We start from the raw sequence: 72,089 nt of genomic DNA, 5'->3' as shown, positions 1-72,089 counted from the left end.
CGATAGTCCAGGGCCTAATAGCTTCCCAAAGGAAGTCTCCCACACATTTAAAGAATAATTAATACCTATTCTTTTGAAGCTGTTCCAAAAAACAGAAATGGAAGGAAAACTTCCAAACTCATTCATGAGGGCAGCATTACCTTGACTCCAAATCCAGACACAGACTCCACTAAAAAGGAGAATCACAGACCAATTTCCCTGATGAACATTGATGCAAAAATTTTTAACAAGATACAAGCAAATTGAATCCAACAATACATTAAAAAAAACTATATACCATGAACAATTGGCATTTATTCATGGGCTGCAGGGATGGCTCAATATCCACAAATCAATCAACATGATACATCACATTAATAAAATAAAGGATAAGAAACCACATGATCCTCTCAATAGATGCAGAAAAAAATTTGACAAAATACAACATCCTTTCTTCATAAAAACCTTCAATAAAGTGGGGATAGAAGAAACATAGCTCAACATATTAAAGGCTATATATGAAAGACCTACAGCTAACATCATCCTCAATGGAGAAAAACTGAGAGATTTCCCCCTGAGATTAGGAACACAACAGGGATGTCCACTCTCACCTCTGTTGTTTAACATAAAGTTGGAAGTCCTAGCCCTAGCAATCAGACAACAAAAAGAAATAAAAGGCATTCACATTGTCAAGGAAGAAGTCAAACTTTCACTCTTCACAGATGACATGATACTCTACATGGAAAACCTGAAAGACCACCAAAAAACAGCCAGAGGTGATACATGAATTCAGCAAAGTCTCAGGATATAAAATCAACATACAGAAATTGGTTGCATTTCTATACAGCAATAATGAAGCAGCAGAAAGAGAAACCAAGGAATCGATCCCATCTACAATTGCACCAAAACCATAAATACCTAGGAATAAACCTAACCAAAGAGTAAAAGGTCTGTTAACTGAAAACTATAGAAAGCTTATGAAAGAAACTGAAGAAGACACAGAGAAATGGAAAAACATTTCATGCTCATTGGATTGGAAGAACAAATATTCTTAAAATGTTGATACTACCCAAAGGAATCCATACATTCAATGCAATCCCATTCAAAATAACACCAGCATTCTTCACAGAGCTAGAAAAAACAATTCTAAAATCTGTATGGAACCAGAAAAGACCCTGAATAGCCAAAGTAATATTGAAAAAGAAAACCAAAACTGGAGGCCTCACAATTCCAGACTTCAAGTTATATGGCAAAGGTGTAATCATCAAGACAGTATGGTACTGGCACAAGAAAACAGACACATAGATCAGTGGAACAGAATGGAGAACCCAGAACTGGACCCACAAATGTATGGCTAACTAACTTTTAACAAAGCAGGAAAGAATATCCAGTGGAAAAAAGACAGTCTCTTCAGCAAATGGTGTTGGATAAACTGGACAGCAGTTTATCCAGTCCAGAAGAATGAACCTGGACCACTTTCTTACACCAAAACCAAAAATAAGCTCAAAATGGATGAAGTTCTAAATGTAAGACAGGAAACCATGGAAAGCCTAGAGGAGAAAATAGGCAACAACCTCTTTGACCTCAACCACAACAACTTTGTACTAGACATGCCTGCAGAGGCAAGGACAACAAAAACAAAAATGAGCTATTGGGACCTCATCAAGATAAAAAACCTTCTGTGCAGTAAAGGAATCAATACAACTAAAAGGCAACCAAGGGAATGGGAAAAGATATTTGCAAATGACATATCAGGTAAAGGGTCCAAAATCTAAAAAGAACTTATCAAATTCAACACCCAAAAAAACACAAATAATCCAGTGAAGAAATGGGCAAAAGACATGGACACTTCCAAAGAAGACATCAATATGGCTAACAGACACACGAAAAGATGCTCAACATCACTCATCATAAGGGAAATACAAATCAAAACCACAATGAGATACCACCTCACACCTGTCAGGATGGCTAAAATTAACAACTCAGGAAACAACAGATGTTGGTGAAGATGCAGAGAAAGGAGAACACTTTTGCACTGTTTGTGGGAATGCAAAGTGGTGCAGCCACTCTGGAAAACAGTATGGAGGTTCCTCAAAAATTAAAAATAGAACTACCCTATGACCCAGCAATTGCACTACTAGAAATTTATCCAAAGGGTACAAAAATGTTGGTTTGAATGAGCACATGCATCCCAATGTTTATAGCAGAGCTAGCAACAATAGGCAAATTATGGAAAGACCTCAAATGTCAAGCAACTGATGAATGGATAAAGAAGATGTGGTATAAAATGTCATACTACTTGGTGATGAAAAAAATGAAACTTTTTTTGATATTGCCATTTGCAACAAGGTGGATGGAACTAGAGTGTATTATGCTAAGCGAAATAAGTCAGTCAGAGAAAAACAAATATCATATGATTTTACTCATATGTGGAATTAAAAAACAAAACAGATGACCATTGGGGGAGGGAAGGAAAAATAAGATAAAAACAGAGGGAGTCAAACCATAAGAGACTCTTAAATACAGAGAACGGACTGAGGGTTGCTAGAGGGGTGCTGTGTGAGGGGATGTCTAAATGGGTGATGGGCATTAAGGATGACACTTGTTGGGATGAACAGTGGGTATAATATGTAAGTGATTATATGCATAAATATATATATACATATATATTTGTTTAGCCAAGTCCTTCCCATAAATTTGATTATTGTTGTGAACTGGCAAACAGCTTATGTCATATTCTTACAATGTATCCTGTATATGAAGAGTATATATCTACGAAAGTAAAATATGCATTTCCAATATTAAAAAATAAACAAATTGTCTTTCCAAATATCACAACAAATCCCATTGTTTCTCATTAAACTGAAGTAAATATTAATCCTTAAAAGAAACTATCTCTTCATGAACTCCTTTTTATATGAATTGGCTTTTATTCTTCTAAAATGTGTCCATGCCAAGCTTATGTTTACCTAGCATTTGTTGCATATATGTCACTAGCCCGCTCTGCCAGGACAACTTATTTAATTTTGATTACTGTGAGATTAGTGCCAAGAAGGCTGATGAGAACTGTCAGCAACTTCTCTAGTGATGCTGAGGGCCTCATCCATCTGTCCTTCAGGAAATGGCCTTTTATTGGCTTCAACACTTTAATGTGTAAGAGTTCTTGTGAGGTGTCTAAAAGAAAAAAATTACAATTTCAAAGTTTAAAGCAAACATCTTCTATTTTAATCCCTTTTAAACTAAGAACTTGCCAATTGTAGTCTGTTTTTTCCCCAATACCTGAAGGAATTTATCAAGTCATACTTCAGTGAATAAAATTCAGAATCCAGTGTGGTTTCCTTCCTTCTTACACTGTTCCCTCCTGCAGTATACTATTCTGTTGAACACATTATTGTCAGAGGAGATGGCAGCAAAATGGCAGACTAGAAGGCTCTAAGCTCCTGTTCTCTCACAGAAACACTAAAAAAAAAAAAAAAAAAAAGCTGAAACAACTTTGCCAAGAGCTCTAGAAAACAGTAAAATATTTACAACAACCAAGAAAATGCCCAATCAAGAAAAAGTCATCTTCAAAATATCAGGAAAATTTTGTTACATATTTATTCATCCTTGTGCCACTACCTCCCCAGCACAATGGCAGTCCTGGTCTTGATTGGTAGCAGCAAGTTTGCCAGTTCCTTACCATGGTCCAGAGGAGGCAGGCTTTATTTCCAAATTACTATGTGCATCTATTCTAACCTATCCAGGGAATACTTAGAAGATTGATACAAGATGCTCATCTCTGTTTTACATAACTTAGAACTCAGGTAGAGAAGCAGTGGACGTTGCTTATAAAAGCCACAAGGTGCCTGCATCAAGAGATTCCAGGTGAAGATATACAATAGACCATTTGAGGCATGGAGGAAAAGCTAAGGTAAGATTATTTGGGAAATTAGGACATTCAAAGCAGCAGCAGTGTACATTGGAGAATTCTGAAAGCTATTCATATGCCCCGGCAAGAGGCATGCTAAGAAAAGATCTGAGAAGACTTTGAGCTTTCACCTTGGGTTGATCTCTAGGGTCAGAGCAAGCCTAGATAACTGTTGAAGGTGTGTTCTAGCACAGAGCTAATCTGTAAATATTGGGAGAGCTCCTGGCATTCAGGAAATCTGTCAAAACATTAGCTGAACCTGACCTGAACAGAGACTTCAGTGGTAAGACACAACTAATGGTCTTTTAAAAAAAATAGTTTTGAAATTTTTCAAAACAAAACAGACTAATATAACCTTCAACAATTAAAAAAGAATCAAACCTTGGGGAAGGCAGTAAATCTGATTTTCAGAGTTACCACATTATAATAGTCAAATGTCCAATTTTCAACAACAAAAAAGAAGTCACAGGCATGCAAAGAAACAGGAAAACATGGCTCTTCATAGGAACAAAATAATTGAGAGAAATCATCCCTGAGGAAGAGCAAACATTAGATTTACAAGACAAAGATGTTAAAACAACTGTCTTAAATAAGCTTAAAAGGCTAAAGGACAGCATATAAAGAGAACAAAAGGAAATCAGGAAAATGATGTATGAAAAGAGAATATCAACAAAAAAATATAAATCATTTTTTAAAAAAAGAACCAAACAAATTCTAGAGCTAAAAAGTACAATAACTGAATTGAAAAATTCACAAGAGGGATATAACAGCAGATTGCAGCAGACAGAAGAAAGAATCAGCCAACTAAAGAGAGGACAATTGGAATTATTGTGTCTGAAAAATAGATTTGGGTAGATGATGTCCAGGCACCTGTGAATATCCTATTTGCTCCTATTTTTCCCCACATACCTTGTATGTATCTGAAATATAAATTAAAATTGTACATGTTCTCATTATCATCTCTCTAAAAATTTTTTTAAGTTATACTTAATACAGACTAGTGTGGTGATGTTTTTCATTTATTTATTCCTATGTCAAAGCAATGGACATACTTTCTCCCTTCATTGTTTTTGCAATTACAAAAGCAAGATATGCCTATTGAAAGAAAAAAAATACACTTTTGTATAAGGAAAAGAATAAAAGTCTCCTGTTTGACCATATTGCTAAGACAACTACCATTAACATACTTGGTGTATATCTTCTCATTTTTTCAACACGTATCTGTCATATATGCTTATATGAAATTTAAAACACATATGTAGCCTGTATTGATATGTAAATGAACATATTCATTTTACAAAGGCTAATTTATATAGCTCTTTTTCCCACTTACAATATATTATGAAACAAACACACAGATACTACTCAACCACATTTTAATGGCCGCCTAGGAAAATCTGTTACAAGAATTCCCAGACCAACCTTCTCATCCAGTGGATTTAGGGTCTTTTAGCACTTTTCAAAGCTGCCCTTGCACCAAATGTCACTGCCTTAAACTCCAAGTAAGGGTAGTAGAAATAAGTCCAATGACTCTTACAGAAAGGGCTTGATCCTGTGGTTCTCAATCCCTAGAGGTGGGACAAACCACTGACCTGAATTTGCCTCTCAACAAGAAGGGTCTGGGTACCAAACAGAACACCAAACTGATATCATTATATCTGTCCTCTATCATCACCTTCCTACCTCTCATCTGTTAGAGAATGCTGGGAGCCTGCAATAAAGAGACACAGAGGCAGCTGGACGCTGTAAAGACACAGCATTAGGTTCTGAAGTTTATGGGCTTTAAACATACCCCATAAGCCTGCTTGACATGTCTAGTCTTTCTATACCAGCATATTGTAAATTTACATCATAATTCTTTTAACCAATGTCCTGTGTTAGGTTTGAATTGGTTTCCAATTCCTTGCTGATTACAATGCTATTCTGACCACATATCATACACATATATCCATGTCCAATTAACGATCATTTCTGTTGGATTAAATTCAAAAAATGAGATTCCTAAATTAACTTGCTAGGTAAAATGTTGGTACCTATTGATAAAAAATCCTCTGAAAAAGACTTTTTTTTTTCATTAAAAGGTTAAGTTTCAGTAGCTTTTTTGAAAGGCAATCTAATGTCATTGCCCAAAATATAAAAGGCTGTTTTCATCAGTGTGGCTGCCATAACAAAAATATGATAGACTGAGTTGCTTATAAACAACAGAAATTTATTTCTCACTGTTCTAGAAGCTAGAGGTCCAAGTTTAGGGTGTCAGCAAGGTCAGATTCTGCTGTATGATCAGAGCCCCCTTCATGGTTCATAGATGACCTTCTCCTTTACATGTTTCTTCACATGGCAGAGGGAGTAAGGAAGTTTTCTGGGGTCTCTTTTACAAGGGCATTAATTCAGTCAGAAGATTAGTGAATGACCCTCATGACCTAATCACCCTCATGACCTAATTACATCCCAAAGGCCCCCACATTCAAATATCATCACATTGGATGGAGATTAGATTTCAACATATGAATTTGGTGGGGGGGGGGGGGGACAAACATTTGATATATGATAGGGGCCATGTTCATTGACCTAGCAGTTCCACCTCTAGGAATCTCTCTTATAGAAATAATTGAACCAGAAACTATTTACAGGGAAGCTTAAGGGCCACTCACTTGCACAAACCACAGCAGCTTTATATTTTTAATTGCATAATCATATTCCTAAAGACCAATATTGTATAAGATAAAGTACTCACAAAGTCTGGATCTACCACTGATGTGCACAACATGCATAAAGATGTAAGTATATATATGATTGATTAACAAAATCTAAATAACTGGAAATAAGGAAAATTTTATGTTATAGAATTTTCTGACCTCAGCACTATTTACTTTTTTTTTAATAAAGGGACTTTTATTATTTTTTAAGAGAATTTATATAGCCATTGATTATACAGAGCCATTTGTCAGTACTTTTTTCTTTCCACTTACGAAACTGGAATACACCATGATGAGGATAACACCAAAACAAGATTGCTGGCTGATCACCTAGAGTACAAATACACACTTACTTGTTTGACATTTTATTGAACATAAAGCAAGATTAAGCATCTTCATTTTACACAGCTGAAGCAGGAGCCCAGGTAGGGGAAGACTGCATGGCTTTCCTTGGCTGGGAAGATGTGAGTCCCTGAAGTCCCATCTTGTTGTGGTAAGACTAACCCATGTTCTGTCGGTTGCCATAGCCTCTGGGATGGGTGTCCTTCCAGTCATCCCACTCCCGAACTCTGTGGAGTGTTTCTTCCCCCTCCTCCTCCTCCTCTTCCTCCTCCTCTGCCTCCTTTTGTTCCTGATCTTCCTGTTGCTGAGCTGCTTTTTTGAGCTCTGGTGTTATCTTGGCTATGCCCTGATCTGGTAATGCTCCATATTTCTGATGCTGATCATACCAGTCATTCACCGTCATAGATGCCAGACTTGGATAACCAGCTCCAAATACTTTGGCTTGGGCCGCATTCCGAGTGAGAACGAAGGGTTTCATTGGAGGCCTGTCCTGAGGAGATGAGTAAGAAGTTGATGCCTCTTTTGAGGAGTCGTCTTCTCTCAGGATCTTCATCTCCTGGTCAATGCTCTCAATCTCTTCTAAGCTAATACCGATCCACCTTCGAAGGTGAAGAAGGTAATATTCACGAACACACTCATCATCTGCTTGACCACTTTCCACAGCAGATTTCAGTGCAAACAACCTATGCTCCACCTCCTTCTTCTGCTTGTATCTCTCTATTTTAGCCTGTCTTTCAGATGCCACAGCAACGAGGCTAGGACACGCCATGGAGGAACTAGCAGTATTATTATCAGCTGAGTTGGTTTGGGGCAGCTCAAACTCTGCCACATGATAATACTGGCACTGAGTTAAGTAGTTTAAAAAGTGTTCTCGAGCCCACTGCAAATGATCTAGACGCTTGCTGGGGTTGACTTGTTTCATGGCGAGCGCTCCTTGAAAAGCTGAGACCATCAGGTACTTCAGGTCTGTGGAAGCAATCTCTTCCAAGTCTTCATTTCGGCTGAACAAGTCGAGCTGCGATAACATTTCAGCAGCCTTCTTAAGGAGGTCTAGTCCCCTGAATACCTTATCTTGAATTATCTGGGAACTGGTGGGTTCAGTCGCTGCTTCCACTTCGTCCAGAAGCTGCTTGCTGGTATCGAACAGCGCGGGGAGCCGCAGTAGCAGTAACGCGTCTTCGGCTGTTGCCATCTTGGGGGAAGGAGGAAGGCGGAAGCAGCGCTATTAACTTTTGACCTCAATATTCTTTGCAGCAGGCTCCTGTCCTGTGAATTGAAAGGTGTTTACCAGAGTCTCTGACTTCTCCCACTAGACGGCAGTAGCACCCCTTCCCTCCAGCAAAATGTCTGTAAACATTGTCATAGATACTCTGGGAGGCAAGATGTCCCCCTCCCACTGATTATTGCTATAACCATACGAAGGCAAACTATGCAACTATTAAAAGGAGTGCCATCATTGTACAAGTGGATGTGGAGAAAAGATAAATACATCTGTTTAAGTGACGAAAGCAAGTTGATGATCTGTACAAGTAGTACGAGTCCGCTCAGTAAGAAGCGTATCATATATGGGTATATGCACATACATTTGTATGCATATGATAGAAAAACACTAGAAAAATGCACAGCAAATTGGTAGCTGTGGTTACATCTAGCGAGAAGAATGAGATGGGAGCAGCGTGGGAAGAAACGGTGGTGAAGAGAAACATTCATGTTTAAACACATCATTAAACACATTCTCACTATTTCAATCTTTTACACCAGTAAATCTTTACACCGATGTTTTACTCATTAGAAAATTAAAGCAAATTATTTCCTAAAAGTGAATGAAAGTTATGGTACATGCTTTTTAAGTCAGGCTCCCACCAGAAGAGTATAAGAGTTTCTGCTTCCCCACATCCCAGCACTGGGTGTCATCAATGTCTTTATCATCAAATACCTGAAAATATTTTAGTATTAGTTTACTTTGTATTTCTTTAATATTGAGGTTGGTTGGATATTTAAATATTTATTTAATCTCTGAATTTCTTCTAAGAGCTGCCTATTCTTTTGCCCATTTGTTGTTGCCCACTGTTCTTAGATTATTTATCTTTTGCTGATTGACATTAACCTTTTATCTGTCATTATGTGGCCATATAGAAAGAGGTTTCAATAGTGAAAGAGACCTCATGAAAAAAAATGTAATCACCCTTCATTTATAATTATAGTCTTGGAAACCAAACCATCAGGACACAATAAAGATAAAAATAAGATTTTCCTTGACTTGTGATATTTTACTCACATTTGAAATCTCAACTTACGTTTATTTTCTTTTTGTTTAATTAACAGATATTTCAAACGACCTCTACATGCCAGGCTTTTTGGCTGTAAAAGTGGAGTTTTAAATTATGGACTTTCAAGTCCTTAGGAGTCTTAGAAGACATTTTCCCATCCACTCAATTTGTAGATAACTAAGATTCTGAAAGTTCAAATGCCTGCTTGACCTCAGTCAGGAACCCGGTTGGGAGCAGACATTTGGGAGGTCCCTGGCTCCCACCACCATGTCCATTCTCTTTCCATTTATTCAGCAGACACTCCACACCTTATCCATGCTGTACACAGTCAGCTAATTTTAGAGTATTTACACAAATATTGTCAGAAGAATTGTTTTATTGCACAAAAGCAGATAAAAAAGAAAGCATAATGATACTAAACTATGTCTGGTGACAAGGATTCTGGCTCACTTTTGGGACTATCTGTTCATAATGATTTTCCCATAAGACAATTCTTACTGCCATTAACAAAGCACTTACTTGAACAGCATGCTTTGAGGCTTTATCTGCTTCCTACAAAACAATCTGTTAATGTAAATGTAATCAGAAGTATTCTTGATTTCATTGTATTATTTGCTTTCTTAGCAAATCTTACACTACAAATAAGCATGCAATTAAAAACCAGGTTCATCCATGTTTCATATTAGATAAATAAAAGGAACTCTCCACACTTTTAACTATGTCTATCTGGGCTGCTCAAGCACTGTCAAAGTTTTGGGGAGCACACAAATGTGAATCACATGCAGTACAAAGGACAAGATGAACATCCTCTATTCTTAAGCCTTAAGTGATTCCACTAGTCAGCTAAAATAAGATTCCATATTAACAACAGGTTTACTCATATGTATAAACACTTATAAGTTCCTATTTGAGACTGCATTTGCCTAATTTGCTTTGTACCGTGTCCAGCACAATGTCATGTCCTTGTGCAATGTTTACTTAATACTATTAGATAATGACATGTATAGATTTAATAATTTGCTTGAGGGAAAAATGAAATTAGTTCTTTGTTTAGCACCTTTTATCTGAGAACTTCAATGTAATTTTCTAGCATCCATCTTTAAGATGCATGGGAGATGAGGGTGGCAAATAGTAGCTTTACTTTGCAGATAATAAAGAAAGTGACATTGAGAAGTGAATCTGCCTGCCGAAAGCCAGATTTTGAACTGATAATAATACCAAGATGCCTTTTATCATTGCTGCTATTGTATTAGTATCTAAAAATGAATTGACACCAGCCATAATTCTGTATATACTTTCATACACCCTGTAGAACCCATATTTTTTTATGTTTGCTATTCGTTGGATTTTCCTGTCTTAAGTCAACCTATGAAACAACAATTTAATAATATGAGACGGTTCATAGTTAAGGGATAAGACTTGAATCTTTGGCATAATAACCATATAAGAAAAATACTTCCCAGAACAATTACAGACAGATAGAAGAGATACACAAATTGAAAAATGGGTAAGAGATACACAAATTGTATTGGATTGCACATCTAGGACTCTTATCTCAATCATGCTAAATAATATCTAACAGGATTTTGGAGACATTCCAATCTTGCTTCCCAGCTAACTGTTGATCATTTATGCATGGTGGCTTTGCCTCAACCTCAGCTTCAACATAGCTAAAGTCTAATTTGTCATCCACCCATCTAAGTCACCAGCTCATCCTGATGTTCCTGATTCTGTCGGAGGCACTGCCAGGAATCCTGTGGCATCCGAGATCCCACTGTCTTGCCATCCCCTCCCTTCCATCAGCCAGCAATCCTGTTGATTTGTGCAAATGCTATGTCTTACATCTCAGAATATGTTTTATTAGTTATTTAATGTGAGTATGCAAATAGGTCCATTAGGAAATCCTTTGCATTGTATTAATTCAGCGTTTTAAATGATTATATTTCACCTTAAATGCTAATGAAGTTTATTTATTAATGTGTATCTTCCACTTTAAAGCCTGTGAAAGTTCTTTTTAGCATATCAATTTCTTTAAAAGTTAAGCTGACTTTTTTTTCCCCCACTGGACTTTTGTTCTGATCTGTTAACAAATCTAAACTTTATTATCCAGGAAAAAGAATGAGATAAAGAGGTCTATTTTCCATCCTGCTCTTTCGTAATTCACATTAACGTTAATGGGAGTTGTGCACACCTATTAAAAGAAGAAGAGAACCCTAATTAAACAAATAAACCTTTTGGTTGACACTCTATGTGATCATTTATTATGAAAAGTATAAGAAAATCATCTTGCTTTGGACAGTCATAAACAGAACTACAGAGGAATCGAGATTACATACGGTAGGAGGGGAAGATGATGAACAGCAATCAGCTTTTAAAATGATTTTTTTTTTTTTTTTAAATGTCTATTTATTTCCGAGACAGAGACAGAGCATGAATGGGGGAGGGGCAGAGAGAGAGGGAGACACAGAATCCGAAGCAGGCTCCAGGCTCTGAGCTGTCAGCACAGAGCCCGACGCGGGGCTCGAACTCACGGACCGCGAGATCATGACCTGAGACGAGGTCAGACGCTTAACTGACTGAGCCACCCAGGCGCCCCAGCTTTTAAAATGATTTTAAAAACAAGCTGCCCATACATTTTCATACTAATTAACTCCATTTATGCCCCTTGCTGCTCTATGAACATATACTGAAAGAAAACGACAGAATGATTAACAAACATTTGCAGACATGTGTGACAGCAAAACAAAAAAATATTAAAGTCAGACACCAAATAAACTCTGTATGCTGGGTAAAAAAATAAAAATAAAATAAATAAAATAAAATAAAATAAGACTCCAATCTTGCTGTTAGAGCCACTGGCATATTCTCCATTTGAAGTCACTGAAGTTGCTGGATGTCTTTTTAGCAGGAAATGATGATGATAATTGATGATGATGATGATGATGATGATGATGATGATGGGTTCTGAGACCTGCAGTACTGAGATAGATCATTCCAGGCTACACCTCCCATTCTGGGGGAACTGTGATGGGTATTAAGGATAAGGAACATTGGTAAAGAAACAGGATTCCTCTTTATTTCTGAACGCCTCTCCCCAAACCTCCCTCCCAAGCTTTGCAGTCTTTTAGAGCAGCCCTCCTCATCTGAGGCACAGGCTTAGAGCAAAGCTGTGCACTGCACTTAGAGCAAGGGAAGGTGGAGGGGGGTTTTAATCTCAGGAAGTACTGTACATCTTAACACATGTTCTTAGCAGCTTAGTGGAGTGGTTCAAACTGGAGTTGGCAAATGTTTTCTGTTAAGGGCAATTCTGTTGTTGCAGCATGAAAACCACCATAGCAACAGTGTGCAAATGAATGAATATGACTTTGTTCCATAAAACCTTATTTTTGAAAAGAAGTATCATTAGAATTAAAGCCAGGGGGTGCCTGAGTGGTTCAGTCAGTTAAGCCTCTGACTCTAGTTTTTTGCTCAGCATTATCTCACGTTTTGTGAGTTCGAGCCCCACATCAGGCTCCAGCCCTGACAACCTACTTGGGATTCTCTCTCTCTCCCTCTCTCTGCCCCTCCCCCACTGGCTCTGTCTCTTTACAAATAAATAAACTTAAAAAAAAAAAAGAATTAAAAACAGATGTTTGGGGCATCTGGGTGGCTCAATCAGTAAAGGGTCTGACCTCAGCTCAGGTCATGATCTCACGGTTGGTGAGTTCAAGCCCCACATCAGGCCCTGTGCTGTCAGCCCAGAGCCTGGAGTCTGCTTCGGACTCTATGTCTCCCTCTCTCTCTCTCTTCCCCACCCCTGTTCACACTCTGTCTCTCTCTCAAAAATAAACATTAAAAATTTTTTTAATTAAAAAAAAGCCATGTCTTAAAAAAATTTATACACAAATTTTAATAGCAGTACTATTCATAATAGTCAAAAGGTAGAAACAACTCAAATATCTTATCAACTGATGAAATCATAAATAAAATGTGACATAGCCATGCAACAGAATGTTATTCATCCATGAAAAGTAATCAAGTTCTGATACATGCTAGAACATGAATTAAACTTGAAAACATTATGGTAAGTGAAAGAAGCCAAACACAAAAGGTCACATATTGTGATTCCATTTATGTGAACTATCCAAAATACAATATTCCCCTCTTATCCATGGGAGATATGTTCCAAGACCCCAGTGGATGCCTGAAACTGAAGGTAGTACAGAGTCCTATATATATTATATTTTTTCCTATACATGCATACCTGTAATAGAGTTTAATTCTCAGGAAGAGATTAACAGCAATAGCTAATAATGTAATAGAACAATTATAACAATATACTATAATAAAATGTAGGTGAATGTGGTTTTTATCTCTCAAAATATCTTATTATACTACACTCCCCCTTCTTGTGATGATGTGATGATAAAATGCCTATATGATGAGATAAAGTGAGGTGCATGACATACACATTATAATGTAGTGTTAGGCTGTTCTTGACCCTAGACAATATGTCAAAAGGAGGATCATCTTCTGGAGAACAGTTGACCACGGGTAACAGGAACCATGGAAAGCAAAACCACAGATAAGGAGGGACTACTGTAGATAAATCCATAGACAGAAAGGGGATTAGTGGTTGCCAGGGACTGGGGAAGGGAGGATAGAACTGACCGCTTAATGAATATGGGATTTCCTTTAGAGGTGATGAAAATGTTCTGGAACTATATAGTGGTGATGGTTGCACAACATTGTGAATATACCAACTGTCACTGAATGGAACATTTTACAGTGGTGAATTTTACGCTATGTGTATTTAACCACAATAAAAATAAATAAATTAAAAAGAGGCAGTGGGCCAAATTTGGCCTAGGGGCTATAGTTGCTGATCCCTGGTGATCTGTGTGACTGCAAGCAATTTATCTAGCCTCTGTTTCTCAGAAGATCGAATGAGGATTAAAAGAGTTAATAGAAAGTTTAAAATAACACTTGGAATATAGGAAATATTCAATAGATGTTAGATGTTATTATTGTTGTTGTTGTCAGCAAACTTTTTAGAGTCATGAACCCTTTGAGGATTTGAGGAAAGTTATGACCTTCTCTTTAGAAAATAATGTATAGATGTACACATATAAAAGTTCCCCAATGTCACAAGCCCAGAAAAAAAGGCAAGGGCTTAACAAAAGCCCCTAGACTTCTCTGCCACCCCAACTTCCTCTTGCTGACACCCTTAACAGGGCTTAGTGGCTAATAATGGGAGAGGCCTCAGGGGGGTCTCAGCCTGAAAAGATACAGCCATCAAGAGAAGGCTGGAAGAATGGGAAATAAAGGGGTGAGACCTTTATGAGAAGACAGGAGGGTTCCAGAGTTAGACTCTGCCCAAGTAACCACTTATCTAGAAGCTCCAGTGGCCAGGTTTCTGGGACCATTCACAGTGACCAGGTATGCCCAGACCATAGTCAGTGGGGGTGCAGGGCCAACACCCCATGCTTTGAGCTTAGCTGGCACGGCATTAGAAGCAAGAGGGAATATATAGAAGTTATACAGGAGGGTCTACTAGCTGTTATCTTAACTGTATTAACTATATTTTCTTCTTTTTTTTTTCTTTCTTTATATATATATATATATATATATATATATATATATATATATATATTCCTGATGCTCTAGCCTTTGGGGCTTTGGTCCTGAAGAGATTGTGCCTCCTAGCTAATTCCTAGAGACAGCAAATTAATCCCTTCTAGCACACCCTTTATATACAAATCAGCCAATACAAAGCCCACATCCCCACTGACTCCTCTAAAAAACTATCACATCCCAAACCAATATTTACCCTGCCCTAAATCACCCCAGAGCCAGGTACCCAACAACTAGGTACCACCCTTATAGTCTTCAGCTGGCCAAAATTATTCAAACTAGCCAATCCTAAACTTATTCAGAATACCTTCGTTACCTCACCCGTTTCTTCACTAAAAACAACAACAACAACAACAACAACAACAACAACAACACTAAAGGCTCTAGGCCGCGCTCTCCCCTCTCATGCCTCTCTGCCCCTGACTGATCCTGGTCCTTTCCAATGTGGCTCTGGGTCCATGAAGTGCCATACCTCCTAATTCTAGAGATCTATGAGTATCTTTTCTTTTAAAGTTTATTTATATATTTTTGAGAGGGAGGGAGAAAAAGATAGCACAAGTGGGGAAGGGGAAGAAAGAGAGGGAAACACAGAATCTGAAGTAGGCTCCAGGCTCTGAGCTGTCAGTACAGAGTCTGACATGAGTCTTGAACTCATAAACTGTGAGATCATGACCTGAGCCAAAGTCAGATGCTTTAACTGACTGAGCTACCCAGGAGCCCCATCAGCTTCTTCTTTCATAAATCATTTCCATGTTTGTCTGCCTTACCATACCTGGTGAAAACAAGTCCCAGGTACAAATTTTAACCCACATATCTGACAGCTAAACTGGAACTGGTTATCATAAAACAAAGGAAATAGAACTCAGACTAGATACCTGGTAGTGGGGGAAAAGTGCTGGGGAAGGTCAAGTACTGCCTGACTAAAACACAGGCCCAGGCCATGGTCAGATTAAGCCATCAGAGCCTTGCAATGCAAGATTTTAAACCAGGCAGTTTGAAATAAAACATCAGGTGAGAGACTTCCAACTTTACACTTGTTAATGAACAGGTTTCTCCTTACCTTTCACTGGCATTTGATTCCTTCATGATCACCTTCACCTCCAATCCCAGCTAGTCCCAGAGGGACTCATTCCAAGAGCTCATCTGCGAATCTTCTAGGTTGGAACTAAGAACTCCCAGACATGTATGCTCAAGAGAAGAGAGTCAGGGCTCTAGTTTACATCAGTCCTCTCTCACTGGCAAGGCTGCTGTGGCCTAGTTGGTGGCAGATTGTTTTAAAGTAAATATGGGTGTAATTTTCTTCTACAGAATATTTCTCCTTCTGTGCTTTTTCTTTTTTGCTTCCTTTGCATCTAATCTGTCAGGCCCCAGAGCCCAGTCTGTGTGCATGCCTCTGCTAAATGCAGGTGACACTCAGTAAACCTTGGAGCATTCCTTCTGTTCTCTGATGCAACCCCAGAGAGGCAAAAACATTAAAGTTCAAAAAGTGAAATGGCATGAATTCCCTGTTTCAAAACAAGGAGAAAGAAGGAAGGCTGTGGCTAATAATAGTATTAATAATAGTAATAACGGCAACAATCTATTGAGTGAATGTCTGTGCCAAGAGCTGTGCTGGGACATCCCACACTAATTCTTTTTTTTTTTTTTTTAAGTTTTATTTATTTTGGGAGAGAAAGAGAGCATGAGCAAGGGAGAGGCAGAGAGGGAGAGAAAGAATCCCAATGCGGGGCTTGAACTCACAAGCCATGAGATCATAACCTCAGACAAAATCAAGAGTAGGATGCTTAACCAACCAAGCCACCCAGGCACCCCATCCCACATTAATTCTTAAAACAGACTCCCCGGTGAGTATTTGAAGAGGCTCCCCCTAACCAGATGCCCCTACTTTGTTTCTGCTCCCATGTAGATGCTGCCTTAGCCACAGAGTTTTTCCGGGCCCTGATGTACTTCCAGGAAGAGGGATCCTGTAGGAGTCTGACCTGAGCACATGTTGTATTATGTTTTCTTCTTTCTTCCCCTTTTTTCACTATACGGGAATGAAAGGTGGAAACACATGGGGCTTGGGACAGAGACATGCTGCCTTGTAAGTGAACATTTCATTTGAGTAAAAGCTTGAAAGTTGGACAGCCTGAATTCAGATTCCAATTCTGCCACTTTCTAGCTGTGAGACCCAACCTCTCCATGCCCCTCTCCTCCCAATCAAATAAAATATAAAAGTAAGATCAAAATTTGGACATGCAGATACTTATAAATTAAAACCACAGTTGAACTAGGAAGAACACAAATCTCATTCTTTAAAGTATAACAAATTATTAATTGTGCAAAATTCCATGTTAGTAGAATAGGAATTTACAGAATTGTCATAAATGAGGTGAAATAATACTACATAAGAGTATTTTGATAACCTTTCTCTTGGAATCTTGCTAATGGCTTAAATAAAGACTGAGGAATCTCATGTAACCAAAATGATTGTCAGGGCTTTAGGAATATCAGTGATAAAGAGAAGGACTAGAGAGAAGAGTGGGAGGGGTAGAGGGCAAAGTGAGAAGGAAGAAAGAAAGAAAGAAAGAAAGAAAGAAAGAGGGAAGGGAGGAAGAGGGGAGAAGGAAGACATGGAGGAAGGGAGGAAGGGGAAAAAGACTGTCATCTATGTCTTCTGCTAGTTATTCAGTTTTCACTGTACTTTCTTAAATGGTGTATATGTAAACTTCACTTCTGTGATTTCAGTGTGCTCCTTGGAAATATTTTGTATTGAGGTTTTCTCTTTTATACTGTTGGTTTTGTATAGGTGGTACCCTGCAAAATGGTTTCAGAATTAACTCCTCTCACTCTTAATGAAAAAAAATCTCATCTCTAAAATTTGGTTCTGCTATTAAAGTAGGCATCCAGTTGAAAGTAAACCAGCTTGTTAAATTACTTTCATAGACCAACATTAAATATTACCACTTCATAAAGATAAAATTTGAATATCAATATTGGTCAAGATTGTCACACGTCATGTAAGTTATAAATTTCTAACCCACTGAACCAAGTAATAAGTATTCAATTAGTAGCATGGTAGAAGGAGTTGATGAAAACCAGAGCTATTTTTGTTATCAGATGAGTGACTATTCTAAATGTTTTTCCTAAGGACAAAATGTGCTCCTCCATAATGGGATAAGAGCCACTCTAAAATGAGAAGTCGATCTCACTTGGATGCATTTTATTGGAAAACACTCACCAGAGGTCAATTCCTGCTCCAACTGGTTAGAGAACTAAGCAGACCGTGATATGTCATCACCAGATTCCATTCAAGGATTAATGGCTCCAAAGAACAAGATGCCTCTCTAAGTCTTCCTGTAATATTACACCCAAAAGTGACTTGTCCCACCATTCCAGTCCCTTGTGCACACCGAGGGTCAGAGGATGGCTTTTCACAAGTCTCAGAAGAACAGGGTACATGGATAATCCAGTACATGTTCTAAATCATCACTCTTAGCTCAGGCCAAGTCATAGCACTCATGGGACCAGCCAAAACAGAAGCTTGTCTGCCCTGAGCAGGTCAGGTAGCAAGAGATGGAATTTATTTAGAGCTATCTCTCACCACAAGTGAAGGCTGCAATGTCCCTGAAAAGATATTGTCTGATTCTGCTACTAATTAGACTCAAGTGACCTTGAAAGTCTCAGGGATTTCTGTAACTCCTCCACTCCTATATAAAGGGGTGTAACAATGAGATTGTAGGACAGTGCCCGTGGCCTTCACAAATCAGAGCTGAGGAGTCAGGAGCAGGTCTGTGAAACTTACTCTCCTTTGTACCCCAGCAGGATATCAGCTCACCTGCAAATTCATCTTTAAGGTACAGTGTGTTGAACTTGTGTTGTCAGGTGTCAGATCAGCTCACATTTGGGGCTGGGAATTGAGACACACTCCTTATATGTTTGTCTTTTTTTGGCCACTTGGGCTCATTTTCTCTCTATTTTGAACACCTACCTTGCACCAGTTTGGGAATAGATTTAGACAGAGGCTTTCCATGTCTGATTTCTATGTGTTAACAATGCACGAATTTCAAGTTAAATAGTATATTTTAAAAAAGAGAGAAATCTGTGCTGATCTCACAGAGTAAATCTCTCTTAAGATTAAACAAAATGTAGAATATATCTCATATTGATTGATGGATAACTTAGTCCCAAGGAAACATTCACCATAGCTCCCCAAGCCATGGAGGCTTCTTGGAAAACTGGCAGTCAGAAGGATTAATCTTTAATTTTGGGTTTTCACTTGACTGAGTAAATTGGGATTTATGAGATTAAACTGCAGAATTTTCTTTCGTTTTAGTTTCTATGATTGGCCATCACGTAATGCCCTGAAAAGATGTAGCTCTTCTTTAGATAGACATAAGTACATGATCCTCACACGAAGTCAAGGTTTAATAAATGATATTTGATTAAAGTGATATTTATTTAAAAGGAGTTTCAGTACTTTTTAAGTGTAAATTAATCTATAAAGTAAATTTAAGAATTGCCATTGGAATTATGACTTTTCAAACTAGTAATGAATTACTGCCAATAAAACTAACCCTCTCGATAGATATTAACTTTAGTTTAAAAAAAAAAAACTTTTGCTATAAGGAATACAGAGAAATAGAACTGTTCATTTATCAGAGAATAGCTCCTTTTTGCTAAAGGTCTAATTATTGATATTTGCCCTTCACTTATATGCAAGGCAATCAGGTATTCTTTCCCATCTGGGAGTGAAGAAACTGAAATACAAAGCCCCTGTACTGTTGAAGGCACAGATTATTCCATTGAACTTGATGCTGATGGATTTCCCTATTAGAGCCAGAGAGAATGTCAAAGAACCTCCATTCACAGATGAGGAGACTGAAGTGAGATATCTTTGCCAAAATCTAAAATAAAAAAGAAATATTTTAAACAGAATATGACACTCATAAAATAATACACATTTAAACATATATAAGAAATAACTATATGGTTAATAATAATATAGTTGAAATAACATAAGCTAAATACCATCCAAAGAAAATAGGAGAAATAGAAATTTTAACTGGCCATTTCAACATATCCACTATTAGAACTTTGAGTATTTCTTTTTCTTATCTCAAACTATTTTAGAACAAAATATCAAAACAATTCTTTTTAGCACAAGAATGCAATAAAACCGGTTAAAATTTATGTTTGTTTAAATGATGAGTACTTTTTACGTTTGAAACATAATATCATTGAAGCACATACTGACTGTATATCAGCATACCATGATTTGCTTATTCATTAATTCAGCAAATATTTTTTAAGTGCCAACTACTTTCCATGTTCTGTCTTGGGGTGGCACATCTAGGTATGGTCTCCTGAGTACAAGACCAAAAGCTGTGCTTTGCCTTTTCACAAAGAACTGAATACATTGGTCTTTTCTGCCCTAGTGGAGACTAGAAGTACTTCTTTATTTTTTTTTAATATTTTTTTATGTTTATTTATTTATTTTTTGAGTGAGAGCAAGCCAGGGAAGCACAGGAGAAGAGAGAGAAATCTCAGCAGGTTCCACGTGTCAGTGCAGAGCCCCATGTGGGGCTTGAACTCACGAACTGTGAGATCATGACCTGAGCCAAAATCAAGAGTTGGACACTTAACCTACTCAGCCACCTAGCTGCCCCTGGAAGTACTTCTTTTTTTTTTTTTTCTTAATATTTATTCATTTTTGAGATAGAGACAGAGCATGAGCGGGGGAGGGGCAGAGAGTGAGGGATACATAGAATCTGAAGCAGGCTCCAGGCTCTGAGCTGTCAGCACAGAGGCAACGCAGGGCTCAAACTCATGGTCCTGGCTGTGAGATCATGACCTGAGCCGAAGTCAGACACTCAACTGACTAAGCCACCCAGGCGCCCCGGAATTACTTCTTTAGAAGAGGGCGTTGGGGCACCTGGGTGGCTCAGTCTGTTAAGTATCTGACTTCGGCTCAGGTCATGATCTCACAGTTCATGAGTTTGAGCCCTGCACCAGGCTGCGTGCTGACAGCTCTGAGAGCCTGCTTCGAATTCTGTGTCTCCCCTCTCTCTCTGCCCCTCCCCCACTCACACACACTCTCTCTCTCTCTCTCTCTCTCTCTCAAAATAAATAACCATTAAAAATTTTTTTTAAAAAAATGAAGAAAGAAAGAGGGCCTCTAAGTCCATAAATATTCCAACACTCATGTAACTGCAGAGGGCAATATTATACACTCAACATATGAACAGAAGTTTATGCTCTACATATACTTATATATATGAACAAAATGTATGATTCACTGCAATTTTTATTACTAGATCCAGACAGGAATTAATTTAAATGTCCATCAATACAAGAATGATTAAATAAATCATGGAATATCCCTAAAAAATGGGGACCGTAAAAAGCAAGGTGGGCTAGTAAGGAAATATTTTCTTAAGTGAAAAAGCAAACTTCAGAACAATGCATGCAGTATGGTCCTATTTGCAAAAAAGAAAATGTTATATACACATATGCATGTGTGGTAAGGTCCTCTCCCTAAAGAAAGAAAGAAAAAAAAAAACCTCAAGGCAACCTGGCTATGAGCATACGTGACAACACCCCTCACAACCTTGTAACATGAGACCACTTAATCAGATTGCATGTTTGTGTGTTACCATATATGGGAGACAAAGAAGTAGAAAATGTATAAAAAACTACACCACGTGGCATTCCGGGCTCAGTTCTTCGGGTATGAACCCAACTGAGCCGAGCTGACACAAATAAAGTTGCTTCTTGGAAAGAAAATCCTCAGTATCACGACTCTCTGTGCAAGAATCCTGCTACACATATGCACATAGGCTTTCATGAAAATGGAAATATCATCATTAACAGTGGATATCTTCAGGAAGTATAGCTGGCTGCAGTGAGGAAGGAGGAGAAAGACTTTTCATTTTGTATCCTTCAGTACTTTTTTGAAGTGTTCTGCTATGTACATGTACTATATTTACATTTTTTAAAATGCAGTCTTAAAAGACCATCTTTGTTAATTGTGTAAAACTTTGTAATCCATTGGCCAAATTATTTGGGAGATTTCCTGCTGAGAAATATTGAATAAATTATGGGATGCAGTAATTATCATACACGTCCCCAACTACATGGACCATGACAACAAAAGGAAACAAAGAAAAAACACTGTCCTACAATATTCAGGGAGAAAAAGGAAAGTGAATGCACCTCTAAGCTTATATATTTCTCCTCTCAAGTGTCCTATTTTCTTCAGTACTGTCACCAAGTGTGCCAGCAGTGTTTGCTTTCCTTGTCAGCCCTGCTGCTCCCTGTCCCTCCTCCCACTCCAAACTTCCTGCTGACTTTGTGCATTTCGACACAGCCGCCTCTCACACCTCTTGAGTTTCCAATGAATTATGCTTTATTGATCACAATATTTTATTCTCACTCAACAGGACAATAGAAATGATAAAGGTGGATTTGTTCCAGACATTCCATTTGCTAAAAATGAAAAAAAAAAAAAAAAGTTTCTGGAAACAATAATTTGGAGAAGTTGGAATCTGGTTAGAGCCCGCTCTTTCTGTTCAGAAAAAAACAATAAAAATAACTAGTGACAGTTAGCCACTGGGCTGGGATTTTTGGTAAAGGCAGGGAGAGAGAAACAATATTTTAGCAAAATTTTGTATTTTAACCAACTTACCTTTCAAAGTTTTTAATAGGAATAGAATATAAAATTTGCTAAAGAAGCTATCATTTTTAGATCAAAATTCTTTGGGGATTTTTAATTGACCAGATGAGTGGTGTCAGCACAAAAGAATTATAGGTGCTTTGTCTATTGGACAAGCAAGTCTAAAATGCACCCTGTGAAGGGTACCCTATCAAGCAGGCTCCTTGCTTCAGAGTAGTTTAGAGCCCCATTAATGGGACAAGAGTATGGCGATCTAGCTCCTACTCCCAATTCAGCCGGGTGTGGAAGCTTTCCATTGTTTCAAAGGATTTGGGAAGACACAAACCCAGGGACCTGTGGGATGAGTTTAATGGCTTCTCAGTTCCCTTCCAGCCCCAATTAGGTGATCAAATGGAACCACCTAGAGGTGACCAATATAAACCTGCAGTGGTTAACAGTGACCTGGGAGGTGGAGGAGGCTACATTCTGTTTTGGTTTGTTTTGCAAGGTTTTATTTTAACTTTACACATGTCCAGGGTATGTTTGTTTTGGAATCGAAAACATAGCGTTAAAAAAAAAAATTAAAAAAAAAAAAAAATTCAGGGGCGCCTGGGTGGCTCAGTCGGTTGGGCGGCCGACTTCGGCTCAGGTCATGATCTCGCGGTCCGTGGGTTCGAGCCCCGCGTCGGGCTCTGTGCTGACAGCTCAGAGCCTGGAGCCTGTTTCAGATTCTGTGTCTCCCTCTCGCTGACCCTCCCCTGTTTATGCTCTGTCTCTCTCTGTCTCAAAAATAAATAAAACGTTAAAAAAAATTTTTTTTTTAAAAAAAGAAAACATAGCTACATGGCTCATGGGGAACTCGGGTTTTCCCTGTTAGTCCCTATAGGGTTCAAAGACTGGTGACCAAAGGCCAAATCCACCAACAGACATATTCTGATGTTTCATACAATACTTTAAAACATCTTAAATTCATTACTAACTTTTTAAAATAAGGAGATTATATACATTTTTAAAAAATCAAGATTTCCAGCTTCTCTTGGAAAGCTCAAATATCTGGTAACACTGGGAACGTGCTCCACTGGCAAGTCAGTTGGAGCTGAGTAGGTCCTTCAAATGGACCATACATTCTAGAATTGGCCGCAGGGAGCGGCCAGTGTTCTAAGCAGAGTGTTCTAAGCACATCTGGACCACACAGGCTTCTGAATCTGTGGCCTTTGATTTATAGGTAATCAACATTAATTTATAGATATAAACTAGACAACCCAGGATTTTGTTAAGCATGTACTGTGTCAGTTACTAAATATTTACCACAGCAGCTTTTTCAGTTGAAATTCATTAACTTTGTGAAAATACATATGGTTTTATTTTACAGATGAGAAAACAAAGACTTATTTCTGTTGTTGGGTAAGTAACTTGCCCATATGGGATGCAGGGGTCTCCTAACTCCTAGTGCAAACTGTTTTCCATGACACAGGTAGGGCTGTGCTCCATGACACTGTTGGCTCTGATAGGATTCCTTTGTGTGCATTGAAAACACTCCTCAGCAAAGAATGGCCCATAACTGTCCACAACTGTCCATAGTGTCAAATGTATGCTCTTGTATAAAGGCCTTTTTTTTTTTTTACTTTTTATTTTGAAGTCATTTTGGATTTAGACAGAGTTACAAGCTTGTCACCCAGTTTACTCTAATGTCAACATCTTAAATAACCAGATACCCTTATCAAAACTGTGAAATTAACGTTTGTATAATAAAATTAACTGCAGACTTTATTTGGATTTCTTTAGTTTTTCCACTAATGTCCTTTTTTTTCTGTTTGAGGATCCAATCTAGGATACTACATTGCATTTATGTGGTAGATGATAGATACATACATACATACATACATACAGATGATGATAGATAGATAGATGATAGATAGATCATATATTTACATTACAATGTCTCAGTCTCCAATATGTGACAACTTTTCAATATTTCCTTGCCTTTTGTAACCTTGACACTTTTAATGAGTCGTGGTCAGGTATTTTGTAGAATGTTCTCAAATTTTAATTTATCTGCAGTATTTTCATGAATAGATAATTTTCTGGTGTTAGGAGAGGTATACCACGGAGGCAATGTGCACCTCTGTCAAACCATATCAGGGGCATATAATATCAACATTGCTCATTACCAGTGATGTGCACCTTGATCACATGGGCAGATTGGTGCTTTTTTTCTCCACTGTAAAGTTACTATTTTCACTTTAGTCACCGAGTCATGCCAGATGCAAGGAGAGGAGAATTCAGCTCTACCTGTGGTCATATGTTAAAACCACCACAGTAGTGGGGCACCTGGCTGGCTCAGTCAGTTAAGCGTTGGACTTCGGCTCAGGTCATGATCTCGCGGTTCGTGAGTTCAAGCCCCGTGTCAGGCTCTGTGCTGATGGCTCAGACCCTGGAGCCTGTTTCAGATTCTGTGTCTCCCTCTCTCTCTGACCCTCCCCCGTTCATGCTCTGTCTCTCTCTGTCTCAAAAATAAATAAACGTTAAAAAAAAAATTTTTTTTAATAAATAAATAAATAAAATAAAACCACCACAATAGTTAGTTAATTTGGGGAGGAATATTTTTGAGGCTATGCAAATATCTTGTTTGCAAAGTTTCATCTGCTAATTTTAGTATTCATTAATAGATCCTGCCTGTAGCAATTATTATTACTGTGGTGTTCTCATGGTGATTTTCTATTCCCCTCTTTCCTTCTACATTTAATTCATCAGAATTCTCCTGAAAAGAATAATTGTCCCTTCTCCCTCATTTATTTTTTTCAATAATGTATATCAGTTTGGATTCACTCTTTGGATTGTAACTAATATGAGGTTGTATATATTTGTTACTTTGTAATTGAGAGTTCTTCCAGGGTGCCTGGGTGGCTCAGTCAGTTAACGGTCCAACTTTGGCTCAGGTCATGATCTGGCAGTTTGGGAGTTTGAGCCCCACATCAGGCTCTCCACTCTTAGTGCACAGCCTGCTTTGGATCATCTGTCTTCTTTTCTCTATGCCCTACCCCCGACCCCAAAGATAAATAAACATTTTTTAAAATGTAATTGAGAGCTGTTTCAAGTTGCCTCCTCAGTTTCTTGCAATGGCTCTATTTTTTACTTTCTTACTTTTTGGCATTATAAAATACTCAGTACAGGGGCGCCTGGGTGGCTCACTCGTTTAGTGTCTGACTTCAGCTCAGGTCATGATCTCACAGGTCTTGGGTTTGAGCCCCACATCGGGGTCTCTGCTGTCAGCACAGAGCCCACCTTGGATCCTCTGTCTGCCTCTCTCTTTGCCCCTCCTGCCTCATGGTGTCTCTCTCCTTCTCTCAAAAATAAACACTAAAAAAAAAAAAAAAAAAAAAAAATTAAAAAAATACTCAGTACAAAAAACTTTAAAAGGTAAAGTGTGTGTAGGGATTATTTACAGAGTTTAGTGATCTGAATAAGAAGTTGGGAATAAATGTGAGAGAAGAAAGCTAAATAGCAATTTTTCTCTTGAAAAGAGAGAAAATTAATTTTTATTTTTTTAACTTTTTATTTGGAAATAATTTCAAGATTGTGGAACATTACAAAATAGTTCAAAGAATTCCCATATACCTTTAACTCAGGTATTCCTATCACCACCCTGTTTGCTTTACTATTTGCTTTACCTATCTACCTATTTTTTCTGAACTTTTTGAGAATTAGTTGACTCATGAGCCTTCACCTCTAGCTAACTCAGTGGGTACTTCCTAAGAAGTCATTCTCTTCCATAACCACAGCACAGGTGTTAACTGCAAGAAATTTAACACTGATATGATCACGTTATTGTCCATATTCCAATTTTGTCCATTGATTCAATATTGACATTTATAGCATTTTGAAATTTGATCAACTAACTATATTGATGTTCCTGATCTTACTGGCCCTCATCTCCAGCTGGATGCCCAGAGCTCTCTCCTCCACAAGCTGCTGTCTGCTCTAGTTACCAAGGCTCCTGACCAAGCCCACAGGGACTGTCAGGACTGACAGTGTAGGTTGGACCTGGGTGGATCCAAGCAATATTCTTGAAGAGCATCTTGGGGTAATTATATCTCATGATGATAGACACTAATTAGTCCTTTTTTCTTTTTTTTTTTTTTTTTTTTTTGGAAGGTAAACTTTTCCCTAAATGACTGGGGAAAGTGGTTCAAACTGTGGGAGGTGATGACAGGATCTTTGGAGTCAGACAGAGTAGTTTTAGAGCTCAGCTCTGGCATTTACTGGTTCTGAGATTTGGACAAGAACTTAAACCTTCTAAGCCTGGCTTCTTGTCTGTTGTCTGGGGAAATAATACCTACTTCCCAGAGCTATTGATATCATTAAATGAGATAATTTTCCAGATCTCATTAGCAACTGCAAAACATGATTCATTGCTCACCGTTACTAATACATGATGTCAGCACCCAATGAGTAAACAGACCAGGAACTGTGAAACCGACAGGTCTGGGCTAGATCTCTGGCTATCCCCCTTGTTACCTCTGGAACTAGGGGAAAGTCACTTAACCTCTCAGATTCACTTCCTCATCCTCAAATAAGGGAATAATAAAATCTAGCACAATATGTTGAGAATTAAATAACATTTGGTACTGTACTCAATGTGGGTTGCTAATATGAATATAAATGATGATAATGAGCATTTTTCCATAGACCAGATATTATGTTCAATGCCTTGGTTGGTAATCTCATTTAATTCTTAGAAAAATCCATTTTTTTAACATGAGAAATTTAAGCTTTAGAAAGGTTATGTAAGTTTCCCAAGATCACATGGACTCAAAGCCCCTTCTTTATTTATTTAATTATTAGTTACTTGAATAACAATTGTTGGTCTCCCCTTTTAATGACTTATTGTCATCCCAGTTAATTCAGACAAACCCCACAGAACACAACAGGGCTGAGTTATTATGGACACATTCAATACAAGTATTTTTTTTCTTACATATCTTCTTTTAGTTAAAATTTCCAACTACTCAAGAACTCACTCATACTGCCCCAGGTGGCTTTTTATTTCACCTGCGCCTTTTCTTAAGACCCAAATATCACACTGCGGGCAAAATCTGAAGTGGCTTTGAAGGATATTAATTGGAGGAAAAACTGTAGAGAGAGACTCAAGACTTAAATTCAAATAACCCGACTGGATTTTGGAAGGCAAGTTAAAAAAAAAAAAGTTTTTTTCTGAAAAGATGCTACACTGAGGAGAACCACTTTCACATAATCCTCCAAATTCCATATGCGAAGGAGGAGAGGAGAAGAAAACTCATTCCACTCTCTGTTCAGTGGGACCTAAAGATGGAATGGGAAGAGAAACTCATCAAAGCATCTTAGGCCTATAATCAGCTGCTGTCATCTTAGCAACTGGACCTAGAAACATCATTCCTAAAGATATTTTCACTGAAGGTGAAAAAAGACCACCTGAGAGGAAATGGGCTGGTGTCTGTGTTCCCCAGTAGCTATAGAAGCAGAATCTCCAGATGACAGAACCAGCATTTGGCAGAATGGGAAGAAGAAGGTTACATTTTACTATGTACTGGTATAGGAGGAATCAGTGCCCTGTGTGTGTGTTTGTTTTAGTCCTTATCATGACACATATAAAACTGATAACAGTTGGCACCTCTGACAAGGTATCAGAAAGGAGAAAGGAAGTTTGTCATAGTGCAATAAGCCTGGAATAATCTTGAAAAAAAAGTTAATCTAGTTCTGCCTTGATAAAGAATTGATGACTTGCACATTGCTTAGAACAAACTTAACCAGATGCGTGCTTCTCATGTGACCCAGTTCTTCCCAGGATCTATCGTCTTTCTGGCTGGCTGACTGGCTGGGTAGTGTGACAGTGGCAAGCACAGGCTTTGAAGCTGGGTAGGGTTTCAATCTCAGCTCCATCACCATGGAAGTGACCTTGGGCATCAATGACCTTGGGCAATGGCTTGCCTCTTTGTACCTCCTCTGTCAAATGTGGATAAGAATAAGATTGTGAGAGTTGAATGCAAGATGTAAAGCACTTTGAAGAGTGAAGGGTATTCAGTTAGTATTCAATAAAGCCAGAGATCACAGATAAGCAGCCCACCAGCCAGTAGGTGAATGTGTGGCAGCAAGTTTAATGGCACATTGGTGGGGGGAGGCCTACTGCATCCTTGGACTCACTTCCACTCTTTGTTGTCTCGTAAGGGCTGAGTATCCATTGCCAATACCCTATTGTCAATTTTAAAAAGAAATAACTCTCTGTATTCAGGGTTTTTTTTAATCAGAATTAGAGATACAAAAATGATAAATGCAGTGAATCTGATATATATTTTTAAAGGAGGCGAAGCAGATACCATTCCTAAGTGTTAATTATGAAAATACCCAGAATAACTCATTTATGTGGACTTCTGGCCACTAGAGTTATCTAAAATTGCTCCTCCCGAATTTTGAGCCATGGGGGGTGAATAATAATACAGCTCTCTGAGTATTAAGAAAAAGAAATTATCCTATATTCTTAGAGAATATGTTCTCTATATTCTTAGAGAATCTCAGGATTAGAGTCGGACCAAAAATAAATCAGAAGCACTCAACGCTCACTTGAGAAGCCTATTCCTCTCCAATCTGCACCTATAGTGAGAAGAAAGCAGCAAACTAAAATTAAGAAAGGATGAATGTAAAGATCCAAACTTGGATTTATAAAAGAAAAAAAATCACTTGCACAAGAATAGAAGGAAGACACTTGAGTTTGAAAAGTCCCTCAGTAAAATATAGGAACTTAACCTCAAAATCTTTAAAAGTGACTCAGGAGATTTCAGGTAATTGACAGGTTTATGTGTCCTCACATTCCATAGTATTTTTATTTTGTGACTATAAAAGCAGTACCAATCTGTCCCACAGGAGATCACAGAGGCTTTCTCTTCTTCCTGATCCCACTCAGAATAACTTGGGAAAGTAATGTCTTTTCACCCTCATTGGAGCATCTATAGGGCAGCACCATATACATAGGGCATATAGTGGGTGATTTTCTCTGCCTGGACCAGCTACAAGTGCAGAGAGAGTAACCATCAGTGCTTAGGTTTCTCATCAATACTCCCAGGGAAAAATAGACTTTTTAAATTTTCTCTTCCCTGCCTTATTTATATACATTCTTAAACATATTGGGCATCACTCAGTGAATGTGATTATAGGATCTGACCACAAAGATCCCCAAATATAACATCTTAAGTGATGTAAGAGTGAAACTCATCACCAAGAGCTTTTGCTAAAGGCTTCTCTGTATGCAGTCCAACACTGGACCTCAGACAAGAAGGGAAGCATCTTATCCCTGAGATCTAAGGAGTTCTAATTCTGACAGCCCAGCAACAGATAAATAAACCTTAAATACATGCTGAGTCAATAAGGAGCAAAGCATTTAATATCATGCATAAACTAAAGACAAGAACTTATTTAAGTGGTAGTTCAAATTCAGTTAACACTTTTGATCTCTTACCAGGGATAGGACAACAGATTGTGAGCTCCCTAAAGACAAGCATGTACTGGGTTGGTATATGAACATTTAGGGAGTGAATAGCAATATATTTGGCATTCATCCATATTACCACATTTCATCTCCACTTTGTGGTTGATAGAACTGGGTCTCAGAACACATGAAGGGCTTATTGCCCAAAGTCACAATAGTGACAACAGTCCTGCCCTCCTATTCAGCTCCCTGGCCATCCTGGCTGTCAGGGCATGGCCACCAGGGAAGGTGACTGAGGTAGGACTGCAGTTGTGTTGGCAGGCAGGACAGCTGTCTCCACAAATCCCCTAGTAGGCGAGGCAAGGCTTGGTGAAGAGTTCCAATCCTAGTTGCTTCAGGGATGACAGCAAGAGAGACTGGCCAATAAGGACAGTATCCCATGCTCAGGTGCAGAGGCAGGAAAAGGGCTACACAGAGAAACTCAGTAGGAAGGAAATCAGCAGAAAGAAAGTAAAATAGTTCAGGATGCCCTACAGGGAGAGCACAGGGAAGAGGTTTTAAGAAAGCTAAAGAAAAAAACCATAGTGCCAAAGCTGCAGATAGAGAATTCATCCCTTAAGAAGGGCAGTGAGGGAACCCTCAGACTGCATCAAGGAAGCCATCCTTCTTTCAGCCAGCACAGTGTTCTGTACTTGAATGAGGTGTCTCTACAGATGACCACAGTGCCCATTGCTTTCTGTTGTGCAGATCCAATAGCTTTACTCCTTTACAATACCTGCCTGTTCACTGAGAGTATCTAAATTTATGATTCTTGAAGTCTTCTCAAAGATCACAGCCCTTTGGAGGGAACAAGAAGTAGAGGCAGCATGCATCAGATCCTTCAGATCCTGCTGCCTGATTTCCTTAGGTCTCACTTTGATTTAATTTATTCCTTGAGTGTATGAACACGACACTGCTTACAACTGCTTCTCTTAACCTAGCTCATAATTATGCAACTACAGTGTCTGCTAGAATAAATCTTCCTTCCATATCCAAACCACACCTTTTTCCCAAATTGTGTAAATGTGAAAAGACAGGATGATGTGAGCAGTCTGTGTGCCTGCATAGGCCTCTTTTTTTTTTTTTTTTTTTTATGAAAAAGTCTTTAGAATAAAATGTTATTGTAAATTTCAAGAAAAGAAAAAAATTCCAGTAAGTACCTATTTGGCCAAACTATCTTTTCTCTGAATACCAGATATCTAATATGAACTTGAAATGTTTAGGAGCATTTTGCAATAAAGGAGTGTGTGTATAAGTCATGCATTATTACTCTTGGTATACTTAAGTTACATGTTTGCATCAATGCCTTATTCCCTGCTCAAAGCAAGCACTATTTTCTTATCTAGCATTTATACAGGCAGAATCACATGAGGAAAATAAGAAAATTTAAGACACCTCCACAGCTTGAACTAAATCTATAGGAAACTAACTGCTATAGGTGAGGGCAGGGAAAATATGACTTCATGTGTGGAAGTTAGAGGTGGTTGGGGCCATAGACTCAGGATTGGTTGACATGCTTAGAGCAGACCTTTTGTTACCTCTAAGAAAAGGCTAGCTCTGGGCCTTTCCATGGCCAGCAAGCTTCTTATGATGTCAAAACATCATAAAATATAGAAAATTCAAGACATGATTAATTTATCTACTCATTCAGTCTTGCCACCACCTACTCTAGTTCTATGAGTTCTGATGTATATTTTTAACAAGTCTTTCAATGTTGAGTGACTAAGAATTTCTTCAAATTCTGTGCATCCATTAGCCTGAATCCATTAGCCTGGGGGAGAAAATAAGTGGAAAATAAGCTCTTAGTAGATGGAGTCTGTGCTACCTCCAGGCCAGAACTTCAGAACTCAAGCAGGGCTCAGACAGAATCTGAGAGGCTCTCTCAGGCACAACACAAACCTCCTGAAACTAGAGAAGGCAAATATATTTGAGCACATCCCCTACTCAGAAAGTACAAAAATCGCCTTCCAGACCCTCCCTCAGCATCTGAGATAGTTCAGAGGGGACATTGGCAATTCCAGGCCAGCTTTTTTTAGAAAAAAATTAGCTTAACAAGGGTCATTTAATTTAATGAAGAATAACTGAGCACCTATTTTTTGTTCCAAGATATCAAAAACAACAGCAAAACAGTAAGGTCCAGGTCCTCCCTAATCTCCAGCCACAGCTAGAGCCAGAGCTCTTGTCTGAACCAGTGCTCATCAGATGGATCTTTTCTGCAGTCCTTTGCATCTACCTGCCTGCCAAGCAGGCAGAGACAGATCTTTTCTGTAGTCCACTGCATTTAGCTCCCTGCCAGAGCCACTAAGATCTGGAAAATGGGCAATGTTCACATAAAAAGTAAACCTTTTTTAGCATTAAACATGTGCTCTTTCACGGGACACACACACACATGCCACACGAGCTTGCTCTGTATATGGCCATCTCCAGATATAGTGGCCATTTCTTGTGATGAGAATCTCAGAGCCAAGAGTACCCACTTTGAAGATGGACAGACCTAGGTTCAAAGTCCCACTCTACCACGTTCAGTTATGAGGATAGAGGCAAATTCTATTTCTCAGTTTCCTCATCTGAACAATGAGTGTAGAATCACCCAGCTCCAAGAGTTGTAGGGAGAATCAAATGCAAGTGTGTATAGAAGGCCTATCACACATTATGTGCTCAACAAATGGTAGAGGTTATTGTTATTCTGTGAGGAAAGATGGAAAGAGCTTAACATTTGTTGATTGCATATTTGCCATGTTTAGAGCTTCTGCATGTACCATCTCATTTTATATACATATACACACAACTGTGAAGTAACTGTCAAGACTTCTTTCTTTAAGTTAAAATCACAACTATCATAAAAATAAAATGAACAAGAAATAAATTAAATAAATAAATAATAATAAATTAGTCAAATATTTTATTTAATTTATTAATTAATGGGAAAACTAGTAAGGTATCACAACTAATTCAAAAAGAATTTTTAAAAAACATACAGATGTAGGATATCAAGAATACTGAAATGAATTAGAAGTAGATTAAAATTGCTTGGTATCCACACAACTATCAGTTGCATTCCCCTGGACAAAACTTATTTGACTCTTTATGTTCAAGAATCATTTGCATTACTATATTTTTTCTATAATTTCAGAGTTGTAAAATAGCTCAAAGATAATAAAATGGGGAGGCCCCTGGTAGAAGAAGATAATCTTTACGGGTTATTAGACACCTTTTTTGTTTTTGTTCATTTCAAAATTTTTTTATTATATTTTCTGACAGAACCATTATTATTCCCATTTGCAGTTGAGAAAAAAAATCATAGTGACTATGTAATTTGTCTACAGTCACAAAAAGTGTAAATGGAAGGGTCTAGATTCAAACTCACCTTTCATCACTCTAAAATTAGAGTGGCTCTAGGATTTCTTTTTCTTTTATTTTTCAGGGGATGAACAATCAATATATCCGTCGGGAAGTCTTCTGCTGTGAAACTTGTCACGAACTCAAAAGCTTCTGGGAAAAAGAAATTAGCAAACAGACTTGTTACAGGGAACTGGAGGAAGACCGTCAGGGAAGGAGCGCCCTGAGAAAGTATGTGGATTATTTCTCTACTATTTTTTAAATTAGATTTCTATAGAAATACACCAGATTGTGAATATGGGAGACTGAGTTCTATTCATTATTACTGTTCTAAGAATGCAAATGTTCAGTATGGTATGGTAACGTCAGTGCAGCCATGAGAATAAAGGAAAACAAGACTTGGATGAAGATTACATTCACAGGTCTCAGAGGAAGGGTCACCACATACTATTTAGGGCCACAGGGGAAGCAAAAGACAGAAGCATGGGGAACATCTAAGCCAGAGTTTTTATTGGAGTTCCTGAGCAAAAGGCAAGGCAGAGCAGAGTAAACAGTTTAGCACTGTCTAGTTTGAGTAATTCCAGAGGGCTCTGGCTATAGATGTGCTCTCTAGTTGTATGGAACCTAGCCCTGGGGTGATTTGGGGCGGGGAAAATATGGCTTCACAGGTGGAAGTTAGAGGTGATTGGGGCCATAGACTCAGGATTGGTTGACATGCTCACAGCAGGCCTTTTGTTACCTCTAAGAAAAGGCTAGCTCTGGGCCTTTCCATGGCCAGCAAGGTTCTTATGATGTCAAAACATCATAGAATATAGAAAATTCAAGAGATGATTAATTCATCTACTCATTTAGTCTTGCCACCACATTTACCAGGGTTTCCAAATCTAGCATTATTGCCATTTAGGGCCAGATAATGCTTTGGGGTCAGGGGGCTATCCTGTGCTTTGTAAGATGTTTATCAACATCCCTCAAAACATTATATTCCAGTAGGACTCCCATTCCCATTGTAACAACAAAAAATATCTCCTGATATTACCGAGTATCCCCTCAAGGGCAAAGCCACCTCTGATTAAGAACCAGTGACTCATAAATAAGGTTGAGCCTTTTTTGTATATAAACAAAAATGAAGTTCTATTATTTATATCTTGATAAACTGAAAAAATCTTTCCCCCACCTTGCCTCTGTTGTAATCCCCAGCACATGAGGTACACTAAATTTAAGTCAACAGAACAGAACTATGAGAGATCTCACATTTGGGAAGATACTTATTAATATTCTTGGGAGAAGGCAAAGATGGTATTCCCCTCTTTGGCAAGTAAACTTGTTGTTCTAGCCAAAGGAATCTGTGGAGAGGAGAACATATCCTTATGTGAGAAGACATGTGTCACATGTGTCAACATCACTTGGAAAAAAAGAGCCAGCACCTGCTCTCACATGTGCAGAGCCTTGGAGCAGACAGATCAACTCAACTTTTCAGAGACTATCCGGGTTCTCTGTCCCTAAAATGGGAACAGCTCAGTCAAGTCGTCTATTTTGCTAAGACACCCACTCACAAGTGGAGTGGCAGCTAAATATTCTGCTGGCCAGCGAGGCACTATGTCTCCATGTTTCTGAACATGCTGAGCTGAAAACATGTGTAGTTCACATGTGTTGAACCAACATCAACTTCTAAAAATCTTGATTAACCCCTGAGGGGAAATAACTTCTCTCCTAGCCAAAGAAGAGCTCTGCCATCATTCCAGCTACATTCCTATTTATCCAGCAAGCAAAATCGGGCTTTTCTAGATGCTAGAAGAGTCACACACTAGAGCATCCAGTCCTGGAGATTCCAGGAGAGTGAGGAAAATCAGTTGTGTGGTTCATGCCATCTTCTGCCCCCAAGTCGTGGCCCACAAGCCAGGAAGCCAAATCCCATCATGAACCCTATACCGCATCTTCCCGTCCAGAACCCTCAAGGTATGGGATTAAAAGCATAATTTGTGATATCATTTTATTTTTGTCAAAATACATACACAGTCCACCTGTATATACAAGAAAAATATTAAAAGAAAATATGCTGATACTGAGTGATTAGTTTTGATTGGCAGAATGGCAGATTTTGTGTGTATGAGCTCTCCTAGCTTCTCCAAAGTTTCTACAACGATTCTGTGCCATTTTCTAATTAGGCAAAATGAAGTTATAAAAAAGGCAACTGATTGCAAATGGTCATAGAACAAATGAATTTACAAATAATTAAACAATTTTGTTTAAAATGTTAAAATACATGTTTAAACAAATCATTCTCCAGATTCCCATGTGCCTCAGAAATGACCCCCTTCCAAGTGGGTGCAGTTTTCTCTCCCCTCTATAACCAAGAGAATAAATCTTCAAAATGTGCTCATCAAGAAACATTTCATCATTGTGTCCCACAAATAAATGTTAAAGAAGTGGACAGAGCCTCTGCATTGAAAATCTTAAGGAGTGAGGAAGTAGAGGCAGCTTCCTATGGTTTGTTTGCTCCTCTGTTGTGGAGTCTCATTAACCAGAGCTATTTCCCTTGTCAGCTGTGAAAAAAAGACCCAAAACCTAGTGGTTTTGTTATTATTTTTGTTAAATATCCCAGATTTATTTTCATACCAAGAGCAGAACGTTGGAATATTTGTTTAGATCTGAGAAAATAGTTTGAAACAGAGTAAGAGTGTACCTTCCAACATACACTTGCAGACCAGTGAATATCATAAACCCTGAAGTCCCTATTCTATCCCTGTGGTCTATATCTCCCATACTCCACTATACATAAGTACACTGGACACACATACATAATACTCACACTCTTTTTTGATTCTACTCTCCACTTATAAAGGCAAATTCAAGCCTCTTGAACAATACAGAAATATTCAGAGTGAACACTAAAAGACAAAAACCCTAAAAGTTCCCACCAACACCTTTGCCGATAGAACAAAATCAATATTGCTTTATGTTCTTCTCGGCAGATCTGACTAGCAAGACTTGTGGCAAAGCAGGGTAGAGTGGAAACAGGTGTTTCACCATGGACATGCTTGTTAGCACACTCTCCTGCAGGTTCACTGACAGAGGAATTCAGCCAGAGCTGCAGAGAATCAATTTATCCTGGCAACTGGTGTGTCTAGCAGAGGCCTTGGAGGCGAGATCATGAGGCGAGATGAGGGACCTCAGAACTGGAAAGCCCCTTACTCTCTCTGACAATGGCCAGAAAGAAGCAACACAACAGGAATAAGGGTGGTCCACAGAGAAGTTGAAAACTGTTTGCAAATAACTGATGGAGACAATCTGAGGAAAATCAAATGCAGTGTAGGTACTAGGACTAAACCTCCTGGTTTGTTGGGGCAGTCCAGGTGTACGTCTATCATTTTGTTACAGTTATGGATCATAATTTCCCTTTTCATTTTAAAAGTATCTCCATTTAGGGGCACGTGGGTGGTTCAGTCAGTTAAGCATCTGACTCGATTTCTGCTCGTCATGATCTCACAGTTCGTGAGTTCAAGTCCCTCATTGGGCCTGTACTGAAAGTGTGCAGCCTGCTTGGGATTCTCTCTCTCTCCCTCTCTATCTTCCCTTTCAGCACTCTCTCTCTCTCTCTCTCAAAATAAATAAACTTTAAAAGTGGGGTGCCTGGGTGGCTCAGTTGGTTAAGCATCTGACTTAGGCTCAGGTCATGATCTCAGGGTTCACGGATTTGAGCCCCACATCAGGCTTTGTGCCGACAGCAAGGAGCCTGTTTTGGATCTTCTGTCTCCCTCTCTCTTTCCCTCCCCTTCTCATTCTCTCTCTCTCTCTCTCTCTCTCTCTCAAATAAGTAAATGAACAAATAAAATAAATGTTAAAAAAACTTAAAAAAAAAAGTACTCCAGTTTAGATGATAAATTATATGGACACCTAAGTCTAAATGATCAGCCTGTAATTATAACTGAGAAGTTAAGGAGAGTCATCAGAAGGTGATATAGGTCCAACCTCCAGGAAAGAGAAAGGGAAGGAAGTGGATGCTCCCCACAGCAGCAACTCTGAGCGGTGCATTTTTACACCCATCATACCCAAGAAAAGTTAAAGCTCCTTTAATTAATGAATGTATCCACATTATATTAAAAAGTCCATTGAGTTCCATGAAATACACAGACTGCAGTCCTTATCAGTGAGCTTTAAAAGATCTCAGTGACAAGTCATGTACATTGGAGGAAGATTCAGTTATAGAAACTTTCAGAGACGCTTATAACAAGGCAGCAGTTTGGTTACAAATTAAGATGCATACTTAACAAGTATAATGGAAAATATAGCTTATGAAAATTACTAATAGGTGATATCAACAGGTTATATAAGCTCAATAAATCATCCCTTCTTTTTTTTTTTTTTTAAGTTTATTTATTTATCTTGAGAGAAAGAGCACAAGCAGGGTAGGGGGAGAGTGAGAGGGAGAAAGAAGATCTCAAGCAGGCTCCTCACTGTCAGCACAGAGCCACGGACCCACGAACTGGTAAATCACGACCTGAGCTGAAATCAAGAGTCACCGACCCTTAACCAACTGAGCCACCCAGGCACCCCAGAAAATCATCACTTCTTAGATAAACCATGCAAGGACCTCTGAGGCAGTTGCCTGCTTATGAGAGAGAAGCCATTCTATGTTTTATCTCATCTTTCAAAGAAGCAAACTGTATTTTTATGTCCATTACCTTAATTTAATCTAAGGTAGAGTGAGGGTAGGTCTTATCATTATTCTCCATAACCCTCATTCTTCTCTCAATATTTCAACTTTCGATCTTTGGTTGCTAATGTAGCTAAGCAACAACTACACCTAACAACAGGATGACACTCCAGATTCTTTCCATTCTTTCCTGGGCCCATAATTGAGCAGAGTTTTAAGTGAGAACTTTCCAGAAGCCAACTTAGCAATAGGTGCCTGGAGCCTTCAAAATATTTATACCCTCTAAATTACTTGTCTCCAGGAATCCCTCTGAGGAAAATAGGTATATGAAAAGAGTAATAAGTATTATCATTACTCATTTTAGGGTTATTTGTAAGAGTGAAAAAATTAAGACTGAATCCAACTTTTTAAAATTCTTTATTATATAGTCTGATCTTCCTGCGTTAAGCATGCATTACTTTGCTTTAGCATTGTTATGAAATGAATTGTGTACCTTCACACATTCAGAGTGTGACTGTATTTTGAGATAAGGACTTTAAAGAGGTGACTTGGTTAAAATGAGACCTTTAGTGTGGGCCCTAATCCAATCTGACTGATGTCCTTTAAAAAAGAGGAGATTAGGATGCCCAAAGGGATACCAGGTATGCACACACACCAGAGAAAAGGTCACATGAGAGTGAAGCAAGAAGGCTATCTGCAAGCAAAGGAGAGAGGCTTTGGGAGAAACCAAATCTACTGACACCTTGATCTTGGACTTCCAGCCTCCAAAGTTGGGACCAAATAAATTTCTGTTGTTGAAGACCCCCAGTCTGTAGCATTTTGTTATGGCAACTCTATCAAACTAATGAAACCATTTACCCAATCTTTTCATTGTGGTTGTTTTTATTCTTATGAAACTAACACAAGCACATTTTTTTTTAACCAAGCATCACAAAAGAATATATAATTAGAAGGGAGTTCCTTCTTACTTGGGCTCCTAGACTTGCTCTCTAGGGAAAGCTGACATCAACAGTTTCTTGTATATCTTTCCCAAAAACTTCAAAATGAATAAGCAAATAAATGTGTGTGCTATATTTTTATGCAAGATGAGACTATACTTCTGCACCTTGCTTTTTTAAATTACTTGGAAGTTTTTCAATATCAGCACATTCAGTTCTTCTTTAATGTTTTCCATTACAATGATGTTAACAATTAATTTGACCAATCACATCAAAGAACACTTAGGTTGTTTTTTGTTTTCTAGCTTCACAAACAATGTTGTAATAAGAATACTTGCACATACATTTTTGCATACATGGACAAGAATTATGGGATATGTTCATAAAAATTAAAAAGTCAAAAGATGAGTTGGTTTTTTTTTGGTTTTTGGTTTTTTTGGTTTTTTTTAATTTTGATAGTTCTTGATTTCTTGTCTTGCAGAGAAGTTGTATTCATTTAAACTCCCACCCTGAGTATGGGAGTGCCAGGTGGAAAGATTGCTCACGCTGTGTATTGTCAAACTCTTAATCACTATTAATCTGATGGGTGAAAATAGCATCTCACTGTTTTATTTTATTTTTTTTTTTTTGAGTTTAACATGGGCCTTTTATTTTTTATTTTTTATTTTTTTTAATATATGAAATTTACTGTCAAATTGGTTTCCATACAACACCCAGTGCTCATCCCAAAAGGTGCCCTCCTCAATACCCATCACCCACCCTGCCCTCCCTCCCACCCTGCCCTCCCTCCCCCCCCCCCATCAACCCTCAGTTTGTTCTCAGTTTTTAACAGTCTCTAATGCTTTGGCTCTCTCCCACTCTAACCTCTTTTTTTTTTTTTTTTTTTCCTTCCCCTCCCCCATGGGTTTCTGTTATGTTTCTCAGGATCCACATAAGAGTGAAACCATATGGTATCTGTCTTTCTCTGTATGGCTTATTTCACTTAGCATCACACTCTCCAGTTCCATCCATGTTGCTACAAAAGGCCATATTTCATTTTTTCTCATTGCCACGTAGTATTCCATTGTGTATATAAACCACAATTTCTTTATCCATTCATCAGTTGATGGACATTTAGGCTCTTTCCATAATTTGGCTATTGTTGAGAGTGCCGCTATAAACATTGGGGTACAGGTGCCCCTATGCATCAGTACTCCTGTATCCCTTGGATAAATTCCTAGCAGTGCTATTGCTGGGTCATAGGGTAGGTCTATTTTTAATTTTCTGAGGAACCTCCACACTGCTTTCCAGAGCGGCTGCACCAATTTGCATTCCCACCAACAGTGCAAGAGGGTTCCTGTTTCTCCACATCCTCTCCAGCATCTATAGTCTCCCTGATTTCTTCATTTTGGCCACTCTGACTGGCGTGAGGTGGTATCTGAGTGTGGTTTTGATTTGTATTTCCCTGATAAGGAGCGACGTTGAACATCTTTTCATGTGCCTGTTGGCCATCCGGCATCTCACTGTTTTAAACTGAATTTAATTAATTATAAGTTTGGTTGAGATCTTTTTATATGTATAGGAAACAACTGGATTTCTTCTTCTGGTATAGCCAATTTATATCCTCTGCCCATCTTACTGTAGATTTTTTCTTAATTGATTTATAAGCACCATGCACTTCTTTTCATGTATGTACAGTTCTATGAGTTTTGACAGGTGCTTAGAGTCATATAATTACCACAATCAAGATATGACATGGTTTTGTCACTCTGAAAAATCCCCTCATGCTGTTCCTTTATGGTCATTTCCTCTGCCAACTTCCAGCCCCTGGCAACCACTGATGCGTTCTCCATCCCTATGATTTTGCTTTTTCCAGAGTGTAATAAATGAAAAATATAGTATGTATTCTTTTCAGTCTGACGTTTTTCACTCAGCAAAATGTATTGGGGATTAATTCTTGTTGTGTGTGTCAGCTGACTATTCCTTATCATTCTGTTATATGGATGTATCACAGTTTGGTGATCCACTCCCACTTGAAGGACATTTAGGTTACTTATGGTTTTTGATGATTTGAATGAAACTGCTGTAAACATTGACATACAGATTTCTGTGGAACACAAGTTTCCATTTCTCTCGAGTCAGTACCCAAGACTGAGATTGCTGGGTCATATGGTAAATGCCAAACTATTTTCCCAAATTACTGTTCTATTTGGCATTTCCACAGCAATGTAAGAGACTTTCAGTTACTCAGCATCCTGACCAACACTTCATCTGCATTTAGTTGTAAGGGTTTTTTTTTAATTTTGTTGGAGTTTTTTTGATGGAGTGGGTTGAGGGGGGACATTGTTTATTTGTTTTCCTTTGTGTGTGTGTGGTCATTCTATGAGGTTAGTGATAACTTATTGTGTTTTAATTTGCATTTTCCTAATTATGTTAAGCACTACTTTTATGTGCTTATTTGCCATCCATACAACTTCTTTGGTAAAATATCTGTTCAAAATTTTTACCCACTACATTATTTTCTTATCATTCAGTTTGAACTTTATATATTCTAGAAACAAGTCCCTTAACAGATATGTGATTTGCAAATATTTTCTTCATTTATGGTTTGCCTTTTATTCTCTTTACAGTATCATTTATAGAGCAAATTTTTAATTTTGATACCCCCAAATATTCTTTTTTCTATGAATCATGCTTTTTGTGTTGTATCTAAGATTTTTTTTTTCCCTAATCCAAGGGAAATAATGAATATGTTATTTTGTGGGGTTATCTCCTAGAAGCCTTAGCTGACAGCAGGATTCTTGCACAGAAACTAGTGACACCTTTCTGGCCTTTCTTCCCAGGAAGCAACTTTATTCATGCCAACATGGTCTCAGTTGGGTTCCTACTAGAAAAATTGAGCCTCGAATGCCACCTAGTGTAGCCTTTTATTAATTTTCTACTTCTTTGTCTCCCATATATGGGTAATGTAAAGACATAATCTGATTGGCTGGTCTCATGTTACAGAGTCATGAGGGATATCACATACACATATAGCCAGGTTGCCTTCCCTTATCTAGAGGTCTTTTCATACAACATTTCTTAGGGAGGGGACTCTTGTCTTACATTTCATATTTAGGTCTGTGATCCATTTTGAGTTCATTTTGTATAAGATGTGGAGTATAGACTAAAGTACATTTTTTGAATATGAACGTATGATGCTCCAGCACGATTTGTTTTAAAAAAAAATATCCTCTCTCCATTGAGCTGCTTTTGCCTCTTGTCAAGAATCAATTGGCTGTATTTGCACATACTTATTTCTGGATTCTATTCTGTTCCACTGATTTATTTGTTTGCTCTTTCATCAGTGCCATACTGTCTTGCTATACTTGTCACAGAATCAAGTAACGTGAGTCCTCCAGCTTTCTTCTTCAAAATTGTTTTGGCTAATCTACTTCTTTTGCCTTGCCATATAAAGTTTATCAATATCTACCAAAAGGTCCTTCTGGGATTTTGTTTGACATTATATTGAATCAATTTAGGAAGGAATAAATTATAAAAGCACATATTCATAGACTTTGCTCATTTATCTATTGATTTCTTCATTAATTTGTAAAAGCCATGTGTTTCTCAAAAATATTTGTTAGAAAAACAAAAGACTTCAATTGGACCATCAGATGTGGAGGTAAAAGCAGTAAGCATTTGTATTTTTCCTCTCCTCAGGCTCAGAGAAGAATGGAAGCAGAGACTGGAGAAAAGGCTACAGATGCTGGACAATCCTGATGAGAAGAAAAAGCAGGCAAATACGGTGGGCTGAGAGCCTCCTGCTTCATCCACTTCAAAGATAACAAGCCACCAAGGGCACTCTTCTAGGAGAAAAATCTAACACCCAAGTTATGTTGATTTACTAAGCAGGACACTCTCTATTTGCTTTCCCATTTGTAAGGGATTTACATGTGAAAACTCCCCCAGTGCTAATGGGAGTCATTATCCAACTCAATCCTCTCTGCCATGGACAGGGTGACCGCCAGTGGGACAGGGAAGCTCAGGTTATTTAATATAAAAAGCTCTTAGAATTAGCACTCCCCAGGTTTCAATGATCCAAGTAGTGTAATTTATTTCCACATTTTCTTTTCATTTTGAAATCTGAATGTTTGATCTAAGCTTACCAAAGGCGATGATCTGGATAGGAATTTGGCTTCCCTGGGTCTTCTAGAAAAACAGAGTCAATCTTTTCTTCCTGTCACTGCTTTTTGCGAATATAGCTATTATTATGAAAATAACTGGTAAACAATACAGTTTGAAAATGAACTGAACTAATTATTTTTCCCTTCTCTTCATATGAATTCTTTTCTCATAAACATCTTTAACTAGAAACATGCAATGAAAATAAAATAATGCTTAATAAACGTGGTTGCCCTCTCTGGTATGTGCCCTGTGTTAACTCCCTCACGCCTGTCTTGTTTAGCTCTCTGGTGCTAGAGCAGCTCTGCTGGCCCCAGATACATTCTGGAATTTACAGTCACCCTCACTGTAGCCCCTTCTCAGTTACAGAGCATGACCGCAGGGTGGGAGAGGTTCTATCTGTCACAGTAGCTAGGGCTCTTCTTCCCATGGTTCCTCTCTGGGGGACGGAGAGAGGAGTCCTGAGCACCAAGGAATGCACATGGCCAGAGAGATCCTGGGAAGATAATCTGAGACAATGCTGGGGAAGGCATCCATCCCTCATAAATGCCATATAGTAGCATAAACTGCTTTCCTTGGAAAACTAAAAGGGCTTCTCACAGCTAAGAGAGCCATGGAGTGGCAAGAGGGTTGGAGAGGTGATTTCACATCCCCATAGTTATAAGATCCAGGCCCCTGCTACAGGCTCTTCTCCAATTTGGGTATAAAATATAAGCAGTAAACTACAGCTGGGAAAAATCTGAGCAAAGTTTGGAAAAAGAGGTTAATAATAAAATACAATTTTAGTAAGGACAGAGAACTATGGGAATACTTAGGGGATTCAGGTATGGTAATACATATTTCCCTGAACATAGGCGGTTCAGGGAAAGCCCACTGGGAAACTGCTATTTAAGCTGAGACCTATAAAATGAGTAAAAGTCCATCTGCGAAAAGAAAAGGGGTCAAATGTCCTGGACTGAGGAGAATGGCACATGTGAAGAGCCAAGAGGAGCATTGAACTGCAGAGCAGAGGGGACTAGGAATTCACAGGGAAGTAAAGAACTGGAAAATGTGTGTCTGTGACACAGACTGAAGAGGGAACTGTTTTATAGGAGGGTGGAAAGATGAGCAGTGGCCTCTAGAGCCCAGGCTAAAGATTCCCAATTCTGGGGGCACCTGGGTGGCTCAGTCGGTCGAGCATCTGACCTTGGCTCAGGTCATGATCTTGCAGTTCGTGGGTTCGAGCCCTGCATTGGGCTCTGCACTGACAGCTTAGAGCCTGGAGCCTGCTTCGGGTTCTGTGTCTCCCTCTCTCTCTGCTCCTCCTCTGCTCATATTCTGTCTCTCTTTCAAAAATAAATAAATATTAAAAGAAAAAAAAAGATTCTCAGTTCTGGATTGAGCCATTGACACAGGTTTTAAGGTAGAAGAATGAAATAATTAGACTTATATTTTTAAGTTTTTCGAATTTTGTAATTCACATACACACATATATATACTTTCATATAAGTGCATAAATGATTATACCATACATGTTGGTAGGCTTTTATTAACTGTTTCTCCTTTGTTTTCACCGTCTTAACTTGCCCCCTCCCTTTTTCTGCACTCCCTACCATCTGCCACCCCTGTACCCTGTAACCCAAGTTAATAGCCTGGTTTGAGTCCTCCTGTATTTTCTCCATGTTCACATGGCTGTATACAGAGACACACATTCACAATTACATTTACTTACACATTCACACAGACATACACATACACATACACACACATACTCACACACACTCTACATCTAAAGGGCATTGTGTGAATGTGTTTGTGTAGTAACGTTTTACAAAATAAGATCACTTTTCTGCATCTTGCTTTCCTCACTCAACCATTCCTCATATAAATGCTTCTAGGTGGGGCACCTGTGTGGCTTAGCTGTTGAGTGTCTGATTCTTGGTAACGGCTCAGGTCAGGATCTCAAGTTTTCTGGGATATGACCCTGCCTTGAGCTCTGCACTGATAGTGCAGAACCTACTTGGGATTCTCTCTCTCCCTCTCTTTCTGTCCCTCCCCATCCCCTCTCTCTCACTCAAAACAAATAAATAAAACATTAAAAACAAAAATTTTTTTTAAATAAAGATAAATCAATGCATAAAATAAATGCTTCTAGGTCAATTTAGCTCCAATTCATATTTTTCATGGGATCATATTATACCCTGATGTGGATGTTCCATAATAAAGTCAACAATTCTTTTAGAGATGGACAGTCACATAATTTTCAGGTTTTTATCATTCAAACAATGAAGCAGCAAATATTCTTATTCAAAAGTCCTTTATTCTAGTGGCTTTATGCTAGAAAATAGATATATTCCCAGGAATGGGAAATGAGAACAAACAGTATTGCAGTTCCTACTTATAAAATGCTTTCCAGACAGGCTGGCAAAATACCCATCTGAACAAGCAGTCAATAAGAGTTCACCCTTCTCCCCGTATCACTGCCAGGAATAAGTGTCATAGCTGCTCTTTGTATTTTCTGATCTGAGGGATGACGTCACTTGATTTCTCTGGCCACTAGTGTTGGGGTTTTCTTTTCACTTGTTTGTTTATTAGTTTAATTTCCTCATCTGTGAATTATTTAGTCAGACTGTAATTTTTCTAAGGTTTGCCTTTCTAAGTCAATGTGTATAAACTATTTATACATTATAAAACCTGACCCATGGATTATCATTTGCATTAGCAGTCTAGAAGGCAGGGATGGCTTGCTTAAACATCCATTATCAAGTCTGAAAACCTCAAAGCTATAAGGAAAAAGTAGACATATTTGTCTATGTAAAAATGAAAACCTTATATGTGGTGAAACATACCCTAAGCAGTGGTTTTGGCAGATCTGCAAGTTTAAATGATCATTTGACTGCAATTGGGAAAACAGATTAAAGGAGAAGTGGCAGGAAGTGAATTAACAGATTGTTTCCAATGTCTACATGGCCAAGAACAGGTTTGAGCAGATAGAGTGGACAGGTCATGCCAGTTAACTGAATGTAGGGAAGCAAGGAATGGAGATTATAAAAATATAAATGTTAACTTATTTTAACTAACATTTAATTAACATGGGTTAAGTAAAAAGAATATGAGCTCAGAGAGAGCACAGCTGGATCTGTCACCACTGGAGACCTACCTCCTCGGAACAAGGGTGAAATCCCTGAGCTATGCTTTCCTTATCTATAATAATGGGCATACTATCCCCCATTTCTCACAGTGGTTGGGATTAAATGAGCAGATGTAAAAGCATGTAGAGCAGGACCTGGTACAAGGCAAGACCTTATGTACCTCACCTCTCTTCCTCGTCCTATCTCTTCCTGGCTCTCACTAGGCTGGGCTCACAGAAAATTGCCGGAGTCCAGCTCCAGCAGGTCCAGGGGTCCCCGAAGGATGAATGGCGTCGGCGAGAATAACAAATGGACACAGACAACAGCAGTGTGTTAGACTGGCGACTTTATTGTGGCAAGCGTGGCATTATATGTGTTAGCAATTTCCTTGTAGCATGCGTCATCTATGTTTCTCGGCTTTACCTGATTCTAAAAATGTTCCTTTGTGTAATCACCCATTAAAGAACTTCATGCTTATTTCTTTGTAACGTTTCATCCTGCTTTTTTGTTTATTGATTAATTTCTTCATACTACTTTCATTATGTATCTATGTTTATTTATAGTTTATAAAGCGTTTGCTTTGCTATTTTCACGAAAGGTCATCTAACTCTCAACACCTCAAGTGGAACGTTTACAGGGACATGACTTCTTAATTGTTCCTTTGAACTATTTGCGGTACAAGGAACAAAAGTATTCGCTTTGGTCTGGGGTGCCGGGAGGGAGCCAAGAGGGCCCTGGGAATCCACGCCCTATGCGCTCCTAGAGAGACAAGGTATACCTAGGAACTAATGAACCATTCTGTACCTTAACCCACCAGATCCAGTTATCATTAGGAATGCCTCCTGGGGGCCAAGTGGGCCTAGGGGCTGGAGTAACTTGTATCCATGGATACATTCCTTTGTTGCTAGAGTGGGGATTTTGAACCCATTTGTCCCCCTCCTTAGCTGGGAAATATATGGGGCTATCCTTCCTTTAGGTAGAGGACGGGCAGGTAGGCGTGGCACCAGCTGGATATAAGGTTTCTTTTTTGTCCTGGGGGTCATCCCCAGAAAATATCCCCGAGTTTGCCCCCATGGGTTTATTTTGACTCATCAGTGCCAATTGGACATTGGGGATGGCCATGATGAGTAACAGAAGGGATACCAGTAGCTTCCCATTCGGAGGGTCGCTGTGCGTTGCCCTTCTGCCAACCACCTGGGCTGTCACATCAGGAAGGCTGGATGGATCATGGTTCATGTGGGGCAGTAGTAACCAAGCCTGCTTGCTGGTCAGAATCACTTTTTTGAATTTATAGATCCCTGGGTTCCACTCCCAGAGATTCTTTTTTTTTTTTAATGTTTATTTATTTTTGAGAGAGATACAGAGAACGAGTGGGGGACGGACAGAGACAGAGAGGGAGACACAGAATCCAAAACAGTCTCGGGCTCTGAGCAGTCAGGCTCCAAGCCCTGAGCTGCCAGCACAGAGCCTGACGCAGGGCTTAAACTCCGGAACGGTGATATCATGGCCTGAGCTGAAGTTGGACGCCCAACTGACTGAGCCACCCAGGCGCACCTCCACTCCCAGAGATTCTAATTCTGTTGGTCTGGTGTGGGACTCTGGAAATTTTGTATTTTTATCAAGCTTTCCAGGAGATCACGATAATTAGCCAGACTGGGAAACAGCTTTCCCAAAGGGCATAGGATCTAGTGGAAAAGACAAACGGTTAAAACCAAGCCAGTCACCAGGCTGTACATTAAATCACCAGAACTTAGTCATCCTGCACAACTGAAACTTTGTGCCCTTTGGCCAACATCTCCATTTCTGACACTGCTCAGCCCCTGGCAACCGCTGTAGTTAATAACACTGGATTGTATACTTGAAATTTGCTAAGAGAAAAGACTTTAAGTGTTCACACACACACACACACACACACACACACACAAGGTTTATGTGAGGTGATGGAGATGTTAATTAGCTTGATTGTGGTAACCATTTCACAAAGTATGTATGTATCAAAACATCACGTTGTGTACCTTAAATATATACAATTTTTACTTGTCAATTATACTTCAATATAAGCAGTGGTTTTGGCAGACCTGCAAGTTTAAATGATCATTTGATTGCAATTGGGAAAACAGATTAAAGGAGAAGTAGCAGGAAGTGAATTCAGAGGTTGTTTATTGAATTATACTTCAACAAACAAGGGGGAAACTGAGTCAGGGTGGTATGGCCATAAGAAGGGCATGTGAGGTGCTATGAATGGTCCGGCCTCAGTGAGGTGTGGAGGTCTCACAGAGGGGGTGAGATCAGATCCTGAAAGAGAGAATGGACTGTGCTGTCAGCAGGGGAGTTGAGGGAGGGAAAGGAGAGGTAGGTTGAGGTTAAGTGGGAGGCTCTTGAAATGCTGGCTAAGGAGTTTGGACTTTAGCACAAAGGCAATGGAGACTCATCAAACGTTTTTAAGCAGGGCAGTAACTTGCTAAGAACTTGTCTTAGTAACTGAGTAAAACAACCCTGGCAGCCCTGTGGAGAATGCACTCTACAGATGTTAGGGATTGTCTTTGTTAAAACTATGATTATGCAAACAGCCTGATTTGGAAAATATACCCCTATGTGATCCTCCATTCTGTTCAAGGTGAGTGGAAGTACAAATAATAGTGTGGTCAAAGTGATGAAATATTGGGAAAAACACAGCAGCAAATTTGCCTCATGCCCTGTCTCAAGGTAAATACCTTTAAAGTTGTAGCTTTTTATTTTGAAATTAATTAGCACTTTTCCTTTAATAACCTTGCAGAGATATAGACTGAAAAATAGCAAAATCTTGAATTGCGCCAATTTAGAGGTGAGCTCAGCTGCTCAAAAAATGCTTTACTGAATTTAAACCACAGCTTTATATTTGCCAATGAGTAGTAATAAAAGATCCTTTTGTCTGTTGGACAAATGATTATTAGTGAAGGAAGAAATTAGAACACAAAGTGTATTTTTCACAAAGCAATTCAAAGTTAAAACTGTGAAGAGCCCTTGACTTCCAGCCCAGTACCCAAGTCCTTGTGCTGTTTATGATACAGACAAGCTGAAATGGGTGTGCCCAGCCAGGAGACACAATGGCACTTGGAGGCTTTGCATGAGAGCTATCATAAATGGAGAGGAGAAGGGAGAGGAAGAGAGACACTGGTTAGAAAGACTTACTGTCCTAGTCATCAGATGAGATGGGCAACACCCAAAGACTGCTGGGTAAATTGGAGGGTTACTTTCAGGTGGGCCCCTCCCCCAGCACGATAAGCACTGCTAAAGTGCAAGGGAGGCATGGAGCCAGGCCTCTCCAGACCACCACAGCAAGGATGGAAGAAGAAGGAGGAGCTCCAGTCAATCCCCTCAGCCCCTGCTTCGCCAATATGCTCCTTGAGAACATACAGATTCCAAAGGAAAACAATAGGATTCTCTCACACCAGGCATCTTATATTAGCTTAGAAAATAATGAGTTTTCTTTGAATAATAAAAAATGGCATTTTTTTCCAATTACAAAAATATACATATTTATGGTAAAAATTTAGAAAAGCAAAAGCTTATAAAAATTACCCAAAGCCCCCCACCCAACAATAAACACTGTTAATATTTTAAAAACTTGTTGCCAGATTTTTTACCTCAATATCCGGGATTTGTTGTCTCGCTGCTTCAAAGAATGAAGAGGTGGATGCAGAATAAAATGAGCTGCAGGCAAAAGTTTATTAGAGTATAAGCTTAGAAAGTAAGAATAGTATGAAAGCTCTCTTTACAGAGAGGGGGCATTCGAAAGTGAATACCGATGGACTTCAAGCTGTATTACAAAGCTGTAATAATCAAGACAGTATGGTACTGGCACAAGAACAGACACACAGATCAATGGAATAGAACACAGAAGCCAGAAATGGACCCACAAACATATGGCCAACTAATCTTTGACAAAGCAGTAAAGAATATCCAATGGAATGAAGACAGTCTCTTCAGCAAGTGGTGCTGGGAAAACTGGACAGCGACATGCAGAAAAATGAACCTTCTTATACTTTCTTATACCATACACAAAAATAAACTCAAAATGGATGAAAGACCTAAATGTAACACAGGATGACATCAAAATCCTCAAGGAGAAAGCAGGCAAAAACCTCTCTGACCTTGGCCGCAGCAACTTCTTACTCAACATGTCTCCAGAGGCAAGGGAAACAAAAGCAAAAGTGAACTATTGGGACCTCATCAAAATAAAAACTTCTGCACAGCGAAGGAAACCATCAGCAAAACTGAAAGGCAACCGACAGAATGGGAGAAGATATTTGCAAATGACATATCAGATAAAGGGTTAGTATCCACAATCTACAAAGAACTTAGCAAACTCAACACCCAAAAAACAAATAATTCAGTGAAGAAGTGGGCAAAAGACATGAATAGACACTCCTCCAAAGAAGACATCCAGATGGCCAACCAACACATCAAAAAAATGCTCAACATCACTCATCATCAGGGAAATACAAATAAAACCACAATGAGATACCACCTTATACCTGTCAGAATGGCTCACATTAACAACTCAGGCAACAACAGATGTTGGTGAGGATGTGGACAAAGAGGATCTCTTTTGCATCGTTGGTGGGAATGCAAACTGGTGCAGCCACCCTGGGAAATAGTATGGAGGTTCCTCAAAAAATTAAAAATAGAACTGCCCTATGACCCAGGAATTGCACTACTAGGTATTTATCCAAGGGATACAGGGATGCTGTCTTGAAGGGGCACATTCACCCCAATGTTTATAGCAGCTCTATCAACAATAGCCAAAGTATGGAAAGGTCCCAAATGTCCATCAACAGATGAATGGATAAAGAAGAGGTGGTATATATATACAACGGAGTATTACTCGGCAATCAAAAAGAATGAAATCTTGCCGTTCACAACTACGTGGATGGAACTGGAGGGTATTATGCTAAGTGAAATTAGTCAGTCAGAGAAAGACAAATATCATATGATTTTACTCATAGGAGGCTTTTAAGATACAAAACAGATGAATATAAGGGAAGGGAAGCAAAAATAATATAAAAACAGGGAGGGGGACAAAAACATAAGAGACTCTTAAATATGGAGAACAAACAGAGGGTTGCTGGAGCAGTTGTGGGAGGGGGTTGGGCTAAATGGGTAAGGGGCATTAAGGAATCTACTCCTGAAATCATTGTTGCACTATATGCTAACTAACTTGGATGTAAATTAAAAAGATAAATTAAATAAGGGCACCTGGGTGGTTCAGTCGGTTAAGTGTCTGACTTTGGCTCAGGTCATGATCTCATGGTTCGTGAGTTTGAGCCCCGCATCAGGCTCTGTGCTGACAGCTCAGACCCTGCAGCCTGTTTCGGATTCTGTCTCTGGCTCTCTCTGCCCATCGCCGGCTTGTTTTTCTAAAATAAATAAACATTAAAAAAAATTAAAAATTAAAATTAAAATTAAAAATTGAATAAAAATTTAAAAAAAAAAAAGAAAGAAAGTAAATACCAAGGACTTTAGGCAAGGGTCTTTGTTTTAAAGGGCTTTTGGTCATTCCCCTTCACCTCCTCCTTGTTCCTTCTTAGGGTCTACTCTTAGTGGCTAGGTAACTCTAAATGACTAGTCATTCCTTTTTGATTAACTAGTTTCTATTGTATGAGAGGTGGTCTACTGCCATAACTTTCCTTCTGGGTTCTACATTTTTTATGGTCTACTTATTTTTATTCAGGTCTTTTGTTTGTCAAATTCCTGAGGGACCCTGAGGGGGAATAGGTGGTGTCTGTTACATTCTTAAGAAGAACTTTACACCTGAGGGAGTTTGCCTGAGGTCAGACATTCCCAGAAGAAGTGTTTTAAAATTTGTGTTTTTCCTCACCCAGAAATCTTTAAGCCCTAGGCTCTCCCTTTCTGCCTACTGAATTCTATCATTCCCTATCACACTATCAAACATCTCTCTATTCATATAAACTAAAAAAGATAGTTTTTCAAAAGTGGACTCTTGTCACAAATAATTTTTGTAAGCTATTTTTCCATTCAACAATATGTTTTGGGCATCCAAAAATTGACAATTACAGTTATACATCCTCTTTTTGTCAGCTGCATAATATTTGGATGTGTAGGGGACAAGGGCAGGCTGCCCCAAGATGGGCCACTTCAGCATGAACATTATTTTGACTTAAAAGCAATCAAACCCAGCAGATTCAGGAAAACATCTTTACCTCCCCCTCAACTGCCTGCCTATGTCAGGATGAGACCTATTAACAGAGATTCCTCTTTACCTAAGAACTTAACTATATAAGAACAACCTTTGTTTTCTAGACATCTCCTTTCACCTTCCTACTAATGGCCTTCCTCCCCTTTGTATCCATAGACCCTGCCCCTCTCCTTAGCTCATATAAACATGTTGCCTGTCTTTGGAATTTCCATGTCTGTGTGGATTCCCCACATGTACACTGTTAAATATGATTTTCTCCTGTTAATCTGTCTCATATCAAATTGATTCTTAGTCAAGCTAGAAGGATCTTCAAGTGTGTAAGAAATGCTTTCTCTCCAACAAATGAAACTAATTCATTTAAACAATTCTCTTTTGATAGACTTTCTACTTTTCACTACAATAAGCAACATTCCAATAAATATAATCTATCTATCTAAATGGATAGCTTGGGGGGTTTTTGGCTTTCTTGGGGCTTTTTTGCTGTTCTTTTGTTTGTTTTTGCATGTGTGTCCAATTATCTGTATAGGATAAACTCTAAGAAGAGGATCACCCATAAAGTCGATACGTCCTGCCTCACAGCCACCTCCCTGCTCACCTCCAATAGCAGAGCTATGGGTTTTGCCTGACAAGCCACTGACCCGCACCCTTAGAAAACAGGCTGTATCTGCAGGGGAGATGCAGATCTTCAACTCACCTTTCATGTGAAAAAAGGAGAGCTAACTCCACACCGCAGCCCATCACACAATCCTGGCAAATCAAAGAAGTACCAGAGATCAGCTCAGGAAGGCCCATGATTCAGATGGGTCCAGAGAGAGGCGGGGCTGGGGCCTGGCCTGGAACTATAGGGTCTGTCAACACTAAAGCCTGGAGCTTCTGTCAGTCACCACAGGGAGAGTGTTCTCCAAGAATGAAGCCAATACAGAGGAAAGCAAAGTTGACAGATGGTTTTATTTTGGTCCCTGGACTCTGGAGCCAGCTTTATTTCCTGTATCCTTTGATTTTTTGAGCTGATATACATATACCCTCCTTTTCCTCCCATACCCCTCAAATCACTGTAGTCTCTCTATCTCATAATTAAAAAAGTCCTTCTCAGGGCCCAGCCCCCAGTATACAGGCACTGGCCTCAGGGCCCTGACTAGGTGGCACCCTAGTGATCCTGCCCAGTTGTCTGGCCTCAGTGGCTAATCTCAAGCCTGACAAATGCCAGGAGCCTGGCTGGCCAGAGACAGGAGTACTTGGAGACAGGCAGGTCAGCAGCTGATCTGGGAAGGGACGTTCCTCCCATTCCTACACAGAGATGCCCACGGAGGCCTTTCTCACTTCCTTATATGTTTTGCAGAATAATAATCTCATTTTAAAAGGCAGGGACAGGGGGTTTATTGTCAACTAAGTATGAGAAACTCTGGACTGAAGAACTATAAACAACTTTGATTTTAAGTGTTTACTGCTGAACTTCTCAGACTCATTAACATGCTAATATGCATCAGGACTCTCCAATGGTCCCACGTGGTCTGGGCTTGGAGAGGCCAGCCAGCCCAAAAGCTGCCAGGTGAGAGTCCTGGGTTACACCTTCCAAACCGAAGACTTTAAGCAAGTCACTAACCACTCTAAGCCTCAGTTTCCTCATCTCTAAAATACCTTCTTCTTAGGGCTGCTGTGAAGATTTCATCAGCAAAGTGTTTGAACAGCACTGAAACATCAAAAGTCTGCAATAAATGTTAGCTATTAACATTTTAGCATTAAAGTCCACAGTGTACGTTTTCCATTACTGCCTTATCTTCTTGATCACCTTTCTTCTTGATCAAATGCATAGTCCCCTCCATTCTCTTTGTACTTGTGTTTATATCCCCAAGTACAACCCCAACAAGGCAGGGAGCACTATGTGCTTACTGTTTGCTACTATGGCAGGAGGCCTGTTGACAAGAAGTGATGGTGGAAGGGTGTGGTTTAAGCAGTTAGATCGAGTCTGCTGGGAGCCAAGGTCACCTTGACTTCTGACCTCCACACTGGCTTTAGCCCCTGCTGAGGTTCTTCATGTGTATACTGTGGTCACAGTGCATCTGCCAGAGGGGGGCTTCTCTTCTCAGCTGAGGTTTAATCAGGGTATTTTTCTCTTTCCTTTCTTTGTGCCTTTGGAATTTACAGTCTTAGAAATGTTTCCATTCAAAATAAAGTGGTTTTTTTTGTTTGTTTGTTTTTGTTTTTTTTATTTTGAGGGAAAGATAGAGTGTGAGCGGGGGAGGGACAGAGAGAGAGGGAGACAGAATCTGAAGCAGGCTCAGACTCTGAGCTGTCAGCACAGAGCCCAGCATGGGGCTCAAACTAGTGAACCCCAAGATCATGACCTGAGCTGATGCTCAACCAACTAAGCCACCCAGGTGCCCCTACAATGAAGTTTTTTATTAGAATAGTGCATACTGGAGTAACTGGGATAAATGGAGATATGGAGTATTCTAGATCCCACACATCCTGCTCCCTTGAGAAAGAGGCAGGTGGGTAGGATGGTGGGATGTGTATAAGTACATTGAATTTCAGAAGGGCACTTCTTGAGGTGATGACTTTAACAGATCAGATGCCCCTGCCTGTGAACTTCTGCCAAGGAGTCAGTATTTTAAATATCATTTGTTTTTGGCTGGTCCCCAAATATATAACAGTTCCTCCCAAGGAGAAATTTTTCATCTCTTTGGATACCTCCTTGAAGTTCAGGCAGCACCCCAGTGCAATAAATATGGGCTGGCTCCTTAAAAGTCCTATTCAATCCCAGGCAGGTGGTGCAGTTTTTAGAATCCTTGGGTGAGGGGGTCTCCTTACTTGATTGCAATTGGTAACGAGTATTTTCAATTTTTGTTTATTTTTCACCAGTGGCTACTATGTGGCAATCAGACCAACTGTGGTCAAAGGCTTCTTTTTTCTTTTTAAAAAAAATTTTTTTTGTAATGTTTATATATTTTTGAGAGAGATAGAATGTGAGCAGGGGAGGGGCAGAGAGAGACGGAGACAGAATCTGAAGCAGGCTCCAGGCTCTGAACTGTCAGCACAGAGCCTGACACAGGGCTCAAACTCTCGAACTGCAAGATCATCACCTAAGCCAAAGTTGGATGCTTAACTGACTGAGCCATCCATGTGCCCCAAAGGCTTTTTTTTTTTTTTTAGTTTATATATTTATTTTGAGAGATAGAGCAGGAGAGTAAATTGTGGGGTTTTTTTTTGTTTGTTTGTTTTTTGAGATAGAGAGTGATGGGGTTTTGGGGTGATGGTGGGACTCAGAACTGATGGCCAAGAAAGAATTCTTGAATAAGTCTTTGGTGCAAAAAGGTGATTTTATTAAAGCATGGGGACAGCCCCCATGGGCAGAAAGAGCTGCACTGGAGTTGTGAAGAGTGACTGGTTATATACTATGGAATTAAGGGAGGTAAAGTCAAAAGGGAAGTTTCCAAAGAGATTTTCATATGATAAAGACTCACAGATTACTGGAGGCCTAGCTATTGTCAAGCTAAGGTTGTTTTTCCCTCTAGCAAAGCATTAACATTATGACAGTAGGGAGTTCCTGGACTTTAGGCTATTGATAAGAGTGCATCTTTTTTTTTTTTTTTTTTTTATAATTGTACTAAGATATTTGTAAACTGATGGGAGACTCTTAATGGTTTAACCATCTGTTTTCTGTCCTTTCCTTTGTTTTTGGACAGCCAGGAGCTCCTGAGAAATATTACACATACCCCATCTTGTGGGAGAGGGCATGTGTGCTAGCTTGTACTTTGCCCCCAGTCTGCCTTATGCTGTCTCATCTGAGTAGGAGCAAGGGAGGGGCAGAGAGAGATAGAGAGAGAATCCCAAGCAGGTTCCACACTGCTATCATGGAGCTCAAAGTGGGGGGAACCATAAGATCCTGACCTAAGCCGAAATCAAGAGTCGGACTTAACCAACTGAATATTTAAAAATGCTTAAAAGATGTGTATACATATTAATATATTGATAAAATCTGATTGAGAAATGTAAAGTTGTTTCATTAAAAATGCATTTATTTAAATAAAAGAAAGTGAGCACATTTTTAAAAATATTTAGCAAATAACAAAACAGATGGTGCACAGATATGTCAAAACTTGTGTGCCCGGGCACTGGCACAGCAGAGGTTTGGGGCCCCTGCCCCAAAGCAGGAGCAGGAAGGGAGTCTACCCCTTGCTCTGGGCTGATGCATGTCTGTGAAAGCATCCTAGTCACTCTAGAGCATGAAACAGGTGTTGGGGAGTTGCACATGTATTTCACTATATTAAAAATTCAAATAGTATCATACACCCAGTTCAAGTGTTGAGGAATACAGTGCAAAGGAAGGCTCCCTCAGAGGCCCTACCCAGGGGCTCCACGATGCAGGAAGTTGAGTGAGTTGCAAAGGGAGGACCAGTCCTAAAGACTGAATTTACAAGGATCAACATCTTAAACATTGATTCTTTTCCTCCCCCCAGTTTATAAACTGTTTCTCTGTAAGTATTCTTCTCTTTCTCTAGTTTAAAAGGGAAAGGAAGAGAAAGCTGAACTTTTTAGACCAAGCAACTAACCTTTTTCTGCAGAATTCACTTTGCAGGCACCCTTTGTCATCAAGTTCACCAAGCCAACACTCCACAGTGCCACCTCCTGGACGTCTGTCCCAGTCAGTCTTCCCTCCTCCGCCAGTAGTGGAGACTTCAGGCAGATCCATTTCTGTTTCCAGGTCAACCACAAGTGCCCTTCTTCCCTCCAGAGTTTAATATGACACTGTTAAAAAACAAAATTCAACCAAGTGAAGTTTGAAGATCTCATTGGCTTTATTGAATGATTCATAAATTGGGCAGCATTCTACCTAGCAAGTACAGAGATACTGGAAGAGTTGTACAAATGGAAGGTTTTTTACTGGAAGGAGGACCTGGCAAGGAAGTTATTACCAAAAGAAAACAAAAGGATTGTTTCAGGCTGGGAGGAAAGACCCAGCAGGGTTTGTATCATGCAGATTACCTCACAAAGTGCTGATGAGTAAATTTCAGACCGATTGTTAAAAGGTCACATTCCTGGGACAGGTTGAAACTGTAATTAAGTCTTGGTTTGCTGGGGGTGGGGGGATAGGTTCCGTTTGGGGCTTGTTGCTTCTTTTTTAACACATATACTATCTGACTCTGAGGATTTGCTCATATACACAGCTGTGAATAGAGTCTTGGTGCAAAACAGAATCAATGACAATGACTCACAATCAGGTCAGAGCTGAACCTTCTCTTCCTGGCCTCACCCTAGGAGAGTATCCAGGTCACAACCGGGCATTGTTTACCCAGAAGCAGAGGGAAGAACTTTAAGCTTTCTTATAAGACCATTTGAAAATGAATCAGAATGCAAGGACTCCTCTTTGGGAGAATGTCAGGACTGAGCAATGTGGTGGCAGATGGGGTTGGAAATGTTTGCTGTCTGCAACAAATAAATCACAGAGTTTGGAGTTATTCTAATATTGGGATTTCCATTCAGCTTTCTTTGGTTTGCATTTGCCAGGTATGCCTTTTCCATCCCTCTATTTTCCACTGCCCTGTGTCTGACACACACTGAACATAGGATGAAACACCAGGACTCTGACATCACTCTTGTCTTTTCCACCTGCCAGCTCAGCCACAAGCACTCAGTGAAGTGCCCCCAAATGCAGCACAAAGCAGGCACCCTGTGTTGCTGAGCGGACACGTGGGGGTCCCAGAAGATGTCACCTGAATCCTCATTGACTGGTCTTTCTCCTGTCAAGTCTTTTGATTGGGAGAACATGCTAAGTGATTGAGTGTTAAAACTTCATTTAAAAAGTAAAAGAGGTTAGGGGCGCCTGGGTGGCTCAGTCAGTTGAGTGTTAGACTTCAGCTCAGGTCTTGATCTCATGGGTTTGTGAGTTCAAGCCCCGGGTCGGGCTCTGTGCTGACAGCTTGGAGCCTGGAGCCTGCAGCCTGCTTCAGATTCTGTGTGTCTCTCTCTCTGCCCCTTCCCCACTTCGTGCTCTATCTCTGTCTCAAAAATAAGTTAACGCTTAAAAAAAAAAAGTAAAAGAGGTTAACAGAGCTAACTTCTTACCAAGTGTGGCCTAATAATCATTCTCTTCCAAGACTTTTTCCAGGATTAAATTCACAGTATTATTTAGGTAAATATTTAATAATTAATAGGCAACAGTCAATATGTATCTATCCTGTGTGGAACAATAGCTGGGAGAGTGATTAACAAAGAAACAGAAATCTACAAAACCTACAAATCTGTAAGTGTTGCTTGCTGGGAATGTGACCAAGACTCAAATACAAAGTCACTATTAGTAGAGCCTGGGGATTAAGTGCATGGGCTTTGTAGTCAGGCAGATCTGAGAGCTAATCTGTCTGCCATTTATTAGACACGGTAGCTAACTTCTGTAAGCACAAGTTTCCTCACCCTCAGGATGGGGACAATAATTCTACCTCATAGGAATTTTGGAAGGATCACTTGAGAAAATGTACATGGTCTACTTTAAAATTGCAGCCTCAGTTTATCTCAGTACAACACTTGGGAGAGTGAGGAGTCAGGTCTTGCATTGAAGGGGCTGTTTTATCATGTATAACAGAGAAGGCTTGCATCCAGAATATCCTAAAAGTCATGAGATGAGCAGAGAATTGGGGGGAGCAATGAGCAAAAGAACTGAACAGGTACTTTTCAGGGGAAGACACCCAGGTAACCAATGAACATAGAAGAAGGTAGGCGTTCAACTGCACTGTATTGGGAAATGCAAAGCAAAACCATGATGGGCTGCCATACACACTCACCAGCACAGCTAGCAAGAGGATGACTGACAATACCAAGTGTTGCTGAGAGTATAGTGTGGGAATGAGAATTAATGCAGCCACTCTGGAAAATAGCTCAGCATTGTCTTCTGAAGTGGAGGATGCACACGGCCCACAGCCCAGCAATTCCATGTACATCAGGAAATGTCTGCAAGAATGTTCAATGATCATAATCTGGAATTGGCTCAGATGCTATTCAACAGTAAAGTGGATAAGTGGATTTATTTTCATGCAATGGAACGTTATATGTCAATAAAGATAAATTAATTTCTGCTGCATAAAACAATGAATCTCAAATGTGATATACAGCAAAAGAAACTGAACACAGAAGAACACATAGTGTGAGATTCCATGTTTGTGAAATTCACAAACTGCAAGACAAAACCCAACTGGGGAAAGACAAATTTAGTGATGAACAATCAAAAGGAACAGGGAAGTGATTACTTTAGATGTGAGAGTAGAGGCTACCTTTGATGGGGAACGTGGGGTTGGTGAGAAGGGAGGTACTTTCTGGAGGGCTAGCCGTGTTGTATTTCTTTTTTAATATAAGCAACATTTATATGAGTGTTTGCTTTGTGATAATTCTCTCAGATGTATATTTTTATTCTGTAAACTCTTTCTGTATGTGTGTCATATTTCACAACAACAAGGCTAAGGAAAAGAAAATGCATATAAAATCTTCAGCACTATGTTGAGTTCTCATTAAATAATGTAGTTGTGGGTTTTCTTAATGTTAATTTAGCAATGCTTCGCTAGAACTGCAAAACTAGATGAAGGACTTCAAACTGACACCTCTCTTTCTAGTAGTAAAAGCTAAGAATGAGACAGAATGTGCCCAGCCCATAGGTGCATCAGGAGATACAGCCAGAGAAGGACTTTTTCCCCTGGTGTTAACCAAACCAGCAGGCTGCAGGCAACCGTAAGGCACAGCACCTTGTGAGGTCATGTCCAGCAGAACCCAGAATTACCTAGGCTGGGTAAACAAGATTTTCTGAAGGTAGAGACAGCTGTGGGCATTTTACCAAACCTTCACTGGTGATTCTAACCTGCAGCCAGGGTTGAGAAATCTGTACCCGGCCTGAGGTGGAGAATGGCAGCTGCTGCCACAGGAGCATCTGCTGCTCCCAAGGATAATAGATACCCCAGAGATGGAGCAAAAGAGCCTGCAGCAGATACCATGCTCTCAAGGAATTTTGTGTGGCAGGCTGAGATGAGTAGTGAGGGGTGGGGGGAGAGCTGGTCCCCAACTCTGCCTCCTCCGGGTGACGAGTTGACCAAAGTTTGTTTCTTAAGGCATCAGAGCTTCTGTGTTCACAAGTAGTACCTTATGTCCCCTTCAATGCTTGATACTGGAATTAATTTTTCAGAGAAGGGTATAGGCATCCCTCAGGTTCAACATTATCCTGTGTAACAGCCCATATACTGGATGCACAGACATAAGTTGTTGAAAATGTGATTTTCAGACCTCCTAAGAAATTTTGACTTTTTAACTACTAAAAAAGTTATAAGCTATTTCAATGCTGTAGCAATACCCAAAAATGTCAACTTACATATTTATGAGTCTTTCCCAATACACATGTGCCTCTAGAGACAAAAGACATGAATGAAGAAATGAAATGAAGATAAGAGAAACTGAGCTTACCTGGGGGATGTGGCCCGGAAAGGATCCAGAGAACACCAGGGCAGCGTAGGTACGTCTCTGCACCTGCCATGAGTACAGCCTTTGTGTACAGCAACTCTGTTCAAATCTGATGCAAACACCTCGAGTTAGCATCAGCCTCCACAGGTTAGGGGGCATGGTACCCAACAAGACTGTCCCCACTAAGATGCCAGCCACAAGTTCAGGGATCCCCAGGCCATCTGCACTTCTGACCAAATGACAACAAGTCCAGGAGGTTCCCATTCCCAACTCTCCACCTTTGTTTCACTAATTCACTAGATCAACTCAAGGAGTTCAGGAAATCACTGTACTTAAAAACACAGTTTTTAAGATTTTAAGATTGAATAAAAGACTCAAATCAGGGCAGGACAAATGAAAAGATACATAGGGCAAGGTCTGAAAGAGTCATAAACACAGAGCTTCCATGCCCTCTCCCCAGGGAATGAGGGCACATCACCTTCCCAGCACATCAATATATTCACCAATCAGGAAGCTCTACCAAACTTCAGTGTCCAGAATTTTTACTGGGATTTTGCCACATAGCCATGATTGATGGAATCGTTGGTCATATGATTGAACTCTATATCAAGCTTCTCTCTCCTCCTAGGAGGTCAGGCTGGCTCAAAGCGCCAAACCTGCAATCACATGGCTGGCCTTTCTGGTGACCAGCCTCCATTCTGAGTCATCTTAAGATAAACTCTGGTGCAATCCAAGAGGCTTATGAGTAACGAATTCCTATTACCCAGGAAATTCCTAGGAGTTAGTCTCATTCCTAGGAATGAAGGACAAAGGCCAGGCAAATTCCTTATATAACAAGCTTCATACTTTAGGACACCATGTTGTAGAAGAGGTAAAAGAGGATAGTTACATTACAAAGACTGAGCTTTTGTCTAAGAGCCATGCGTAAGGGAATACTTAAACCAACCCTGATATGGAATGGGACTTTAGATAGACCAAATGGTCAAATTCAAAATGTTCTTTGTAAACCAAAATACTGTTTGTTAGCTGACAAGTTCAAAATGTACTGCCAGTCCACAAATTGTAGGCTCAGGGGGAAGATCAAAGCAGTTTCAAGGTTATGGAACTGACTAGCATCAACCAAATTTACCAAAGAATTTATATAAATCCGAGTAACAATGTAGCAATTTACAACAAGGACTGTTTTGATTAGGTGATGGAGAATGATTGTACCAGTTTTTTGGTAATTCTTCCACCTACAGCAAAGCCAACATTCAGAGATAAATTAAATAAGAGAATTGTGCTTGGTGAGTATGGAACTGGAACAAAGGCAAACCCCCATGTATTCTCACCTTTTGACCCTCTTTCCTACACTCCAGATGTACTATCACCCTTCTGTTTTCATAGTAGAATCTTTCCTTGGTCATGCTTATAATATTTGTTTATATGTAACCCTTACTTGCATCCTATTATATTTTTTCAAGGACACATAAAGGTCATCTTAATTGACATTTGTCAGCCAAGATTTAACAAGTTTCCCTCAGTACATATTTGCACTAAACCGTAAGGCTTATCTCATACTCATATCCACTTTTAAATCAGTTATGACCAGTAACTTCTGGAGCATCAATTTCTGATTTTTACCCCAGAATTTGGCCTGTACACCTTTGTATACCATGGAAGAATTTGGTCTTTGAGTATAATTCAAATTTGCCATTCAAGCCAGCCAGTGTTTACTTCTCCAGGCATGTGTGACTAATCATAGGCACTTATTACATGGTTAGTTGCCTAAGTGGTATGTCCTAAAGCTAGAGCCTTTTAAAATGTTGTTTTCTTGACATTTGGTTGTCCAATTGAAGCCTTTACATATCTTTCATCAGCAGAGCATGAATAAAGAGTGGAGTTACTTCAGAATGAGTCTGAGACAGTCCCAGGATTATGGAGAGGCTAGAGAGGCAGGAAGGAGAGAAGCTCAAAAATACAATGTTACTTCTGCCTGGATTGATCTCCAATGTGCACGTTTTTTTATTTTCCAAAATCATTAAATGAAAAGGCAGCTGTTCCAAGGATTCAAGCCCATGACTAGACATGACACTTTGCTTCAGTCATTCATTGCCAGCATCTGCTTGATATGCTGACATTTCAGAAGCCTTCATGATGGTTCATCCTTGGATCTAAAGGACTAGAGTTGGACACACAGATGGCATCCCAGCTGTGTATACACAACCCTGTTTTATCTGCCACCCACACCACATACAGTTTTGTCAAGATTCTGTCACAATGCCAATGTAGCTTCTTTGGGAGCAGCCATTAGAAGAAGAAATTGTTTTTGTCAGCTGCCCAGTGGAGCAGGCCAGCCTGCTGAATGAAGCAGACTGGGCGTTCCATCTGTTTTCTCTTGGGAGTGGTCATGATACTTCTCATGAAGTATCTCAGTGGTGTGAGGCATGTGACAGATATGCCTCAGGGAACAGCACTGTGCTGCGAGCCAGGTAGTAACACCAAAGACTGTCAGAAATCAGTGTGGGCCTCGGTGAACCCTGGGTCAATGCCCATGTGGAGGAGCTCTTGTACTGGCAGCAGCAAAGCTCCTAAGGCCCACAGACTCATCATATCAAAAACAAGAACTGTGATCCACCTCTCCAAACACCTTCTCTCTGTGCTTCCTGTCCCAGTCATCAGCACCACCATCTATCAAGAAACCAGAAATCTCTCCTGGGTCACCTTCCCTCACCTCTCAGCAACCCATCGAGTTCAGCCATATGCCCTCTGAATTTTCTCAAATCTATCCACTTTTCTCCATCCCTAATGCCCTAGTTCAACTGGCATTGGGTATCTCCCTCCTGAAAAACTCTGACAGCTCCCTAACTGATCATCTTCATCTGCTGCCCCTCTGCTTGGTCTCCACCCTAGCCCAGGGTGATTTTTATTTATTTATTTTTTTTTAATTTGAGAGAGAAAGAGCACAAGCAGGAAGGGAAGGGCAGAGAGAGAGGGAAAGAGCTGTAAGCAGGCTCCAGGCTCAGCGCAGAGCCCGACTCTGGTTCGGTCCCATAGACCCTGGGATCATGACTTGAGCTGAAATCAAGAGTCAGATGTTCAACTGACTGAGCCACCCAGGCACCCCGAGGGTAATTTTTTAAAATACAAATACATCACTGCCCTGATGAAAGTCTCCACAATCTCCCACTGGTTTCAGGACACAGATCATCAATATTCAGGTTTGATGCCTCTGCTTGCAACTCCACCTTCATCTTGGGCCACCTACCACCTCCCTCAAATCTTGACAGACCAGCTTTGCTGGCTTTGCTCTCAAATGTCTCACTAGACATGTCTACCAGCTCTTCCTTCTGCTTGCAGCAGAACCTTCTCAACACCATCCCCCTCTGTTTTATTATCGTAAAATAGACACAACATAAAATGTACCATTTCAACCATTTTAAGTATACAGCTGAATAGCATTAAATACATTTGTGTTGTCATGCAAAAATACAGAACATGTCACTAGTTGCATGTCAGTCTTACACAGGGACTATGCTAATCTTCACTGTATTGTTCCAGTTCTAGTCTATGTGCTGCTGAAGTGAGTACTCACCCTCTTCTGACTATCAAGTCTGACCCATCCTGCAGATCTTAGCTTGAGTCACTTATTCAGGGAAGCCTTCCAAGACCAGGCCCATCCCTTGTCACACAACCCCTTGACTGCACAGTACCCAGCATGAGTGACATGATTGTCTGATTGGTGTCTGCTCCCCTCACTAGATTGTGAGTGAGCTCCATTAGGGCAGAACTCAGGACGTAGAGGAGTGGTAGGCACATAGTAGCTCAGAGCATCCTAGTTAAATGAGTAAGTGAATGAATGAATCAATGAAACAATGAAGAAATGTAATTCTACCCACAGTAAAGACCACCTTGGCACTATTGTAGAAAACAATAAAATTCTGCATTGTCTTAAACTCCATTCCAGAGTAGGATCTTGGCTTCAGCTTTGGAGAGGGTTTTTTGTTTTGGGTTTTTTTTCCCTTTTCTCAAATAGAAAAATTACTAATTTGGGCTTTACCTCTCATAAAAAAAGAAAATACATGGTAGTCTTTAAATAGTGTGTTTTCCTTTCATTCTATTTATTGAGGTTTTAAAACAACTGAGTCTAGTGTTAGAGCTCTGCAGCAGTTTGTAATTTCTAAAAACTAATGTAAAGTAGAGCTTATTTGGCACAAGTCTGCAAGACACTAAGCATGATCCTGCCCCACAATATCTGCACAGAAGCCCCTACCATCCATCAGGCAACCAGTGGGGTCTGGAGATGGCTTCCCTTGGAACCTGAGGTTGTCTGCACCCACCAAGTTCACAGAAAACTCGTCATGCTCACCTCCAGGAAGCCCTGCTGTGGGCCAGAAATAGCAGATCTAGGCTTTCATGGGACCAAGGACTCCAACCCCGAGTTACAGCAAGGACAGCTGATACACACATTACCCTTCACACTTTATGTGTTATTCATAACACCAGGAGCTAGGGATCAACATCATCATCAACAACAGTATCCTAATTTTACAGATGAGGGGAAAACATTCAGAGGTCAAGCAGCTGGTCCAATATCTCTCAGTTGGGGCTTTTTCTTTTCATTTCATTTTGCTCTATATGACATTAACTGCTGCACTTTCAGAGGCAACTTCTATTATAATGGAACCCTTGAAGTGGTATAAACAAAGATTCTCTGGCCACTGTGCACTTGGACAAAGCCATAGAAAGTAGAAAGAAATGTGGCCTATGATTATAAAGCCCTTGAATATGACTGAACACTTAGCACTGATTGTACACTCTGGTTTTTCAATGTGTGTTGACTCACTGGCTGATGAAAAGTCTGAGAAGAGGTATCACATAGTGATCAAGACTGCCTGGTAACACACAAAACCCTAAAAAGCTCTGGGCCCAAGAACTGTCCCCCAGGCTCTGAGTCCACTGTAGAGTGTCCTTGTGCAGACACAGGCTGGGAGCTGGTTCCTGTCCTGGCTTTCTGCCGTTTCACTTTATCTTGGGGGAAAAGCTAGAATGCTCTCTGCCTCCAGGCATAGCATCTGGTAGGCAGGTCCCCCGGGGTTTCCTCTAAATCCTGACTGTCCCCACCCTCTTCATGGAGAACGTGGTAAAGAGCACACTAATCTCTCGGATCAAAGCAAGAACGAAATGCATAACGCTCCCACTGCAAGATCAGAGCGTGCTTAGATAACCCCGTGGGCTCTTGGCTGAGGAGGCGATGAGAGAGAGGCGCCTGTCCTGAGGTCACAGACTGAAACCCTCTGACACCTGTCCTTTTGCCACCACCACCCCTGTCCAGCCTTGGCACCACTGAGCCAAAGTTTCCAGTGACCAAAAATGTCCCTCAGTCTGGCATGTCCCATCTCCCCATTAGGTTTTCCTTTTTTTGTATCTACAAATCTGCCTTTCATCACCTCTGCCTCGTGTTCTCCTCAGCACCACACTCCCTGTGACCCTCACCTCCTCTTCCCTTGGCCACAGCTCATTTCTTTTCATGTCCACTGTCAGAACTCCAACTGGAGCTGAATGTGAGTGACTTAGCTTCATTAACATAGCAATGTGTACTTACATCCCTCAATCCTTTATCATCTACTTCCATCTTATGTTTTCCAAAGTTCCTTTGTTTAACAAAGAAATCTTTCCAGAGTTCCTTCATCTTACTCAAGTAAGATGGTCTCACTTCCACTTAATGCAGAAAGGTCTTCAAATTTGGGGATGGGGATCATGTTATTTTCATGATTTTTAGAAGTTACCATCACTATTGTTACTATGATTATGATTAAGCATTAATTCCCACTGTGATTCCTACTTATAAAATTCTCTCCTAATATAAAAAGCTTCTGTTTTTGTATTTCCTGAAATAAAGGGTTTTATGGTTGAATCTTAACTTTGTCAGCCTAAGAACAATTTCCACTCACCGCATATTACCATCCATACCTGTTCATTTTCTCCCTAAGGTGTGTGTTCTCACACAAGGACACATTGTGTGTATAAAAGGCACCAAGAACATGCCTGTGGTCAAGGAGAACAACACCCTGCTTGTTCAGGTATTTATTCCTGTTCTTTTAACTTTTCCTTGCTTTTCAGAAAAAATTAATGCTCTGAGAAAACCACAAGTAGTTGTAGAGAAAAATACTAATGATTTATTGAGGGGAAATTCTTACAATATCCATCATCAAGTGCTTATTTGCTCTTAGTACTTACAGTTTAAATCATTTAAAATTATTCATGATCATGTATTTTGAAGTGCTCATTTAACAAACTTACTGTTGAAATTATGGAATGGAAAGGCTGCAGAAGAGGCATTGAAGACGGACACACTGAGTTGGAAACATCTGTGCAGTTTTCTTCTGCTAATGTCAAAAGGGCTAATCTGAAAGCCCTTTTGCAAAGGGGCTACAAACCATAGCATCATGCTGAGAGTTAAATTTCTTAGTTCACTGAAAGCAAAATGAATGATTGCCATGCATTGCTATGTGTGATCATTCAGTGTGTGTAGGAGGATTTGTGTCTTGTAACAACAACAAACTAACTAACTCTGGAAGCTGAAGATGAGGGGCCCATAAGCACAAGTAGCTGGCTAGGGAAGCAGCTGTGGTGATGTTAGGCATTGTCCTAACCAGACATTTATCATTGAGTGAGTATCAACCTGACTTCTTGATGCTTCAAAAGTATAAACAAGATGATTTATAGGGACTTGAAATCTCGTTTGTAAGAACAAAATTAGTATAATGAGCCCAACATGCAACTGGTTAGAGGCTAAGAAGTTTTCCTGAATACGGGGCAGTTTCCTTCTACTTCTTTCTCATTATTTCACTTTGCCAAGTATGGTCCTCCATTTTTGTGCCTTGATTTGCTACTATGGAAAAATTCCCCCCAAAATAACTTTATTATGATGCTCTCATTCTTACTCAGTAATTTGTTCTCTTACCTATCACCCCTATAGAAAACCTATTCTGAACATGTGGAGACTTTGTACTTATTGGGGGTCCAAAAGTGGGAAGAGACAACTAGAAATTTAATAACATAGTATTATTGCTAGCCCTTTTTACTATCAGGCCTAAATATGTTCTAATTTAAATAATGCCTTATACACAGCACTCAATACTGGTTTTCCAGATTAGAACATAAGATATAAACAAACATTTCAATCATTTATAGTTGTGAAGTATACCCTTCAAATGTAACCACTAACCCTGAAGACAGATATTATCTATCGCTATATAACAAATTACCCCAAAATTTACTGGTTTAAAATAACAATAAACATTAATATCTCTTACAGTTTTGTGGGAGCAGCTTAATCAAGTGGTTCTGCCTCCAGATCTCTCACAAGGTTGTGGTCAAAATGCAGATCAGGGCTTCAGGAATCTGATGGTTTCAAAGGCTGGAAGACCTACGTGCATACTGGCCAATTCACAATGCTGGCAAGTTGGTACTGGTTGTTGGTTTGAGTCCTCATTTCCACACCATGTGTGTTCTCCTCAAGGCTGCTTGAATGTCTCCATAACATAATGGCTGGCTCCCTACAGAGCAAACAGATTCTAAGAGAGAGAAGTTAGTGGAACCTACATCTTTTTATGACCTAGAATTGGACATCAACACAGCATCACTTCTGTTCATTAGAAGTGAGTCACCATGTCCTATCCACATTGCAGGGGCAAGGAATTAAGCTCCACATGTTGAAGAGAAGAGTGTCAAATAATTTGCAGTCCTGTTTTTAAAATATCATTGGTTATATGGGGTGCCTGGGTAGTTCAGTCAGTTGGCATCCAACTCTTGATTTTGGCCAGGTTATGATCTCGCAGTTCATGAGCTCGAGCCCCAAATTGGGCTTCTTGCTGACAGCACGGAGCCTGCTAAGAATTCTCTCCCTCTCTCTGTCTGCCCCTCCCTTGCTTGCACGTGCTTGCCCTCTCTCTCTCTCTCTCAAAATAAATCAACATTTTTAAAAAGTATCAGTGAGGGGTGCCTGGGTGGCTCAGTCTGTTAAGCAAGCGTCCGACTTCGGCTCAGGTCATGATCTCGCGGTCCGTGAGTTCAAGCCCCACGTCAGGCTCTGTGCTGACAGCTCAGAGCCTGGAACCTATTTCAGATTCTGTGTCTCCCTCTCTCTCTGACCCTCCCCTGTTCATGCTCTGTCTCTCTCTGTCTCAAAAATAAATAAACGTTAAAAAAAATTTTTTAAAAAGTATCAGTGTTATAGATAAATGTAAATTATCTTTAAATCCTTATAGCTTATTTTGAGGTATAATTTATATAAAGTAAAATTCATAAATCTTAAGTGGACAGCTGAGTGACTTTTTATATGAGTATATACCCATGTAATCAACCATCTAGATAAAAATATATAACATTTTCAGTTCCTTAGAAAGTTCCATCATATGAATTCCTTTGAATTTTTTATGTACACAATTGCCATCTACAAATAAAGATACCTTTAATTCTTCCTTTTTGACCTTTATAATTTTCATTTCTTTTTCTTGACTTTCTGTACTGTTAGGACCTCCACTACAAGATTGAGTAGAATGTGATATGAGTGAACATCTTGGTCTTTTTCTTGACTTAGGGGGTATATATTTGGTATTTCACCATGTTTATCTGTAGGTTGTTTTATAGGTAACTTTTATCAGATTGAGGAATCTCTGTTCTACTCCTAATCTGATTAAGCTTTGGCAGCAGAAGCATAAATGGAATCACAATTTATGATTTTACTATTGTTCATAGCTTTAAACATTAGTCAGGGTATTGCCTTTAGCTACTAATATTCTTTTTTTTTTTTTAATTTTTTTTTTAACGTTTATTTATTTTTGAGACAGAGAGAGACACAGCATGAACGGGGGAGGAGCAGAGAGAGAGGGAGACACAGAATCGGAAGCAGGCTCCAGGCTCTGGGCCATCAGCCCAGAGCCCGACGCGGGGCTCGAACTCACGGACCGTGAGATCGTGACCTGAGCTGAAGTCGGATGCTTAACCGACTGAGCCACCCAGGCGTCCCATAATATTCTTTATCTAATTTAGAAAAAAATCATGCCAGGTCTGTACATGAAAAAAATATTGCGCAGGTAGTCCTCAAGTTCCAAATACACTGATCTTCAAATGTACATGTCAGTTCTTTGGAAATTGCAAGACTTTGTCATATGGAAGCTTAATTATGCTTGGTGCTTAACCATGGAGGTCAACTACAAAAAGAGTATTGAATCCACTTTAAGTGCAAAGTATGGTCTGTGCTACTGATGGGGGTGGCCGTGGCATTTTGAAGAGAAATGGGAGGAAGAACAGATGAAACCCAGCAGCAGGAGCAGCAGCATGTGGGGAGGGTAGTGCTCACCTCCACAGACTCCCAGAGCTGCCCCAAAGCTAGATGTGGCTGACATTTGTGAATCAGCATCATATGATGCTCTCTGAACCCTGCCACATGTGGTAAAGAATTCTTAAGAGTCGCAACCTGCAATTTACACAGCTTTAAAAGCAATAAGTTTTAAAATGAGACTATTTGAATAGCACTGACAAAATGTTCTTAAATTTATTGTCACATTTACTCTTCACAGCAGCCCTGTGAGGTTAACATCTACATTTTTCAGAAGAGGACACTGAAACTTGGAAACATCCAGTGACTTGCCCAAGATCTCCTGGCTTACGAGGACTACACCCAGAACCTGATCCAAGACTCCAGGTATGTAATCTTTTTGCTGCATTATGTTGGTAACTGTTTGCCTGACAATTTTTAATGTTTTTTAATTGCTTCAGCAGGGGTGTTCATGCTTAATGTAATTTTAATGTTGCTTTCCTTAGTGTAAATTGAAGGCAGTGTTTTTAGATTCCCAGCTCTTGGTCTCAGTACATTAGCCATTTGGATGAACAAATAGAGGAAGTCTTTCTTCCTCCTCCAGCACATGAACCTTTTTCACATTTTAAGAATTCTGCTCCAGGCATCAAGGAATGAGAGTGTAACAAAGCTGATAAGAGAATAATTCTATAATTTGGCAACTAATCTAAATATGACACACCTAATAATAAATGAAATGACTAATAATGAATGAAAATCATTCAGCATCATCATTTCATTCATGTCAGCACATCTGTTTCCCATCACCATGTTGAAGGCCCTGTCTTGGGCACTATTACAGATATGACTAATTCTTCAGATAACAAATTTCAATTTATGAATACTTCCTAATGTAGATGTCAGCATCATCCTTGTTTTTCAGGTAAGATAAAAAACCACAGAACACACACAAGAACACTGTAGGATATACACATTTTAGTGTATTTTTTATTTTTAATTTCTTTTTAAAAATTTTTTAATGTTTACTTATTTTTGACAAAGAGAGAAAGAGAGACAGAGAGACCATGAGTGGGGAGGGGCAGAGAGAGAGGGACACACAGAATTTGAAGCTGGCTCCAGGCTCCCAGTACAGAGCTGACACAAGGCTCAAACTCATGACTGTGAGATCATGACCTGAGTCAAAGTCTGACGCTTAACTGATGAGCCACTCACGTGTCCCAGGACATACACATTTTAGATTCAGATTGATTTTCAGAGTAAGTTGTGGTCTGCAGTGCTGCTGGAGAAGCTACTTTGATACCAGACCAGGAGGCAGTGGTGAGCCAGATAGGGATGTCTCAGGTGTCTATGTAGAGTGAAAGCCTTGTTTAACACAGGACACTTACATGAGCCAGAGGAGAATGGCATTAGGGCACAGAGGGACCCAGTGAGCTAATCACTAGGTGACCCTAAGGTTTCTGAGGTGACTGCAGATCCATCTAAAGGGCTGGTCAGCTGTCTAGAGGGCAGCTGGCTAGGCTGGGTGTGTGCAAAGGTAGCTCTGATGGACAGACCCAGCAAGGACAACAAAGGGGCTCTCAGTGTTTACATAATAAATGATGGCCTCTAAGGAAGGCAGACTCATACCTTCTCAAGGTTTTCTATTTGTATCAGATGCACTCAGTGTCAAATATGAAAGAGCATCTTTCCAAAGGCCATGAATATTAGTCTCGTTTGCTTTGTAAACAAGGACTGAAGGCTTCAAAGTCATTATGTCATCACTTCTTGGATTCTGAATGTTCGAGTAGAGCTAATTGCTCTTTGTTAACATTCTTCTTAAATCATTGATTGGATCAGCCCATGAAACATGAGAGTTCAGAACAAAGAGTTTTCCAAAAGTGGATCTGCAGCAGGATTTGAGTTTGACTTTCACCTCCTTAATTTTCTGGCATTCCCTTGGGGAAGAACCCCATGATCTAAATGATCTAAACAGTTGGTAGAAGGCTCTTTCAGGGCTCTAGATAGTCTGAAATCTTTTTTTTTCTTTCA

General features: G+C 39.6%; 2 protein-coding genes, 1 long non-coding RNA gene and 1 other non-coding gene across 4 annotated transcripts; 1 reads left to right on the top strand and 3 right to left on the bottom strand.

The window, feature by feature from the left end:
- Positions 1 to 7,024: 7,024 nt before the first annotated feature.
- Positions 7,025 to 8,116, bottom strand: LOC109260768 (immunoglobulin-binding protein 1-like). The gene has a single exon (XM_053908632.1). It carries the CDS (start codon positions 8,114 to 8,116, stop codon positions 7,082 to 7,084), a length of 1,035 nt encoding a protein of 344 aa, XP_053764607.1. The 3' UTR covers positions 7,025 to 7,081.
- A 25,195-nt stretch (positions 8,117 to 33,311) lies between these two features.
- On the top strand, positions 33,312 to 42,788 carry FAM240B (family with sequence similarity 240 member B). The gene is made up of 2 exons (XM_053908631.1): positions 33,312 to 33,508; positions 42,551 to 42,788. The coding sequence occupies exons 1-2, from the start codon at positions 33,366 to 33,368 to the stop codon at positions 42,642 to 42,644; spliced, it is 237 nt and encodes a 78-aa protein (XP_053764606.1). The 5' UTR covers positions 33,312 to 33,365; the 3' UTR covers positions 42,645 to 42,788.
- On the bottom strand, positions 33,318 to 68,329 carry LOC109260767 (uncharacterized). The gene is made up of 4 exons (XR_002077146.2): positions 68,056 to 68,329; positions 60,761 to 60,866; positions 56,875 to 57,070; positions 33,318 to 33,430 (listed from the first exon to the last, which is right to left on the bottom strand). It is a non-coding gene; the product is annotated as an uncharacterized LOC109260767 (long non-coding RNA).
- Positions 64,222 to 64,327, bottom strand: LOC128778702 (U6 spliceosomal RNA). The gene has a single exon (XR_008424432.1). It is a non-coding gene; the product is annotated as a U6 spliceosomal RNA (small nuclear RNA).
- Positions 68,330 to 72,089: the final 3,760 nt, after the last annotated feature.

This window comes from Panthera pardus, unplaced genomic scaffold, assembly GCF_024362965.1.
Source record: "Panthera pardus isolate Hobbes unplaced genomic scaffold, ASM2436296v1 HiC_scaffold_20, whole genome shotgun sequence".
NCBI classification, from domain to species: Eukaryota; Metazoa; Chordata; class Mammalia; order Carnivora; family Felidae; genus Panthera; species Panthera pardus.
This window is presented reverse-complemented; position numbering and strand designations above follow the sequence as displayed.

What these genes read in the sequence shown, in the direction of transcription:
- LOC109260768 (XM_053908632.1), bottom strand. Translation starts at nt 8,116, where the DNA reads ATGGCAACAGCCGAAGACGCGTTACTGCTACTGCGGCTCCCCGCGCTG.
- FAM240B (XM_053908631.1), top strand. Translation starts at nt 33,366, where the DNA reads ATGAACAATCAATATATCCGTCGGGAAGTCTTCTGCTGTGAAACTTGT. An exon ending in GGAAGGAGCGCCCTGAGAAA is followed by an intron (nt 33,509 to 42,550) that starts GTATGTGGATTA and finishes TCCTCTCCTCAG; the next exon opens with GCTCAGAGAAGAATGGAAGC.